Consider the following 72089-nt stretch of genomic DNA (forward strand, 5'->3'; position numbering starts at 1 on the left):
CACTTTTCGACATGGAAAAAAATATATATGTATATTGCTAAATTAAGATATTGACTTCTGTAGGAAAAGGTAATTATAAATTAATAAATATTGGATTTTTTCTTTGACAGGCGGCAATAAATTTATTTTGTGGCATTAGATATTGATATTGTATGATATACGTCATTCAACATAAAAGGTATTGTACTGATTTAATTGCCTTATGACATGTTTATGAAATATAATGGCTACACGTTTAGAATAAAATATATTAATCAAGGGTTGTAAAAATTCAAAGAGCTTTTGTCGGTGATTAACCTTTAGCATGCTGGCGGCAAGTGATTCTGTCTTTGCGACGAGTGCAGACCAAGGTCAGGCTGATCTTGGTCTGCACTGTCCGCTATTCAGTCAATAGATTTTCAGTGTACACTCTTTCATTAATAAATGGCGCTGCCCAAATTGAATGATGGATCAGTCCATTTTAGAAATTTAGCAGGGTAAAGGTATACCTATGTATGCCATAGGTGGACGTGATTATAATTTACCAAACAGACTTGTACACCTTTGAAAGGAATGGTGTACTTAATAAATACAACAAAATGAATTAAAATTTCCGTATGACGTTTTCTCCAAGGAAGTATGTTAGAAAATGTAGTAGGAGTTTTTTTAGCTGACGAAGATACTGAGGGCAAATAATCGACCCCCGGGCGGGACCTATGTTCTCCGTTACTATTTTATTAAAGACACTGTGTCTGAATTCATTCATTCTCCACCTCTGGTTCATATGGAGAAGTTGGCAGTACTTTCGAAGGACAGGTTTGTACTGGTACAGGATCCAGGAACACTGGTTTGGTTAACTGCCACCGTTACATAACTGAAATACTGTTGAAAAACGGCGTTAAACCCAAAACGAACAAACAAAATAACAATCTTTTTCCTTGACTACGATTTATTAGTATTGTAACGTTGTACATTTATCTTTGATTAAATCATAATCTTGCAACTCCTTACGATGAATCTGTTATTTATTACATCATATCACAATAATGGTGTAGAAAGTTCCTAAATTGTTTATAGCCCGCCCGCTTAGCTCAGTAGGTAAGAGCGTTGGTCTACGGACCGCGGGGTCGCGAGTTCGATCCTCGGGCGGGGCGTATGTACTCCGTGACTATTTGATAAACGACACTGTGTCTGAAATCATTAGTCCTCCACCTCTGATAATTCATGTGGGGAAGTTGGCAGTTACTTGCGGAGAACAGGTTTGTACTGGTACAGAATCCAGGAACACGGTTAGGTTAACTGCCCGCCGTTACATGACTGAAATACTGTTGAAAAACGGCGTTAAACCCAAAAACAAAAACAAAAACAAAAAAATAAATTGTTTATAGGTATGATACAATTGTTTATATGTATGACACAACTGTTTGTCTACACAAAACTTATTTCAACATGGGACCATTCTTAGGATGCAATATCCTATATTATTACATACTTGTTTCTATTCCCCGTTAAGTTACACTGGTACAGGAAACGTCAAAATTTTTCCATACACTGACACCTGAATTTCATGTCGGGTGCGTGACGTAATTTAGTGTGTGTTGTTGCACTATTTTTATTCTAATTAGTTCAGTACTGTCAATCCTATTCAGGCTATTGAACATATTTATGATATTTACATTATATTTATACGTGTAGATGCGTATGTAATAAAAAGGTTATTATCTTTGAATCTGGACTCGTTCTTCAGCGGAAGACTATTGCGCTCCTAAAGTCGCGCAATATTTCCGCTGAAGAACGAGTGCAGATTTTCCGATACAAAGCTAATAACCTATAATTATACTCTTATATCTTTTTTTTTTTTATCATATCGATGCTTTAATTAGAAATGTTGACAAGTCACTGCTTTTGGCCATTATACAAATCTTTGGGGTTTGCTAAATAAAGTAATAATGTGGAGCAAGTATAGTATTATAAATGTGTATTTTGACGACATTCAAACAACAAACCCTTTCCGGCAAAGACCATGATACAGACCATGTTGTCATATTTCATAATTAACATGAAGACATGGCTGTATATTCATCTGTAACCGTTTTTACTGGCATAAAATGAAGTCTTATTCCTGCATAAGGCTTGTTGTTCAATGCATTTGTCATGTGAAAATAGAGAATAATTGATTTACTTTTGCTTATTTTTGGTTGGATACTATGCTTCCAAGGGATCTTCAAATAGATCTTTATCTCCCTGAAAAAAATCCAGTGTGATATAGTTGCCGCCTTGTCCGTCCGTCCGTCTGTCTGTCCATCCGTTTGTGTCCGGATAACTCCTACAGTTTCCACCAAACATACAGAATTTTTTCATGGAAAACATACATGTATATGGACAAATAATCAAATAGATCTTTTCTGAATCACCCTTCCAGGAAAAAAGGGATCTGGTCCAAACTTACAGAAATATATAAATATGCAGTGAATTTACGCATGAAACTAGGAATTATATGCACCGTGCCTGGTTTACGAGATATGTCCCTTTGTAAATGTTTTCAAAGTTAAGATGAAAGAAAACAAGATAATTCGCACGTTAAAACAGAAATCATTTTACAAAACCTAAGAAAATGATGCTTCCTAAGTCTAAACATCAAGCCATACTTGGAAATGATGTCCATTAGTTTTCTTAACCAAAAAAAAATGCAAATACTTAACACTGAAATTTAAAGGATCAATATCAGCTTCAGGATGATATTTAAGTTTTGTTAGATGTAAACATACAACGAATATCTCAATTGACCAGACGCTGGCTGTCAATCAAACCAATAAATCGATAAGCGATCAACCAATCGATGCGCTTGATTCGACGCACACCTCCACACGGTGTTAATGTAAATATTACCCTCCGACATTGCGATCTCGACACCGATAAAAATAACTGATAAATTCGTTTTGAAAATGATTATATATACAAGTAAAACTTATTAGAAATGGTAAAAAGGTGTCAGTGGGGGCTTTGCAAGTCCGATAGTCGCTTCCCACAACGCCTAGATTATTCCTTTTCCAAAACCTAATTAAAGTTTTTAGAAGTATCTTCGCCGGATTAAGACTTGTGGACGTCCTCACAGACAATTGAAAGTGGATAAAATCGACGGAAACTACCACATATTTGTATATACAATGGTATTAATATATCTAGCTTTCACTTAATTCACATTTGACCCGGGCGCCGTGCGATAAATTAGTCTAAATTTGGCACCGTAGGTGGCTACGAGCTACGGTGTATGTGTTCACATTAAATACGGGCATCGTGCCATATTTTTTTTTTTCAATTTCAGTGCAGTTTTCTTGCAGTCACCGCAGGCTTCCAACTGAACTCTTACGTGCTGGAGATGACCAATATATATAACCATTTGAAAAATGTTATGCCATATAAAGGCCGCCGCACGGAAATGATGCGGCCGCTCGATGATTGCTCAATATCCTTGCGATTTCATTCGGTACTGCAGCAAGCAGGAACCTTGTTGCAGCTCTGCGAGTGCCGTGCGAAGGTCTCGGGTGTCTACAATCTCCGTACGATTTCTTTTAGGCACTTTGTCCACGGAATATCGTGCGTTGGCTGCACGATCAGCGCATGACCTCCTAACGATGCCTGTGCGGAGATTGTGCAATGCCACCTACGATATGACTACGGTCTACGGACTTTCAATTAATTCAATTATGTATAATTTTTCGCTAAACAAAGTTGTAGAGGCTGCGGAGCCCGTACGAAAATCGCACATCCATACCCACAACCCCCTCCCCCCACCCCACTGCCTCCGCAGTCACACAGAAAGGAGGATACGGGCAGTCTACGGGTTCTGCAGACACATCGTAGGCCAAAGATAAACTAGGCATTGTTGGTTTATTTCTCAGCCATAGCACTTCTTATTGGGCATTTACATAACAAGAAACTGTGAAGAGAAAGTGCCAAAATGTTCAAGTAGCAAAAATATGAACTAAAAGTGCTACATTATTCGTGCCCAAACTTTTCAGTTGCCTCGATCAACATGTACGTGGAAAGACATCGGTGATGTGAATTCTTTTTAGGTTGAGGGAGAAGGGCTATTTATACCTAAAATGTAAATGTATCATTATCCTTCAATGCATTTTTTCCAGTTTTGCACACGGGGCATAAGAACTGATAGAGTACAAGTCGAGAAAATACTAAGAAAATATCAAACTGAATGATAAACAAATATTTTTATAATAATAAAAATACGCATAAACTTGTCAGTGATTTATTAAAGAAGCAACACAAAATTTTCAACAATAAATATCATCAGTAATTGTCGTCGTGTAGCCTTCTTCCGTCTTCTTTTGTCTTCTGAATATACATGCTTTCTCAACTAATTCCGTCCCCGAATGTCGGAAAATCCCAAAACTATCAATGTAAGACTCCTAACAGTACTTTCTCGAAATTCATCTAAATGTTTTAAAGACACATAATAAGACAGAAAATTCTTGCCAATCTCTTCAGAAATATCGCGTAAAGTAGCAGCAGCAGCCATTATCGATCTAAATGTCGGAGGTTTAGTATTTTGTGATACCACGTGACCTGTAGGCGGAGCCTGGCGTCTGGTCAATTCCTGCGCCATCAAGCAAATGGTCGAACTTTGACTGCTTCTGCGTATTGATGTTGACAATTTTGTCAAGTATTTTTCTATGTTCTGTTGTACTATATCGCATCTTCTTTTATTTTGTTTAGACAGATTTATGAATGTATGTCTACTGTAATTGATCAAATTAAATTTAAACCATCTAAACATGCTGGTTACGCCCCTATAATTCAACAGCTTTCTTAATTTTTTCCCTGGATTGTGTCAAAACTGGTGATTTAAGTCTTCCACTTAAAATTCCACGCAATTTTAAACGGAATTTATATGTCTGACTAGACAGTCATGGTTGAAAAGCAATTGATCATAACAGCTTTAAATGACTTTTATCTGCGGTTGAATACTTTTAAAATGTTTAAGGAAGCTAATGTTGGCAATAAAGTTCCGCAGTGTCAGACATGCCTCTATTTATTTGTCCAGTCAAACAAGCCGACAGTGTAGCTTTCCTACACTTAACAACCTGTGATATAACTTAAAAAGTATGTATCAAAATGTGCTAAATTTAAGTTATCTGCCCTGCTTTGTGTTATTATATAACTATCTTCGCCTCGTATCATTGCACTATCGCCCATATTATTTACAGAGCGAAACAACGCTAGTCCTAAAGGTCTCCCTTACACCACACAAATCAATACTGTAAAAATTAACACGAATATTAATAACAAACAAACGTATGAAATTATTGTTATAGTTAATAAAATGTAACAATTTCATTTTGACATTAAGTAGAATTTTAGATACATAATATATATAATCTTCATGTGTCGTGCAGTATATATCGGAACAGGAGATCAGTGTTCTCTTTCTGTGTATTGATGTAAGCGCCGACAGTTTATATCTGCGGGATTAATTTGAAATTATACCCGTCCTCAGTTATACATTTTCATTTACAAATAAGCCGTAATCCCATACATACAAATGGTCTTGTAGCGTTAACATTCCTGCATTTTTGAGGCGTCGATACCATACAAAGACATCTTTATTTCATTTGTGGACAAGTCAGTTGAATGGTGAAAACTTAAAATTAGCTTTCTCTCTTTCAGTCTTGATCACCTTGTTTGAATGCGGTACATCTCCTAAGGCTGTTCATGGGGACATTTGTTCAAACCAAAGAAATGACTGGGCAAGCAGACCTGACAGATGTTGACTACACGAACACCAACGGCAAATATAGTGATGATACAATAGCGGTGCGTCTATCTGTGTAACCATGCAAAAGAGCTAGATTCTCGCATGCTCAAGAACTTCTTTAGATATTTACTATAAAACATTACAGCATATAGCTAGATTGTTTAAACCAAGATGATAAGTACGGTCAGGTATGTTAGTTCAAATCTGTAAGAACGTAATTTATATTAAAAATTGTAATTGACCCCAGTATGATTATTCAGGTATGTATAATTATAAAATATACAAATCAATGTATCTATTTCAAGATACCTACATGACACAGTTCAAATACTAGTACATATATGTTGAAAACTGTAGACATAATCTACTACACAGTTATAAGTAATATATAACTGTATTTCATGTAATCATGTTCACTTTTATTTCAGGAATGTAAAAGCATTCTATCCAGTTGCCGCTAACAAAATGACGAAGAAATTCCCTAATACACCACCTTGATTGCACCTAGAAGTTTTAGTGTACTAAGTAATATTGAAATGGACAGGATGGGGGACCTTTCTTACTAGAAATAATCATTTTCGTGTAGCCTGATATGACGAGTGGTAGAATAAAGTGATTTTTAATCATTTTGAAGTGTTGTCATACGAGCCGCGCCATAAGAAAACCAACATAGTGCATTTGCGACAAGCATGGATCCAGACCAGCCTGCGTATCCGCGCAGTCTGGCCAGGATCCATGCTGTTCGCTAACGGTTTCTCTACTTGCAATAGGCTTTGAAAGCGACCAGCATGGATCCAGACCAGACTGCGCGGATGCGCAGGCTGGTCTGGATCCATGCTGGTCGCACACGCACTATGTTGGTTTTCTCATGGTGCGGCACATATATGTATTCATTATGGTATCAAAATAGAATTAAAGCAAATTAAACTTTACTATGATTTTGGTAACTACTACTCTTGAACAACACTGGTATTAAAGAATACACAATACAGTTGTGCTTTCGTGTGTAAACTTGAGCCCATGTAGCAAGTTTCTCCCAAAATCGTGTATTTCATTTTATTTTATGCTAACTAATGAAATACTGTATTCTATCAGTTAAATATTTTCATATCTCATCACTCACACTGTGAAAATATGAAATCTATATTTTCACACTGTGAGAGATATAGCTCCACCCCCTCATTACATTGTGTATGAATTTTAAATTATTTGCTTAAAACAGGATGAAAATTGTAGTCGCACTTTGTTCTATATACAGTGCTTTAGGGAATAGCGGATTTTAGGGAATAGAGGATAGGTTGATAAATTTTATATTTAGATTTGAATTATTGTATAAATTTTCATATCATTCTTTTACTGGCATGCAAACAGACATTCTGACATACATTTTAAATATTAGCTCCTTGTGTTATTTTTCATATGTCATCAAATGTAAAATAAAGCTATCCCCTATAGACTAAATCAGTGCATATGTAAAAAACATCAGTGAATGAAAAGTATTTGATAGAAATTTAAAAAGCTGAATGTTTTTGAAAGGAGAATACATTATTATTCTGATTTATAGTAAAGAAGTCTTGGAAAGTTTGTTAAGATGTGGATTTTAAACTAATAATGTAAAAAATGACCAAAGCTATCCTGTACACCCTAAATCAGCTCATATGTAAACAATGGCGTGGAGAGAAAAAACACATGAATTTCTATGAAAAGCTGACTGTTTTAAGAAGAATAGATGTTTTCTGTCTGATATACTATAAAAAATTATTATTGTCATTTCTTTGAATTGGAATGCAGGAAAAATTAGTTAGCTATCCGCTATACCCTAAAGCACTGTAGTATATTTCTCGATTCAAATTATTTTACTTAAAGAGAATTTCATACCGTTATGCAGCAAAAAATAAAACAAAATGGAACTGTATGTTGCATGCGTCTTGTTTGGTACTGGTTGGTATCCAGTAACCGGACAAGACAATCCTTAAGTTAGTGATATCGGTGCACTGCAACACGGTCTTAATTTAGGGAGACAATAGATATTTCATACAAGTAGGGATCAATGCAAAAGACAACAGCACAGGATTATACAAGCGTTAGTAATATCGTGCACTGCAACACAAGTGTTTGTTGTTCTGTTGCAATGAAAACATAACTTTTGTACTAATACTGTGAATCTAGAATTTGAGGGGTTTCGCTACCTAATCGGTTCAGTGGTTAGGGCAGGATGACGGTTTCAAATTACAAAAAAAAATGAAATAATACACAGTAAAAGTTAATATAGCCTGCATGGCATATGAAATACTTTTGTCACTGGTTGAATTGTTTGAACTGTCACAGAAAACATCCGTATACGGTGCGACACAAGTGAGAACTGCACACTGCCTTATACTATATTGGGCTACTGTGACATTGATGTTTGTTGCTCAATTACAACGAAAATACATCTGTTAATCAAGCATGTAAACCTCAATTTTAAGGAATTCGCTGCAAAACGATTAACTAGAAAAGCCGTAATGCAGTCTTAATTTTGAGATAAAACCTGAAAGTTTACTAGTATAGAAAAGCAAGTATACATGGCCTATGAAACATATTTGGTGCTGGTTAAATAAATTTCAGATGCCACAGAACACAACCGTATACGGCACGACGAATGTTAGAACCGCACTTGATATTACTAGTATTAGTAACATCGGGAAACTGTTTGCTGCTCTATTACAGTTTAAACTACAATTTTAGGGGATTCCCTGCCAAATGGGTGGCGCAGTAAGGGCAGGATGACGGTCATAATTTGGTGAAACAGGAGATATTTTATACAAGTATGGATCAACGCAAACGGGAACAGCACAGGATTATACAAGCCTTAGTAATATCTGTGCACTGCAACACAAGTGTTTGTTGTTCTGTTGCAATGAAGCTTTTGTATGAAGAATCTCAGCTAGAATTTGAGGTATTTGAACTATCACAGAAAAATCCGTATACGGTGCAAAACATGCACACGATATTACAAGCCTTATAATATATCGGGCAACTGTGACATAAATGTTTGTTGCTCAATTGCAGTGAAAATGCATCTGTTAATCAAATACGTAAACCTCAATTTTAGGGGATTCGCTGCAAAAAGGCGGAATGCAGTCTTAATTTTGACATAAAACCTGAACGTTTACATAGGAAAAGTAAATATACATGGCCTACGAAACATATTTTATGGTTTAATAAATTTCAGATGCCACAGAACACATTCCTCTACGGCACAACGAATGTGAGAACCGCACATGATATTACTAGTATTAGTAATATCGGGGAACTGTTTGCGGCTCTATAGCAATGAAAATATGTCTGTGTGTTTAACCTGTGAACTACAATTTTAGGGGATTCGCTGCTAAATTGGTGAAGTAGTTAGGGCAGGATGACGGTCTTAATTTTGTGAAACAAGTGATATCTTATACAAGTATGGATCAACGCAAATGAGAACACCACAGGATATTACAAGCCTTAGTAATATCGGTGCACTACAACACAAGTCTTTGTTGCTCTGTTGCCATGAAAACATACCTTTTGTATTAAGACTATGATCGAGAATTTGAGGGGATTCGCTACCAAATCGGATCAGTGGTTAGGACAGGATAACGGTTTAGATAAAAATTTAAATAATACACGGCAAAAGTTTATGTACATGGCATATAAAATATTTGTGACACTGGCTGAATTGTTTTAACTGTCATCCGTATACTGTGCAACAATAATGAGAACTGTACACAATATTACAAGCCTGATATTATGTCGGGCCACTGTGACATAAATGTTTGTTCCTCAATTAAAATGAAAATACATCTCTTTATCAAGCATGTTAACCTCAATGTTAGGGTATCCGCTGCAAATAGATAAACTAGAAATGGCGGGATGGCAGTCTTAATTATGACATAAAACCTGAACGTTTACATACCAAAAGTAAGTATACATGGTATATGTTGCCTATTTCGCACTGGATAAATAAATGCCGGATGCCACAGAACACAACCGCACAGGATATTACAAGCCTTAGTGATATCGGTACACTGCAACAAAAATGTCTGTTGCTCTACTGCATTAAAAACTTAGCTTTTGTAATAAGACTCCGATCTAGAATTTGAGGGGATTCGCTACCTAATCGGTTCAGTGGTTAGGGCAGGATGACAGTGTCAAATTAGAATACACAGCGAAAGTTGATATACATGGCATATAAAATACTTTTGTCACTGGTTGAACAGTTTGCACTGTCACAGAAAACATCCGTATATGGTGCAACACAAGTGAGATCTGCACACGATATTACAAGCCTTATATTACATCTGGCCAGTGTGACATAAATGTTTTTGCTCAACTACAATGAATATACATCTGTTTATCAAGTAGGTAAACCTCAATTTTAGGGCATTCGCTGTAAAGCGATTAACTAGAAACGGCGGGATGGCAGTCTTAAGTTTGACATAAAACATGAAAGTTTTCATAGCAAAAGTAAGTATGCCTATGAAACATATTTGGCGCTCAGATGTTCAGATGCCACAGAACACAACCGTATACGGCACAACTTATGTTAGAACCGCAAATGATATTGCTAGTATTAGAAATATCGGGTAACTGTTTGTGGCTCTATTGCAATGAAAATAGGTCTGTTTGTTTAACCTGTGAAATACAATTTAAGGGGATTCGCTGCCAAATGGGTTGAGTAGTTAGGGCAAGACGACGGTCTTAATTTGGTGAAAAAATTGATATTTTATACAGGTATGAATCAACGCAAATGAGAACAGCCTTAGTAGTATCCGTGCACTGCAACACAAGTGTTTGTTGCTTTGTTGCAATGTAAACATAGCTTTTGTATTAAGTATCTGAACTAGAATTTGAAGTTATTTGCTGCCAAATAAGTTCAATGGTTTGGGCAGGATGGTAGTTTCAATTTAGCTAAAGATGAAATGATACACAGCAACTGTTTATAAACATGGTATATAAAATATTTTTGACATTGTTTGAATTGTTTGAATTGTCACAGAAAACATCGGTATACGGTGCAACACTAGTGAGAACTGCACACACGATATTATATTGGGCCACTGTGACATAAATATTTGTTGCTCAATTACAATGAAAAAACATCTGTTTATCAAGCATGTCAACCTCGATTTTAGGGGATCCGCTGCAAATTAGAAATTGCGGGATGCAGTCTTAATTATGATATAAAAACTGAACGTTTACATAGCAAAAGTAAGTATACATGGCCTATGAACCATATTTCGCGCTGGTTAGATACATGTCGGATGCCACAGAACACAGCCGTTTGCGGCAAAACGCATGTTAGAATCACACATTATATTACTAGTATTAGAAATATCGGGATACTGTTTGTTGCTCTATTGCAATGAAAAATGTGGGTGTTTATCTGTGAACAACAATTTTAGGGGATTCGCTGCCAAATGGGTGAAGTAGTTAGGGCAGGATGACGGTTTTAATTTGGTGAAACAACTGATATTTATACATATATGGATCAACGCAATTAAGAACAGCACATGGCATTACAAGCCTAAGTAATATCGGTGCACTGCAACACAAGTCTTTGTTGCTCTATTGCAAAGAAAACATATCTTTTGTATTAAGACTCTGATCTAGAATTTGAGGGGATTCGCTACCCAATCGGGTCAATAACGGTTTATATTTAGATAAAAATTGAAATTTTACATAGAAAAAGTTTATATTCACGGCGTATGAAATACTTTTGACACTGGTTGAATTGTTCGAACTGTCACACAAAACATCCGTATACGGTGCAACACAAATGATATCTGCACGCGATATTACAAGCCTGATATTATATCAGGCCACTGTGACATAAATGTTTGTTGCTCAATTACAATGAAAATACATCTGTTTATCGAGCATGTCAACCTCAGTTAGGAGATTCGCTGCAAATGGGTAATCTAGAAATGGCGGGATGGCAGTCTTAATATTTACATAAAACCTGAAAGTTTACATAGCAAAAGTAAGTATACATGGCATATGAACCATATTTGGAGCTGGTTAAATTAATTTCAGATGCCCCATCGATGTGGATTCGAGTTGAATTCTTCATGTGAGGAAGCCATCCAGCTGACTTAAGGAAGGTCGGTGGTTCTACCCAGGTGCCCGCTCGTGATGAAATAATGCACGGAGGGACACCTGGGGTCTTCCTCCACCATCAAAACTGGAAAGTCGCCATATGACCTATAATTGTGTCGGTGCGACGTTAAACCCAACAAAAAATGATAATTTCAGAAGCCACCAAACACAACTATATACGGCACAACGGATTTTAGAACCGTTCATGATATTATTAGTATTAGTAATATCGGGATACTGTGGTTGTTGCTTTATTGAAATGAAAAATGTCTGTGTGTTTAACCTGTGAATTACAATTTGAGGGAATTTGCTGCCAAATGGGTTGAGTAGTTACGGATGGATGACAGTCTTAATTTGGTGAAACAATTGATATTTATACAAGCACGGCTAAACGCAAGTGAGAACAACACAGGATATTACTAGCCTTAGTAATATCGGTGCGCTGCAAAAACAAGTTTTTGTTGCTCTGTTGCAAGGAAAATATAGCTTTAGTATTATGACTCTTATTTCAATATCTCAATTTAGATAAAAATTGAAATTTTAAATAGCAAAAGTTAATATACGTGGCATATAGAATATTTCTGTCTCTGGTTGAATTGTTTCAACTGTTACAGAAAACATCCAGGTAAGGTGCTACACTAGTGGGAACTTCACGCGATATTACAAGTCTTTTATTATACATCGGGCCACTGTGAAATAGATGATCACATAGCAAAGGTATGTATACATGGCCTATGAACCATATATCAGCGCTGGTTAAATAAATTTTAGATGCGCAGAACACAACCTATACGGCACAACGAATGTTAGAACCGCACATGATATTACTAGTACTAATAATATCGGGAAAGGGTGTTTGTTACTCTATTGCAATGAAAATAGGTCTGTGTGTTTAATCTCTGATTTTGGGGAGGGCAGTTATCTGATGTTGTAAGAACTTGTGACCCGACCCATTTGCTTATTTATTTGTGTTTGTAAAATTGTTATATATTTTTGTAAAAATTGCATGAGCAATAAAATATGTTTAAACTAAACAGATGTTTGTTGCTCAGTTACAATGAAAATGTATCTGTTTATCAGTTGTTAGGGCAGGATGACGGTTTCAATTTAGATAATAATTGAAAATTTACTTAGCAAAAGTTAATGTATATGGCATATAAAATATTTGTGCCACTGGTTGAATTGTTTCAGCTGTCACAGACCACATCCGTCTACTGTGCCACACAGGTGAGAATTGCACACGATATAACAAGCCTTATAATATATCGGGCCACTGTGACATAGATGTTTGTAGCTCAATTAAAACGAAAATATATCCGTTTATAGCATGTCAACCCCAATTTTTGGAATTTCGCTGCCAAATCGGTAAACTAGCTAAGGGAGTCTTAATTTTGACGTAAAAACTGAAAGTTTACACAGCAAATGTAAGTATACATGGCCTATGAAAAATATTTAGCGGTGGTTAAATAAATATCAGATGCCACAGAACACAACCGTACAAGGCACAACGCATGTTAGAACCGCACATGATACATGTATTTCTAATATTAATGGTATCGGGAAACTATGTTTGTTGCTCTATTGCAATGAAGTTATGTCTGTGTGTGTTAACCTGTGAACTACAATTTTAGGGGATTTACTGCTAAATGGGTTGAGAAACTATGGCAGGATGACGGTCTTAGTTTTGTAAAACACTTGATATTTTATATAAGCACGGCTCATCGCAACTAAGAATAGCACAGGAAAATAGAAGCCTTAGAAATATCGGTGCAATGCAACATAAGTGTTTGTTGCTCTTTATCAATGAAAATATAGCTTTTATATTAAGACTCTGCACTAGAATTTGAGGAGATTCGCAGGCAAATTGTTTCAATGGTTAGGGCAGGATGACGGTTTCAATTTAGATAAAAATGGAAATTTTACATAGCACAAAGTTAATATATACACGGCATATAAACTAAAATATTTTGTCCCATAATGTAATATAATGTATATAATGTTATGTTGTTTTCTCTGTTGGTCAAGTTAAGAAAGTAAATACCTTTTAAAAGAACAGATCTGCGTTTTCAAACCCTAGCTTCAACTGAAAAGCAGTTTATAAGTTCTAACGAATGGGGTACATGAAAGTTTGGTGATATAACACACAGTGTAACTTGATTTGATGAAAATGTGTACTAAAATATCTTTAAAGCGCATTAGATCCATCACTTTACTACATGTGCTAGCTAAAGAAGCTAGCAACCATAGACACTCCCATATCTGATAAACCATTGACGCTCCAATATTTGTTCAAGCACTGACACTCCCATATCTTATCAGCCATAGATGCTCCAATATCTGATCAACCATAGAAACTCCCATATCTATTCAACCACAAACACTTCCATATTTAATAAACCATAGACGTTCCAATATTTCATCAACCATAGACGCAGCCATATCTGTTAAACCACAGACGGCCCCATATCTGATAAACTACAGACATTCCCATATCTGATCAACCATAGACGCTCCCATATCTGATCAACCACAGACGCTCCAATATCTGATAAACCACAGACACTCCCATATCTGATCAACCAGAGACGCCCCCATATCTGATAAACCATTAACACTCCCATGTCTGATAGACCGTAGCCGCCCTTATATCTAATAACCATAGACACTCCCATATCTGATCAACCATAGACTCTCCAATATCCGTTCAACCATAGACACTCCCATATCTAATAAACCATAGACGCTCCAATATCACATCAACCATAGACGCCCTCATACCTGATAAGCCATACAGACTCCCATAACTGATCAACAATAGACGCTCCAATATCTCATCAACCATAGACGCTACCGTACCTGATAAACCATAGACACTCCTATATCCGATCAACCATAGACGCCCCCATATTTCATAAACCATCGACATTCCTATATCTGATCAATCATAGACGCTCCAATATCTGTTCAGCCACAGACAACCCCATATCTAATAATCCATAGACGCTCCAATATCTCATCAACCATAGACGCCCCTAAATCTGATAAACCATAGATGCCTCCATATCTTATAAGCCGTAGACGTTCCCATAACTGATCAACCTTAGACGCTCCCATACGTGATCAACCTTAGACGCTCCCATATCTGATAAACCATAGACACTCACATATCTGGTCCACCATAGACGTCCCATATTTAATAAATCATAGACGCTCCCATATTTGATTAACCATAGACGCCCCCATATCTGATAAACCATGCACACTCCTATATCTGATCAGCCATAGACTCTCCAATATCTGTTCAACCACAGACATGGAGATGGAGAGGACTTCAATAAGCTTACTGGCTTCCAGTCCAATCCAGAATTTATGTATGTAAATAATCCTTTGAAATGTACATATTGGGAAATAAAATATGTTTAAACCAACCACAGATACTCCCATATTCAAAAAACCATAGACGCTCCAATATCTGATAAACCATAGACGCCCCCATATCTGATAAACCATAGACACCCTCATATCTGATAAGCCATGGACACTCCCATGTCTGATTAACCATAGACGCTCCAATATCTGATAAACCATAAACACCCCCATATCTAATCAGCCATAGACACTCCTATATCTGATAAACCATAGACGATCCAATATCTGATCAACCATAGACGCCTCCATACCTGATAAACCATAGACGCTCCAACATCTGATCAACCACAGACACTCCCCTATCTTATAAACCATAGAAACACTCATATCTAATAAAACATAGAAGCTGCCATATCAAACAAGTTATACAGGATAAAAATGTTTAACCACAATAGCTAGTCCAAATCCAGTAAACAGATACTAGGCGGACTTTCGAACCCTTCACATATCGAATCGACAAATAGTTGCCTTTCTCTTCCTTCTTATGAACGATAATAGTGTCGGTGTGACATTAAATCCAACAAAATAAGAATCTGACAAAACATATCAAAGCAGTTCAGTCCCAGCCAGTGAGACACTGTCAAAGTAAAAAGCGTAGAATGATCTTAATCATTTATAAAACAGCATTTTATGTTCCTCACTGTTGACTAACTCTTTACCTCAACGTATCGTGGAATTTTGAAATGAATCGCCTCGACACTGCTATACTTGAAAAGCCCTTTGGTAATGATTTAAACCAATGGATGGATACTTTAAAATCATTTATATGTAACTTTCTCTTGTCCCTATATCTTTAAAAATTTATCTTCTCTTTTTTTAAGAAGAGTAATGCAAATTGCTGTAAGAGAGAGGACAGTTGTAGTTTCTTCCCCTGCACTGACGCACTACTGTCACGCAAAGTCAACATAGTGGTACCTATGTGTTGTGCACATAGTCCTCATCCCAAAACTGGTACATGTACAATTTTCAAAAGAGAAACTCGTACTACAACTGAAATTAAAGCAGAATTGTTCATATTGACAATACGGCATTTCCTTTTAACTTTGTTTAATAAGGCATTGGCAAGCGCTTGAAAGACTATCTCGTGCGGTAAATTATAGATAATAGAGCGCTTGTTACACCCTGATCCGAACATATTAATCACAATAATTGGGACAGCTTTTATTGTCTTTTTGACATGCTGGTATATTTTATCATCTTTTGTGGAAAAATATAATTACATGAAAAAATAGTTCCGGGATAAAAAAAAAATTCTGGCAGACGACAATAACAATCTTGTGTGAAATTAAATTGTGATAGCATATGTCATTCACTCTATATAAAAGACATTGCACTGAATTAATTTCGGTAGAGTACGTTGTATGAAATAATGCAATGGTTGGTTGAAATAAAATAGATTAATCCACCGATGTGAAAATTCCAAGTTTTTTGTTTTTCAAATATCGACACTTGTCACAGGTGGACGTGATTGTAATTACTAAACAGACACAAATAAAATTAAGAAATAATATATCTCAATCGAGTCATTCAGTGATGCGCCCTCGTCATATAATTCCTTCGCTTCTGAACTCAAAACAATGATTTTATTCAAGAGCAAATCACTAAATGAGATATATTACTTCGATTCAAACACGTTACCAAGAATTTTAAAGTACCTCCTTGACGACATCTATTATATATTTGCCTGTGTTCTATTGGTTTCTTTTCCAGATCGCCGCTAAAGCTTTTGACGCTATGACGTAATAATTGTGACGTCAGAACACTGAATTTTTGTAAAATAACACAGTTTTCAACCTTCTTTGTTTAATAGGAAAACGGAACCGGTCGTGTTAGAACAATAGAACATTTTTCTGAACAGTACAGTTGAAAACAATTTTTTATGACTTTTCCGTAGAATGATATGTTAGTTGTATTCCAAAGGGTTTTCACTGATTACCCACAACAAAAGTCTTAAAGCGACGTATGTTGCGGCCGTAATAAGTCTCCCCGTACTTGAACCCAGTGCTGTAATACTTTCTGGTCGTTTGGGATCATGTTGTTTTTTTTAATATATATGTATATAAGTCGGTGTTATGGGGTCGTGAGAGGTGTTGAACTTTTCATTACCTCTCATAAACAGACACAGTTAAACCAAGGCTGCTATTATAAATTCGCTTGGTTCCATTCCATGCTTCCGAACCGAAAGATATTCTTATAGATTTTTATTTGACAGCTAAAAGAATTGTGTAGGTATATAAGGGTTAAGATCTGAGACTAGAGGTGAAGTGTGTCCGAATGTACGAAATTGAAGGTCAGTCGCAGAAAAGATATTCAGCTGCATGATAAAACATTTTTTACTAAGAAGGACTTTATCAAATGTCAACTAAAAGTTTTATTGAAAAAAATCAGAAAATGGTTACTGCTGCTGTAATTTAAAATAGGTTTGGTCTTACGTTTCACGACTTAAAGTAAATGTATCAATGTTTTTACCTTATAATATAGTATACTATATTTTTATGATACACTTATTATTAGGAGTCGAGACAGCGCTGAATGTATACATCTTTGTTAAAATATGATTATTTAGTAATCATAATCTGACTTAAACTGCCGAATAACATGTTGTGAGTCAATTATAATTTATGTCGTAGTTGCTTCCCTTTCGCCCAAGCGACCAGTACTTTTAACCATAAATTTGACTATCCCTAAATACTTTATGATCTTACTGAATTTGGAGTTCTTTCCCATTGACCAGTCTGACTTGCTTTAGTTACTTTCCTTGGAATGATTACTGTCAAGAGGTGACAGATAAGTAAATCTGACCAAAGAGTTATTTTAGGGCCGCTGAAATGTTAATAAAAATGCCAATGCCTTCCGGCAAGTGAACATATTTTACTGACATGTATTTGGTTTAAATAAAATTGACAATAACATCGCAGATCTATATTTAGATATATCAATGATATAATAATTGCAATTTATAAAAATAAAATATATCAGTGGTAAAATGTTGGAAATAAAAAGTATTGCTTGTATTTTCCCCAAACTTTGTGCAGGATTGCTACCTTAAAGGTCTTCAACTTTCATTTGGAAATGAATCATAATGTGTCATGGCTCGAACGCCATTGACTGCAAAGATTTATTGTGTTTGAAATCTTTCACAAGAGCTAATGCTGGGCAATTTTATTTTTTTCAAAGAAACCACTGTTTACCTCCATTTCTCTTATTGACTGCTCATTTGGAGACTTTAATTATCATATGACTCATTAAACGAGCCAACGGTCCAAACTTAATTCTATATAACCCGTCTGTATTCAACACACGTCTGCTGGGCTGAATTAAAACCAAATCTGTGAAAATTTATTTTTGATGTCATGTAATAAAACACTACTGAATGGTTTACTGGTCAATAGACATAAATACTTGACCTCAAAGGACGTCGGTAAAATAGTTCTGCTTACGTCACCAGTCAGTATAGTTTTCTCCCCTGCACTGTCAAATTAATAACTCCAAAATGGTGGTAATATCTGGTGCCAGTCAAGTTGCAAAAGAGATCGTCGCATCATAACTGGGACACTTTCGAATGAAAATGGAGTTGGCTCTAATACATTTTATTTAGTCTAGATTGATTTGGCATTGGCAATCGCTTGAAAGACGATCTCGTGCGATAAATTTTAGATAATAGAGCGCTTGTTGCACCATGATCTTAACATATTAATAACAATAATTAGGACAGTTTTTATTTATCTTGATGACATGAAGATATATTTAATCATTTTCTATAGAAAAATATAATTACGCAAAAAAGGTACTGAATTAGTTTTTTTTTCTGGCAGACGACAATAACAAGCTTGTGTGGGTTCAAAATGTGATAGCAGATGTCATTCTACATAAAAGGCATTACGCTGAATTAATTACAGTAGAGTACGTTGTAAGAAATAATGCATACCCGGTTGAAATAAAATGAATTAATCAACTGTCGTTAAAATTCTAAGTTTATTATAATAATTTTGAACTTATCAAATATCTGTGCATGTCACAGGTTGACGTGATTGTAATTACTAACCAGACACAAACAGAATATTGCATACAACAATTGAATAGAACAGTGTTAAGTCTAGAATTAAAGTTTTCGTATAACTTATATGGTATTATTTTGGCATATTGACCTCAAGATTCTGGTTAAAAATGATGGGATTTTGTTGTTTTTTAAAGAATTGAAGTTTGGTCATACTGTCATGAACAGTAGAACATGAGTTCATGTTTCTTAACCATTTTAAAAATGCCAAATCAAGAAAAAAAAACATGCCCGAGTCGGGAATCGAATCCCGGACCGCCGCGGCAGTAAAAAATATCCCCGCGTTCTTGTCCAGTACACCACGGAGGAAAACGTACTACTGGTCGTTAAATATAACGCTTCATTATTGAGGCGTTACCTCCGGTACCCCGTTACAAACGCTTTTCAATTGTGAATGGAAAAATTAGTAAAAACGACTATTTATATATTTTCCTAACATATCATCTGCCAGTAACTAAGTTTCAAAGCCTTCTTTATAACTTTATATTTAAAGACCGTTAAGTACGTATTCCTCCGTAGTGTACTGATAAAGAACGCATGAAAGATATTATTGCCGCGGCGGCCCGGGTTCGATTCCTGGCTCAGGCGTAAATTTATCTAGATTTCGCATTTTTAGAAATAGTTTAGAAACAAAAGCTTATGTTCAGATGTTCATATTATGATGAAATTTAATCCAGTCCCTCAAAGGTATATATGGGCCAAGTATCTGAACAAGATGAGTTATCGGGTATGAAACTGATAAACAGTATCCTAGTCTGAGAGGTAACTTCGCGGCTGGTTAATGTGATGTAGCGACAAATTGATAAATAAAATCGAATGGTGAACTTTACTTTAGGGTACGTTTGTTCAAACACGCACACTCTCAATTTAAACGACTTACCGGAAATATTTTGATATATTTACGTATATAGTATTCATTATCTTATGCATTTTATGTCATAGCGAAACTTCGCTGAATTTATAACCCTTTATAAAAACATGCTCATCCAATGCAATTGATACTTCATATCGCAGTTGCTTCCCTTCCGCCTGTGTGAGCGGCCTATTTCAATGCTCCGCAGCAAAAACGTCTGCTCTTGTAACATAGGACTTGACCTTTAACCCACAGCTCGACGGTCCCTAACTAATCGACCCTAATATGTTCAAATTACAGGTTTTGGCGCATTTGTGGGAATACACCAACCGGTCGTGGAACGCCCATTAGTGAACAATAAAGCCCGCTATGTAATAGCCAGTCGACAATAAACGTATAAATTTAAATGCACATTTGGACAGTACAAAGAATGGGCGTGTCCCTATAATGATAGGGAACGCTATATTAGTCCTGTTTCTGCTGTGTTATAGCCAGCAAATTGATATGTTTGAATTCTAATTTTCCTTAAAAGGTACAACAAATTGATTCTTCCAGACGAGAATTATGGCCTTTTAAATTGTGTTAACCGTTTTTGTTTCTGTTCGATTGTTTATGAGTCTGAATCAATACTAAACTGGTTGTCCGTCAAAAATAGATCTAAATACTATTCAATTTGTCTGCAAAACAATTTAACCCGGTAATAAAATATATATTTCGTATGACAGTAACATGGAAAAACGGACAAAAACATTCACTTCTTCTTTTGTTGCAAGGCAATAATTTGAATAGTTTGCTGACGGTCTATCAACAATGAATGCGTAATTTCTGTTTCTGAATGATAAGGGAAAATACTTTTATTGAAATGATTCAGAGGGTCTCATGGGACCATTCCTTTACTTTTATACATAAAAATTTATTCTTTAGAAGACACTGCATTTATTCTCAGTCGGTCTGTGATTCTGCCTAGTAACGTGTCAGAACCTGAAGTAATATCTTTAGACTTAAAAAAATCTTCTTCCATTCTAACAATTGTTAGGTCGACGCTAAACCATAGCATTCAAACAAACAAAAATCGTAAAGCAAATATATATTCATGTTGCTGAAAATATTTCAATAAAACCTGATGATATATTATTGATAACAAATAGACTAAGTTCAATATTTTTAATTTTTATTTCTATTCATGTAATATCTACATGGTTCTCGGGACAAAAATATATAAAACAATTTTATAATATTTAACAAAAAGGGTTGTTTCTCAACCATACAATAAACATGTACACATTTCCTACACACAGTTGTTATGACATTTATGTCAAAACATATTTACATTTTTTATTTCTGAAATTTCTAGTATTTTTTCCTAATTCCTTTTTACATTATTCTCATATTTATGCATTCGATTTTCTTCTAATACCTCAGTCATATAACTCATGTTTAAAAAAATGATAGAGTACTGTGTTTTATTACATTACACAAAAAAATGATTTATATAAAATAAGCTCCAGCTCCACGACAGTATTAAATCGAAAGGTTAACTATATCAATATACTTAATATTTTCTATTACAGTCATAATTTTTATGCTTAAAGAAAAAGATTTCTTAAATATTAATAAAGAAATAAATGCAGGATTTGGCTAATAATATTCCCTGAAATCAACAGTTAGCACAATATTACATAATTTTCTGGAATAGTTAACTGAAAAAAGTGTAAATAATTTAAAAAATTAGTTCGCATACATACAATAACACAGACACATGAATTGGATAAGAGAAAAATGTTTCATTTTAAAAGTTATTCAGTTAGATAAATTGGTACTCTCTGGATTTCTAAATTTATGCTCTCTCTCTCTTTTCTGTGTAGTCTGTTATTAGAAAATGGTGTAAAAAACAGCTTTGTTCTGGTGGACAATTTGCTTTGACAGATACCTTCCGATATAAACAGTTTCGGAAAGTGCAAGAAACGCACCAATGTATTTTCCTGTCACTGTTGATAAAATATATATATATAGCTGCAACACTTTAGGTGGTTTAATGCGGGTTACATAAAACTATAGCATATAGCCTTCATTTGCATGACTCACAGTGGAAGAAAGCTTGCACATTTATATCGAAGGGGTATAAAATAAAATGAATCCAACGCATATTTCTGCGCATGCGCTGGAAAATAAGACGACAAATCTGAAAAAAACTAACATTCATTTTAACAATTTAAGCACATTTTCTTCAGTCCTTCAGACACTACTATCTAATACCCTGTATAGTTAAACGTGTGACTATTCAACAAAATAGTATTTACGAGACCCTCGTAAATGTATATTATCACACATATAATTATCATATACATTTTTTGTACTTCTTATTGGATTTTTAAATAATGCATTTCGGAGTCACTTGCGTGGAATATAGTGGTGATCTACCGCATCAGCTTAAGCACTGGAATTTCCGTCCTTAAAACAGCAAGTTAAAACTTGACAACGACCTTTATCATCTGCACTTACACCAGCTAAGCCCGTTTACACCACCTCGCACACAACGCTTACACATTTTTTCTTCGCTTTCTTAATGTGTTTGTCTTAACATAAGACAATGTGTCTCAACTATGATTCTTTCTTTTCAAATTCTTCTTTATCGTCTACCACAATTTCATCCGGAGATTCGCATCTCCCTTCAGCACCGGTGTCTTGATAATGTGCTACTGGCACAATTTGTCCTGGTTCTGGAGATCTACTTTCACTTCGGCCTCTTTTGGGAGAGCTATGTTGCGAAGGTCTCGAACAGCTTACTGGTGAATCGGAGTCTGAATCTATGCTAAACTCGTGATCTGAAGAGCCAGATTTTATAGAAATTTGTTTGGTTGCTACTACATCATTTTTTAACTCCTCCAAATCACGTTTTAATTTTGCCCGCCTGTTTTGGAACCACGTGATCACTTGTGCGTTTGTTAAACCGAGATTTTGGGCAATTTCATCTCTGTCAGCAGGCGTTAAATATTTTTGGTATAAAAATCGTTTTTCAAGCTCGTAAATTTGTTGATTTGTGAACGCTGTCCTCGACTTTCGACGTTTCTTTGGGTTAGAATGCTTACCAAACATAGCGGCCTGCTCACGCCTCTTAGCATCTGAAAAGAGAAAGGTGAATTCTCTATAAGAAACTAATACACATATTTACATATCAAAGCTCTACTAAAACTGATAGAAACACTAACAAAGGATAATGAAAATAAAATTCGTTATATATGTTCATGTCTGCATTACTGTGAAGTGTTTATTTATTTATACATTCATTTATTTATCTGAAAAATGTTCTTGTCTCTATAATCACAGGTGAAATTATGTATACAGTTTGCCGCATTTGGGTAATTTACTAAATGTTTATATTCTTTTTGTGATACTTTACTCCTATAATTTACATTATTCAAAAACAGTAATGAAATACTAATCGAGACCACAAGGTGACATTATTGCATTTTTCATAATTTGTCACCAGTCATTTATCACAATAATCATCAATGCGTCGATAATTAGTCAAATATTAATTACTCTGATTACACTTGTAACCCAGGTTGTTGATACATGTCTGCGCAGGTGATCAGTTAAGAATATTTTTAACTGCACGGCGATTTATTAATGTTGTCAGTAATAAATTATGCAAATATTATGCATAACAAGTGTTTATCCCTACACCGCCTCCGATACATGTCATGTTTATTGATGATGTATTTATTTCTATTTTGAAAGGTACATATATAGTAAGTTCTTCTTCTTATTGTTGTTGTTGTTGTTGTTGTTAGTAGGTGTTGTGGTGTTTTGTTATTATTACTATTATCACCGTTATTATTATTATCATTATAATTACATTTTTGTGTTATAATTACTATTATCATACTAATTATCAAAACTGTTATTATTATTATTATTTTATTATCATTATCATCTCCATCATTTCACTATTATATTTATCATTATTAGTGTTATTTTGATGCTCTTTTGGTTTATCAGTTATCACGTTGAATGAAAAGAACGACAAAAAAAATATCTCCTTAAATTGTGCATCCCGATATATCTCACACATATAAGTAATGATAAAAGAAATAAGTAGATATAAAAAAACTTGAGGGCCTTATATATTAAAAGGAAACTTAATTATAACAATAATGTTCATTACATTTTTTAACAGTTTATCATTCTTTTCTATAATTACAGTGCACAATTGAATGTCGTAAAATAAAATGAAAGGCGTAAAAAAGTCGTTAAATATTACCCATGAGGCACTCATAATTATTACACATAACTTGTTAGCATTGCAACATTTTAGTTCTTTTATTTCATTATTTAGCCCCGCGGCTAAAGTATTTATTATCATTTTAAGAGCCGAACGAAATTAATTTTGTCGTTTTGCACAAATTAGATACTCCAAAAAAGCTGTGTTATTATTATAAAACCTTAAATAAACAAAACAACGCATCTACAATCATTACACATCTTAAATATTATTATGCTGACTCATTGGAGCCCATCAGACGAAAAAAATAACGTTATGCCTCTGGGCCCCTATTTGTCTTAAAGAGTGCAAAACAACTTTTTTGTGATGAAAATTGACAGAGCTAACTGTTCATGGAGGTTCAGTCCTCAAAGGTGCTCACTTACCAACAGAAAATTTAGCATTTTAATGTTTAAGTCTCTCGTCTGGGACTCAAAATGTTAATGTAAACGTAAAAGAACCAAGGTGAGCGATGGCAGTTGCAAAAATTATAGACTTGTAAACCAAGGCATACTAGTTAATTTTGCCTATCCCTAGTTACCTCCCCTGGTGTTTTGACACAATCACAATACGTCTGAGTTTAGTGATTATTATGCGCTAAATAAAGACATATGGACATTGGAAGTTTTGGCAACTCAAGCTCTTGTATAAGCGGGAGGTAAACGTTCAGAAAGGTACGAGCTCGTGGTAAAATATTCCTTAGGGTGTTCTTTTTTCTTGAGGGACACGGAAATACAAACAACCGAGTTATGAAAATATTGCAAAATTTTGTGAAATCATTTGGCAGCTACTTTTTTCAAACCCATTTAAGTTAAAGTAATAAAGAAATCGTAATTCATCACTTCAGATTTCGCGATATTTGACAGTTAATTAGACATAGCATGTCCATCTGTCAATGCGAAGGTTGGAATGTTGTTAATGATCATGTCTAGTGATATCTTACTTACATAACTACATCATTAATATGTACTGATTGATCATCACGGCGAGTTTTTCTTACGCAAAAAAAAAAAAAAAAAAAAAAAAAAAAAATAGACTACGATGAAATGACTACTGAACAGAACAGAACAGAACATTTCTTTTATTTACCCAGACTGTACAACACGAAGAAAAAACATCCAGGAGAATTTTTCTATTTCAGGTTTTGATGAACGGAAAACAATCATAAAAATTGCTACGAGGGTATTCAGTTTACGAAATGTGCATGTTTCCGAGAGAATCTGGGCATGAAAAAATATGGGCATGTCACCAGATTTATTTTTGTTTTTCTTTTCAAAATCTTACACAAAGTTGTGTACGGCGTTTTTAACAGTTTAAAAATATTTACTTCAGATATAGGAAGACTGCACTGGTTACATAGAAAGAATATAATGTAAGATAAAATATACTCATTAAATATTAACCCCCCCCCCCCCCCCCCCCCCCCCCCCAAAAAAAAAAAAAAATACTGATTTGTAATTTACGATATTTTTTGTAGTTTTATAGTTTGATCTTGCGAGTTAACCAGGAAAGGGAAATTACTCCCCATAAAAAACAACGCTTATGGTATTGACGAGTGTTCTATACACTGCGCGCGATCGTTCCATGCCATTTTGACGACCTAATATGCCCTTACTGGGAAACGTAACGGGCAAAACTAAGAGTGCCTGTCTGTCAAAACGAAGCAAAGACAATAAGAAACACTACTGAAACTAGAATGAGGAACGAAAGCATAATTATTATTCATTACTACGCACCTTATATATTCGTGAATTTAAAAAAAAATGTTAAAAGATCAAATATTGCTTAAACCAGCAAAAGCCCAGTACTACAGACCACTCGATAACGTAACAATACATGTAGATGAAAACATAAGGGACATAAGGCTGTCTCACATTCCATGGCTTATATTTTTATTTATTTTATAACAGCCTCATAAATGCGCAAGAGTTCATGACAATGTAAATTAAACATGTCATACAATTACGAGAGATTGAAGTTTTCAAATAAGAATTTGTTAAACTTGCAGCCAGCCAAAGAAGTGTTGTGTGCCAAATGTGGTACGGCTCCGCAAAATAGCACCAACAGACTGTCTATGAACTGACAGTAAGTTATCCAAACCAAAGTAATAACAGTTACTTATAGTTTTGTGGACCAGTCAGACGTCACAAGTAACACATCCTGATATTTATTTTGTGTGTTGCGGCACATGATATCTATTATCTCTCGCTACTTTCTCACCACAACAAATAATCGGCAATATATTTTCTTATTTCAAAGACTTAGCAGACATACCCGTGATAATGAAGCTGTTAGTATTGAGACTTTGTAAAATTAGAGCTATCTATCTTCTAGGCGATGCTGGCATTCTCCGTGTCAAATTTTCATTCTAAGCATATTAGCTGAACATGGTCGTCCATCAAGCGAACACGCCGCGTTGATCTTCAGTTGCTAACAAGACTTCCTCGTAATTTATTCGATTATGCTTTGGTATTAAAGGTACCCAGCTAAGGAATTTGTAATCAAGCAGTTATTACAGAAACTTTCATACGTTACCGCTTTACAGTACATAACTAGGAAAAAATACCAGCTAGTAAGTTACAAATACTACGAAGAAAGTGTGCACCTGTCCTCTAAAATATTACCATCTAATTCATCTATATATTTATATTTTCAAGTTCTTTGTCCAAGAGAAAATAATACAAAATCTTCGATACGTTACTGCTTTTTCAACTTTACGCAAATAAGGAAGAAAATATATGCTAGTAAATGAGTTCAGAATCAAGACAGTGTGTACCTGTGAACTTAAACAGTATCGTTTCTGTTTTGTATACCTATATATTTGTCCAAGAGGTAATAAAATGGTATCTTCTAAACAATAACCACCTTTGTTCTCTAAATGACTTTTAGCTGTTGTGTCATTATACATTTCAAACAATTTGTTTCGTCTCTTTTATTGACTTCTGCTTATAGGTGATATCAAAGGCACTGGCCTCCAGGTCGTACGACAACAACAAAGATAAATAAAAAGATAGGTATCAGGAAATTAATGCTGTATTTCTTAAGAATATTTTGAAACTTAATTACTGACAGACTATATGAGCCGTGCCATGACAAAACCAACATAGTGGCTTTGCGACCAGCATGGATCCAGACCAGCCTGCGCTGTTCGCTAACGGTTTCTCTAACTGCTATAGGCTTTGAAAGCGGACAGCATGGATCCTGACCAGACTGCGCGGATGCGCAGGCTGGTCTGGATCCATGCTGGTCGCAAAGCCACTATGTTGGTTTTTTCATGGCACGGCTCATATGTTATGGAAACACAAGAGAATTACTAGTAGTTGTTTTTACTAATTTTTACAATGACAATCGAAAAGCGTTCGTAACGGTTTATTCGAGGTAAACTGCCTTGATTATAAATAATATATATTTAAAACATTAAACACATAATCTGATTTGGCATTTTTAAGATAGTTTAGAAACAAAAACTCATATTCTAATGTTCATAATATGACCAAACTTCGATTTTAAAGTAAAATCATTTTAAGCCAAAATCTGAAGGTCAGTGCCTTTAACGCTGATGATGATGGCGGTGATGATTACGACGAGGACGACGACGACGACGATGATGATGGTTTATAATAATCATATTAAAATCATAACGCTTTTTTATTTATTTTTTTTGTTGCCGTACGATCTGGAGGCCAGTACCTTTAACATCACTATAAGCATAAGTCATTAAAAGGGACGAAACAAATTGTTTGAAATGTATAATGACACAACAGCTAGTCATTTAGAGAACATAGTTGGTTATTGTTCAGAAGACGCCATTTTATTATCTCTTGGACAAAATATCATAATAATGATGATAATAATAATAACAACAAAATGGCGGCATCATTGCAGTTTTCACCGAAAACTAATATCAATTAAAGATTAAATTTTCTGAAGTTGCGGAGAATTAGTCCTGTGTCGCCATAAATATGTCACAATTGCATCGGTAACTATGTGCAACTTTGACAGTGCTACAGTGACTGCATCGGTTACATGGTAATGGAAACACGTGTTTCAATTTAGTACTTGCTCAATAGCTAAATGGGCCGTCTTAATTAATAACGACCCGTACAGTGTCAACTTAGTTGTAATTAGACGCCACGAAATGTCCTACAAATTAAATAAAGTGCGATTCCCCCTTATTTCTAACAAGATTCACGCGTTTCCCACCCCCTTGTCAATTTAAGATATTGAAACCCGTGATTCATTTCAAATACTGCTTTGTAAAGAAATACAAATTTGGACATACCGAGATTCTTCCTAATAATTATCCGTTCAGCCATCTGCCGCGGGGTGGCGCTAGTTCAATCCCTCAGGGTAAAGTATCAGTTACCCCCCTTTGGGTTCAAGGTTGTCAATACGGTTTCAGTATCTTTGAACAAATCTTTAGAGATCGCAAGTCTCGTGGCTAGATGTCGAGGATAAATGACATATTTAGGGCCGTATTAAATGATTACAGATTATCTTAATAAATTAGAAATGGTTAATTTGACGGATAGTTGGGAGAACAGCAACGGACCCCAGGGCCCGACGTGTAAGATTGATAACGTCGCACCGCCCGAGACAGTAAACCTTTGTGGTCATAATTACACTGTTAGTGGCTTGTTACATAAGCTGTCTCCCGTTTCTTTATGTTTTTAGACTGTTGCCCAATGTTAGCCAGGTAATCTGGTAAAACGTGTGGTCATAAGATGGATTCATTGCGCCATCCGTTTTCTGTCACTTGTTCTATTGCTTTCTTTATTCTTGAACAAAATTAAATGGTTGTATAAGGTGAGGGTCAACTTCTTTTTATGCACATATTTATTGTTTTAATTGTTGCTATGAATGCGCATATCACTAAAATAAACAGTTTCTTCTCGATATTTACTCCGTGAGTTATATTGTCAAGTCTTCTAAGACTGAATGTACGTGATATATGAATCTATGTGAGCCGTGCCATGAGAAAACCAACATAGTGGGTATGCGACCAGCATGGATCCAGACCAGCCTGCGCATCCGCGCAGTCTGGTCAGGCTCCATGCTGTTCGCTTTTAAAGCCTATTGGAATTAGAGAAACTGTTAGCGAACAGCATGGAGCCTGACCAGACTGCGCGGATGCGCAGGCTGGTCTGGATCCATGCTGGTCGCATACCCACTATGTTGGTTTTCTCATGGCACGGCTCATGTGTTTTGTAACAGCTAATGTAATCAGTTTTGTTCTCTATATTACGTTAGGGAAACTGCATATTTTTATATGTGACAACCTTATATGAAGATCTTTTTTTACAAAAATGTCGCAACCTGAAATATAGCCTTGCGAAACAGAGTGTATAACCTCTGTTAAAGACTTGAATATTTCCGTAAAAAGTGTTGTTGTTTTTTCTTTTGTAATTGACTCTTTTCTTGGTGAAATAATACCTCCATGGCATCAATATTAATTCGTTCTTCCCAGCGGCGTTGCTCTTTAGAGCTTGCATTGCATTTCTTTACACTGCGAATTGCTGCATGCTGCAAGTTGCTTTTTTTTGCTGTGTATCTGAGTGATAATCTTAGCATTGCTGAATTGCTCAAGTGTACATTGTTGAATTGCTCAAGTGTACATTGTTAAATTGCTTAACTGTACATTGCTGAATTGCTCAATTGTATATTGGTAAATTGCTCAAGTGTACATTGTTAAAATGTACAACTGTATATTGTTGAATTGTTCAAATGTACATTGTTAAATTGCTCAACTGTACATTATTGAATTGCTCAAATTGTACATTGTGGCTTCTCTCGATTGTGCATTGATGCTTCGCTCAATTTTGCTTTGTTGAAATGTTCAATTGCACACAAGTTGTACATTGCTGAATTGCTCAAGTGTACATTGTTAAATTGATCAACTATATATTGTTGAATTGCTCAAATGAACACTGATGAATTGCTCAAATTGTACATTGTTGCTTTGCTCATTGTGCATTGTAAATTGTTCAATTGCACACTGCTTAATTACACAAATTGTACATTGTTGCTTCGCTCAATTGTACATTGCTGCATCGCTTAATTGCACACTGCTGATTTACTTAACTGCACATTGCTGAATTGCACAGATGTACTTTGTTAAATTTCTCAGTACATGTAGAAGTTGTAAACTATTTTAACCTTTAGCATGCTAGATAAATTGTCGTCTGCTTGAAATGTCGTCTGCTAAAATTGTAAAGTTCATTCAATTTGCTCCAAAATTGGAAGAAATATTGTCAGAGTAGCAAACAGCTTGGAACCTGATCAGACGCCGATTTAATCGGCGTCTGATCTGGTTCCAAGCTGTTTGCAAAGGCTGTTAAATTCGCCTGCAGCAGGCTAAGGGTTAATATTTACCAATGACCGATATATTGCAATGAAATAAGTACCTTATGATATTGGGCCTAGGAAATAGACTGACCGTATTCACAATTTAAGAAATGAAAATTAAAGAATATATATCATAGTCTATGAGCTAGTCTAATATTAATTAGCCCTTTGCATTAAAGAATAGAATAGTGCATTTTCGCCATATGCCAGACACAATGCGTATTGGACAGAACTTTTTTCTTCAAAAAGTCAATGTGTTGCAGAGAAGTCTTCATAAAAATGTCTGAAAATGACCGAGTACCGGGGTGATAATTATAGAAAATTCATAGCTATTATTTTTATATTAATGACAATTTATGAATAACATTGTAAATAGCTGAAACACGTGTTCCTCGACCAAAGCCATAAACAGATCATTTATTCTGGTAATTACAATCCTTCCATAATTCATTTGATAGCTTTTCGTGAACTACTGTTTTTCAGACAATTCGACAGTTTCTTTGCACCCCAAAGAGCCATAAACTACTCGCCTTGTAACAAAACTAGCGAAAAGAGGGATCAGTAGAAGCCAAAGATGAAGAATTGATGAAGTGTCTGCGTGTTTCGCGATGAGTTATTACGGCTCAGAGCGGTGGCTAATAATTCCTCGGAAATTTAATAATTCAGGGAAATAAGGATCATCCCGATAGGGGTTATTCTGTTTATGAGGTGGAATAGAACAACGATTTAGGAGGACACAAAGAACATAAATTTGTATCTATATACTGTAATACGTAAAATATGTACAGGCATGATTCTGAAAACAATGAAAACAGGCTAAATATCAATTACAGTCTCTGTAATAACTTCCAGGACATTAAGACTGAAACAAGAGTAACGTTACTTCAAATTAACACATCCCTGCCGCTCTTATTAACCAAAAAATAACGAACTTTTCTAATAATTATAAACAAAGAAGATGTAGTTTTTTCTGCTTTTATAAGATCCTTTAGCTGAAAATGTTACATTACAAATATTACATTTTCAGAAAGAAATTCCCTTGACGATTTTATGTCATAATATACACAACATGTAGCTGTAAATGTTACATTACAAATATTACATTTTCAGGAAGAAATTCCCTTGACGATTTTATGTCATAATATACACATTACTCAAAACATTATAATGCAATTTTGGCCTTTTCATCTGATATCATATCTGCAGTTAATTAATAGAACGTAAAAAATGCATGCAACACTATGTATAAAAATAATTGCAAATACTGAAAAAAACATGCATTTAAGCTTTATTTAATCGTTATTACAAATGCAGGCAGATTTTTTCATATTTCTGCCGGAAAAAGACATATGGAATTGTCATTTCATTTTGGAACGCGATATACTCGTAACTCGAGGATTTGAAAAGTATTTTCTTTAGCTGATTTATCGCACTTACTTCAAAGAATGGAATGGAAAAACTATTTCATTTTTTGTAAGTTAATATTTTCCGCGGTCTACATCAAAGGAATATGCTAACTGTTTGTCATAAATCAAAACTCTAATTACCGTCTTTAGGTATAGTCAATTCTAGCTTTTTAGCAAAAAGTTCAACAAGAACATCCTTTTATCTACATCAATTTGCCATCTTTTAAGACTAATCTAAAAGTGTCGGACACTTGTATATAATTCACGCGTAATTAGGTGTCGGACATTTCACTTTAGATGACCTTTGATAACCTTTGCATGTAAAAATGTGCTCTTCCTACAACTAACGCACTTGTTTTTACCTTTATCTTTTGATTTTAAAGAAACACTTTAAATCAGTCAAATAAAATGCGCTCAAGATATTTTCACTTTCTTTTAATTGTGCTCAACAGTCTCGGGCCTTACCAAAATAAGTAACATTCTAAACGTCCGGCCAGTCTTGCACGAGAAAAGAATTTCATGTTTTTTTTTCTTTTGAAATCCTTTTTAATTTCGTATTTCACGTTTTGTGTGAACTGATGTTGTACCTGGATAGCTAGTCGCGCGAGGAAGTCATCTCACACCACAGTCACAAACGGCAATTTCAAAACGAGACGAGAGCACCTTACGCACGTGCCGCTTTGAAAAGAAGCCGTTGAAGACCAACGCGTATTTTAAAGGCACTGACCTCCAGATTTGGCTAAAAATAATCTTTCTTTCAGATTGACGTTTGGTCATATTATGAACATTAGAATATGAGTTTTTTGTTTCTAAAATATTTAAAAATTCAAAATCAAGAAAAAACATGACCGCATCCCGTCGTCGTAACCAATAGCGCTACAGCAGAAGTAGTGACTAATGACATCAAAATAAGATATTTATAATCGAGACCGTTTACCTGGAGTAAAGCGTTACAAACGCTTTTCGATTTTCATCGTAAAAAGTAGTAAAAACGCCAAATTCTCATGTGTTTCCGTAACATATAGTTTGTCAGTAATTAAGTTTCAAAGCCTTCTTAAGAAATGTAGCATTTATTTCCAGATATCTAAAAATACATATTTTTTGTTGTTGTCGAACGATCTGGAGGCCAGTCCCTTTAACTTTACAGTTCTAAAAAGATAGAAAATGATGAACATACACTCGACTGGCCTCTGCCATAGACAAACATCTTTGCTTTTAACTAAATAATAAGTCATAACTATAAATCTTTATATTCATTCTTAATACAATATTTATTGCAAGGAGTGCATAATTAAGAACATTTTTTATATTTGAAATTAACGAAGTTAATTTGTACACACTGATTATGATGAAAAGATGAAATAATTTAACCGCATTTATTGCCCTTTAGCACATTATGTCTATAGTTATTATGAAGTGATTATTCATTCCACGTGTTTCAATATACCAGATACTTTTCAGAAATATTAACTTTTGTTTCTTTGTACAAATTGATGCCAAGGGCTGTTAGTGTGAACAAGTTTGAAGTACAAATATACCTCTAATTGATAATCGAATTACTGTAAATTAAGAAAGATACATCAAGTTGGCTTTGCGTAAACAATGTTTATAATTCTTCGTACTGTTTCAGACCTGTGTCGTATTAATTAACCGTTAATTTACAAGCAAAGCCCCTATGGCGCACCTCTGTAATCGTGCTGGTTATGCGAATGATTAAGCAACCAGGTTAATAAGCCACCATGTGGCTGGGTTAATGGTGCAGTTAATGTTGTCATTTCCAGATGCTTTTCCAGAAGTTTATAACCTGAAATTTCCATTTTGCTAGATCACACTTAGCCGACAATGAGCCCAAAAGACGTTTCACAATTGCGATTACATGCTTTGGAAGCCTTTGTAATTTTGTAGCAGTAATTGTGACAGGTACTGGATATTTAATGTTATACAATTGCATAGCAATTATGATTAGTGCCAAAATATGAAGTGATCGTATAATAATAATTTTGTTGTCAGCTGTGATTTTGTATATAACTGTCTTTTTATTTATATGTTTGTTTAAGTTGTGAGCAACATTAAGGTGTACGCTAAATGAAAACGAATAAATTATTTTACCACTTCTGAGTTTCATTTGCAGTATTCAATTTTGGCTTCAGTATGCTATATATAATTCTCAAACTTCGCTATTTCGAGATATATTCACAAACTATGACAATAATATTTTTCTTTATCTCTTTAAAATGCTACGGAGTGATTAAGATCTTCTTCGGAATTTGAAGAACAAGTCTGGCACCCCATTTCTCGAGCCGACGTGTGTTTCCATATATTTATGCAGCACGAAGCTTTTGGTTAATAAAATATTGAAGCTAAATATAAGAGCCGAAGGAACAGCAATAAAGTAAATTAGTAAATGTCCTTAACAGGGCATTTAATTACCTAGTAAAGCCAGAAAACAACCATATGTTGTATAAACTTGATGAATTGGCAGTAAAGTATTTGGCTAATAGATTCCCTGCATGCACGTAAGCCATCCAAATATTTTTACAACAAATTTATTACCTTTTTGTTCATTCGACAATATTATGGAATTAGAAAAAGAAAGAAATTATTCTGTAACTTATGAGGGCACTGTCTTTTATAGTGTTTAACCGGTTATGACAATTCATTAAACAATCGAATAATTAAAACTCTAAATTGGTACATGTGCTTAAAAAATTAATTGTATCACGTGAAGAACCAGCTCAGTATTTTTGTGCATTCATATATTTCTTTCCCGACGATACCTTTCCTATATATTGCCTTTCCATTAATTTTATGATCCGTAGGTGGAATACCATTTACTTTAATTAACATGTTATGCGATATTTATATCAATTAAACATGATGATCCAGTGTAAACAGTACCTAGATTCTTGTATACAACGACCCCACGAGACAAATTGCGGGTCATAAAAAACAATAAACACTGATTGGAATGAATGAGATATAATAACAATGCAATTAGACGTCAACAGATTTTCTGATGTACAGGGAACACTATAATAAGGATGTCTTCTCATGATAATTAGCCATAAAATTCAAGATGGACAAATGACCACTGTAAATCTATCCATCTTGTAAAATTGACCACTGGGCCATAAATCTGACACTATAGGCGGTATACTTAGCGAAAAAAGCAACGCATAGCGGATTGGATAGCATTCAGTAAGATTTTGTTTTGTTAATACTTTTTATTTTATACCTATACGAATTTAGCTCGATTTTCATGAAAGCACTGACATTTTTTCAATACCAAGAAAGCCCTGACGTGGAAAATAGGCACGTTTCTGAACAGACAATGCGTTGGCGTAACAAAGATGGGATTGAGCTCCGAATTTTAAAGATTAAATACTGCTCGTCTTTAAGATTATTTTTGCCGCATTAACTAGTTTGAATATCACTGAAGAAACGTCGTCTATCCTGGTATCTTTTTTTCGGGCCGAATGAATATTGGGCAGTATATTTTTCACATAAAGTCGCCAAGTCATCGTAATTAACGGCGATCAAAATCAACGACCAATGCATTTATTACAGGCACCACAAACATCATTATTTCGACATAAAGTTTGACCGCCGACATATCTTTTGACCATCTTTTGGAGTTTTTTGCGGGGCAATATGTGCCAGTTTTTCCCACTGTATGCTAAATGCTTGTCAGCAGACGACAATCTAGCTGTGTTAAATATTGTCGAGCAACTTGAATACCAGTCTTGTTCATAGTAGATAACTCCTGCGCCTATTTAAATGTTATACAAGTATGTCCCTTTTCTTCTCAAAGCATACTAAATATGGCAGCATAAATGATCAAAGCTTAGAAATTTACTACAGAATAAATAGAAATCAAGAATACACTACTTGATAAAAAAAGATTATCTGTAGCCGGTAGCCAGAGTAACTAAGGTTGTCATTGTATTTTTCGCCCATCTTGATACTTCATTTTGGTGCTTTAAGATCATGCAGAGAAGTTGTTTTCATTAATGTGTCTCTTCAACGACACAAATAACTTAATGTCTACATGTATACATTTTTGGCCGAAGAGTGCCGAATGGATTCACGTGAATACGTAATCACATGGAAATCACCCAGTCTCATTACAGATTCCTTAATCAAATGCATTGTCAAGCTTTTATCGAACGAGCCATATTGTCATATCTCTGCGAAATGCATCATACTTGTCTTTCGAATACAAAATATACATAATGACAACTAGTTTCCAGAAAAACTACAGTCAGTAATGTTTTACTAAGCTCCATTAAATTCTGTTCTTTATTTACAAAAATGTTTGATGCAAGATTAATAGCGTGAAAACTGAAAAATGTAAGTTTTCGCGATACTTTCTATGTGGCTGCCGGTATTATAATATATGGCTCTGGAAGCCTTTATTTGGTGAACTTGACATGGCATATTATTGTATTTCACCACAAATATGTGATGTATAACACTTACTGCTACAATACAGTACTGCCTTTCATGGAATCGTTGCCAACTAAATAATTTTAGTTCAAATGTGCTTACAAGATTCAAAACTGAATATCAAATCGAACGTATTGATGGCCATTTTAATTAAGCAATGACAAAGAACGCGTACTCATGCCAATATAAAATTCAGGTTTGCAGACACCCAGAGCTGTATCATGATAGAATACAGGCGTTACCATGGTTTCAAAAACCAATCTTTGAAAATATCTTTTTCTATTTCAGTTCCTTCCATCATAAAACATCATGATCAATCAATCAAATGGATCTTATATTTGTTTGTTTTAGAGTAAAATCAAGTCATTAATCGAGTGAACACCAGATGAAACATGTTAACGAGTTGCAAAGCCACTAGAGAAAATGTAAGATCTGCAGTCCACGAGTCAAATGTATTTTTAATCTTATATGTAAAACATATATATGTTTCTAACATGTCTTTTCAATGGCTTGATCAAAGTTTATTCAGGTTAGCCGCGCAGCTAGTGAAAAATACATTAGATATTTTTCACCAAATGAATTTCACTGTAATATCTAAATAGTTCACTGAAAAAAAAAACCTGCAATAAATTATTTTCTTTGAGTAACAGGGTGCTAGCATATACACTAAACCTGAAGAAACAAACAGATAAAACGTCAATTTTTAGAGTTTCGCTGATGATATAAGATTTATGTCCCATTTAATCTAGAGACAAACATTTTAATAGATAACTGGTACGTCATGGCGCCGTTCGAAGTTAACAGAATGCATTAAATGTCATAGTTTCTAGGGTATCGTGTTGGAAATTTACTCTTTTTAACATCAAACTTCTAAACGGAATAGCTTCTCTCTGTCAGCTATTAAAACTTGATAAAGAGGTACATTTGTTTTTATCAGTACCATCTCTTTCACGTTGACTATACGCAGACAGGCTAAGTGCTATATAATCGCCTGGTATCACCCCAGGGGACCTCCTCGCGCAGCGGGGTGGGGCGGTGTGAACGAGCTATTAACGAGCGAAACATAACTTTATCGTGAAGTTAAGCCTTATCAACGAGTAGGGCTACATAAGAAATACATGAAACATTTTTCGATTAACAACATTGCGCTAATGCGAATTTGAAAAGCATATATCAAAAGCATGATAGGAAAAACATATTTCTACATATTGGCAGAACATCTGATTATGCCAAATGACAAAAAGGGCCAATCTTGTTTACATGTATATTAATTATGCGATATCACGAACTGATATCAACTACAAATTAAATGGATAGGTACTATGTTTTCCTAATAAAAATAACAAAAAAAAAAGTAATAACTTTCATACGGCATGAATATAAAGTGTGTCTAAGACTTCAACGATTTACTTATTAATTTGTTGTTAATTTAAAGAATGGACAGACTGCAAGTTATGTCTTTAACGCATTTTCAAAAAGTATATTGAAGCATATCTTTATTCCGCAATGTTAGTGACATTTAGCATAGATATTTTTATCACATGTATTTCATTTAACTGTTATGCACTAAATCAGTGAAATATATCTGACAGTTTCACAATAAAAACTATAAAATAACAGAATGAAAATTTGCTTTACATGCAGTGTACACAAAATCTTACATTTTCACACCGCGACGCGACCCCACTCAAGAACTTATTGCATCTGGTGTTCATTCTGGTAAAGATATTTCAAACTTACACTGATACATACAAATATCGTCAATTAATTCAGCTGTTCTCTCAATTAATTAATGAAAATCAAAACTACAGTTTATCATTAGGCAAAAACTATATTCTTACCCCTTAATGCGAATTCTGATAATTAAACTCTGTTAACCCCCTCACTGAACGTTCAAGTATGAAAATTAATTAAAAACACTTCTGAATCAATTCAGAATAAAAATTAAATTACAAAATGTACACCTATTTCAGGCGGTAGATAACAGTGCATCTTAATTTGGTACACACATACTCCTATTTTTAACCTAATGCAAAAAATTAGATACCTTCTAATAGGATATAATTATTGAATTACATATCTTGAATATTTGTTAAAGCCAAGCAAACACCCGTATTAACCTGAACCGCTTTGGGCTTGACATCCATGGGAGTTTTAATGATTTTAACATGATTATTGAAAGATCTCTCTTCTTTCATGTGGTTTTAACAATAATGTGTATTTATGGTGCAATTTTAATGAAGGAATCATGTTAAAATCTATTCATATTGTTCTCATAATATTGATAAGTTAACTAGGCAGGGGGAAACTATATGCTGTCTGTCATGTGACTATGGTTAAACGTGCATGATTGGCAAGCAAGCATTCGTTTGTATTATGCCAGAAGATTAAGTGAAATTTGATTCAGCGACGTAATTTAAAAAAAAAACTTTTTTAGAATATGTGTACTTAGTAGTCATTCATAAAGTGTATATGACATGTCTGGTTGAATGACTTGTAGGATTGCGGACTTCGATTATTCGACCAAAGTTGAAACATGTAAATTACAAACAAATAAAGATCATACGATTCGCCAGAGCTTTATGCCAATAGTGTATCAGCTTTTATATCGATTTAAAACTGAAATTAAAAACAACTTTTATACGTAAGTCTTTAGTAAGAATATTATTTCAGAATGTGAAATATATTATAAAGCGGTATATTTGAAGTGTTTTGATGGAGATATTTTTGAATGTAACAAATAATATCTTTAAAGTGAATTTACTGTAAAAGTCGTGTTTTTTTTCTTCAGGGTGCCATGTCATGCGAAAACCAACATAGTGGCTTTGCGACCAGCATGGATCCAGACCAGCCTGCCATCCGCGCAGTCTGATCAGGATCCATGCTGTTCGCTAATGGTTTCGCTAATTATAATAGTCTTTGAAAGCGAACAGCATGGATCCTGATGCGCAGTCTGGTCTGGATCCATGCTGGTCGCAAACCCGCTATGTTGGTTTTCCCATGGCACGGCTCATATTTTTGTAATCAAATACATGTACATGTATAATTCTCTTAGATGACAATGTACATTAAGTTTAGACAAAAGATACTGCAAGATGAAATACTCAGGTTCTTTCAATTTTCAGTCTTTTTGTTAAAGCAATCAATCTCGGGTGTTAACTGTTTCTAAATTTGATTATTTCACAATCATTTTCAGCCCGCTCACAAATCACTGATCATAGAATATCATTTACGATAAACATTACTTGTTAAAGTAATTATTCCGCTAATTTCCCTGTCGAAAGATTCGCCATTCTAATCAGACACCTCAAGATATCATCCCTGTCTTATTATCAACATCAAAAGACGAACAAGATTCAATTTACTCGTTCTTCAGTTAATGACAATTCCAGCTACTTGTTTTGTTTTTTTTTTGGCGGGATCTAAAGTTGTTTTCCGGAAACGGAAGTTATTTGTCGCCGTTTTTGTCGCATGCCGTGAGAATTTTAAAGTAAAAACAACTAAATTGTTTCACAACATGTCCCACGTCAAATTTCAACAGTATTTAGGTTGTGGCCATGAATCAGTGTTGGTAAAGTATCCGAGTATTTGCACAGATACTTGGGGCTCGGACCTCCACACACCCCATTCTCCTCCGCCCCTGGTTAGTTTAGCCAATATATTTTAGCATTTCACCATGTATAAAGCATATGTGACGATCATAAAATGCATTTTTGTAACATTTCAGCGTGTTTTTAAAAAATGTATTTTTACCATTAATGCTCTCAATACTACAAGATATGCAACATTGCACGAACAATGGGAACACTTGCTTGCGCTGGACCCTCGCTTTGTGTAGCGCATATCATAAACCGGGAACCAAAATTGTTACTCTTATGGCTATGTTAAACCAGATCATCACTTCTTATGTAAACAAACCTCGTGTATAGTAGTCGCAACTTGACCGCGATGGTTGACCTTAGGCTGATTATTCATACCGATTATTTCATTATAGAAATCAAGGGTGCTTAGGGTAGCCGTGTATATTTATATGGAATTAGTTTGTATACAGTGCAGTATCAAAGTAAATATACTTACATTTGATCAGTTAAAACCTTCCAATACAATAATTTATATTTATTCAAATTCATATTTCCTTTTTCTCGTGCAACTCGTGTTTTACCTACACTCCTTTTCAATAATAGGTTGTACCTTATTATTTATTATAATGCAAAGGTCAACCATCGGGGTCAAGTTGCGTCCACTATAACACGTGGTGAAGCGATAATCCGGTATAATGCAGCCGAAACGGTATCAATTTTGGTACCCGGCAACGATATGCGCAGTTCAAAGCAGGGATCTATTCGCAAGGAAGTGTTCCATAGGATTTAGATAGATTGATTTATATTATTTATTGATTTCTCGTCGGAATACAAACGACAGTTGTCGGGACCGGTGTCATTTGACAGAATGGTAACAGATCTGACGATTGATACCAGTGATTCATTGGTAGGGGTTCATTTAAACGTTTAACTAGCTATTGTTTCCCTAGTGTTCGTGAGATGTTTCATATCTTGTAATATTGAGAGCATTGATGGTAAAAATGCATTTTTTTTTAAAAACACGCTGAAATGTTACAAAATGCGTTTTATGATCGTCACCTATGCTCAATACATGGTAAAATGCTAAAATATATTGGCTAAACTTAACCAGGGGCGTAGGAGAATGAGGTGTGTGGAGGTCCGAACCCCAAGTGTCTGTATTTGTCTTCCCTGGAGTTTAGAAATTCTCACGGTATGTGACAAAACAATGGTTACAAATATCTTCCGTGTACGGAAAAAACAAGGATGGATCAATATTCAGGTTATTTTACCTTCAAACCACAAAATGACCCGGCAACCTGTAGGTTCTGTCTACAGCTTAATGTCAGGGACGTAATATAATGAAGAATAACTCCTACACTATTACATATAGTATTAGTTACACTTTCTTCTATGTTATGGAGATGGCCTATTTCTGATGCAAAAACATGAATTATCTCACTACAGCTTCTGTGTAAAAAAATCAACAGAAGGTCCTTTTTTGATATTTTTCCTGCGTGGATGCGCAGGCTGGTCTGGATCCATGCTGGTCGCAAATGCACTATGTTGGTTTTCTCACGGTGCGGCTCATTTATAATTTCTATTCCCCCCCCCCCCACCCCCTCCACCCCCGGCCACACACACTTTGACTATCTCTCCCGGTTCTGATTGTCTATTGAGAAGAATGCAAAACTTGAACTGCGTCAGGAATCAAACATAGACTACGGGCCTGGCTGTATTTGCTGATGGTGGCAAAGTTTCTAACATGAATTTTCCCTTGATTATATTTAAAAACATCAAATATGTACTAAAATTATTTAGCATTCATATATTTCAGGATTTACTCTGTATGACAATGACAGGAGTTTGAAAACATTTACTTTTCTCTATTTTTTTTCTCTATATTTTACGGCATATATAATGAAAATAGACATTTAGTAAATTACTTCAATTTCACATAGCATTTTTGGCGCGATGCACCCCAGTTAACTAGATATTCTGAGAAAAACTGAAGTAGGTTGGAAATATATTGCCGCACACCCTGGTGTGAAACCCATTTAAGAAAATTAACAAGTAATTTCTGAACCCACCAACATTCTGTTAAGTCTTGAATCGCGTTCATGCTGTGTTCGTACAGATTACACATTATTTAAAAGCATAAAGCCTGAAAATAATTCTTGGGAATCTGTTAGAATACTACTGTAACATGATACCATTATGATTTGAAAATTAAATTTGGAATCTGAAACTAAATGCACGGAAATGCAATTTGTATTAAATAAATTACGCCAGTCTGCGACTCTCATTAAACTGTTCATATCGGAAGAAAAGCCTTACTAATAAAATGCTGTAACTATCAAATGCTTTAAACAAGAGATTTACCGCCAACCTATTAAAAATAAAACATGAAAAAATAAAATTTAATACTGATTTCTCAATTCTACGAGGTGACTTCAAATTATTGAATCAGTGTCAAATGTATTAATGCGCCTTCAAAATTGTGGAAAGAATAAACAGACAGATACATGTATATTAAAACTGCATAATTATTGTATACACGAAACAGTCGTAAAACCTGTAAACAGCAAAATGTCGTATATCGTTTGATGGATTTGGGAATCCGTTTGATGTGATGCCGTTGTCAGGCAAGTTACCTACGTGCCGTGTGATCACCCGTGTAAATCTTTTAGCGCAACCTGCCAAATCTGCGCTAAACAGATCCGCGTAATGTCGGGAATGTCTTTTTCTCACAGCGAAACGCATATCACGTATCACCGGTAACGAATGCTATGTTTACGCGCCAAAAATATTGGTGAGTGATTGTTTAATGGTTTTTCACTAATTATGTCAGATATATGACATTTCCAGAAACAAAGGTATCAATTTTATTAAATAAGATGCATTTCGTATCAAGATGTAGCCGCTTTTTACAATACACGTTTAATGTTTTTGCTGATGTTGCGCATAATTATTTTGTTCCACAGAAACGCACACATTTATATACTAGGCGGAACGCTTCGGACTCGAAGCACTTTCACTAAAACAGAACTTCTATCGTTTATTTACAGGTAAGCTAAAGTCCGCAGTAACAATAAAAAGATGATGACGACGATGCTGATGATGGTCATCATCATCATTATCGTCATCATCGTTATCATCATCATCATTATTATTATTATAGTGATGATGTTGATATTTTGTTGTTATTGATGATAATGATGATCATGATAATAAAAACAAAAACAATTACATCAAAGTATCATCATCATCATAGACCTGTATGTTTGTATGTCTATACATGTATATTCATGCTTTTCTCATATTCTTTATAATTGTTTAACACCGCCATACAGTACTGGCGATGAACATTGTATATGTTTTGCCAAATAAACTATTGAATTGAATTGAATTAAATAGAAGCATCTTTCATAATTATAACGAAAATCAATTACTGAACGTTAAGATTTAAAATACTCTATGATAAACTGCGCATCAGAAAACTATTAAAACAACGAATATTACGGAAAATACTAAATATTTATATGCAGTGTAATTGTATTTTATCTTTTAGTGTTTGTTATTTATGTCTTATCTTCCAGTTTTCTCTTTTATAAAGCCACCATTGCCTGTGAAGCTTGTAATAGCTGACAATTTATGGGTAAATAAAGTCACAGCTAACGAAATCGGAATCATAAAATAAAACGCCCCATTGATCTGTCTTTAATTCATTATGCAACTTTATGATTTACTCCCGTTTATCAAACAACTTAATAATGACACTGGCTGATAACAGACTTCGAATAAAAATGGAATAAACATCCATTGATATGTGCCCTTTTTGTTGGTAAAAAGGAGAGATTCGAACAGTTTCAACCTGTTGGGAGTATGTGTGGTAAAAGTAAACTCCTTACTTTACAAACGGTATAGTAAATACATGATACGTGGTAATATTTTGGCACTGATACATTCGTACATCTTTGCCCCTTAAAAGGTAAAAATATCAGAAAATAGAAAGACGCTTTGGACATTATTTGGACACAAGAGTAAATTGCACTACTTCTGTAATGCGAGCTATTTTACGGCGCGTAATAATAACCATGTAGTAGACCAATTTACCTCCTACTGGGCGTACACATTCGGCTATTGGCAAATGGCAATTTGTCAAGTTTTACGACATTGTAAGATTGACCGTTTCAGAAACGTACTTTTTAACTCGGAAAAAAATCAAACAATGCAAGCTATTATATCCTCTGTACGTACAAATAAAAGATTCTAAATGAATAAGTGATTGAGTTTTTGGTCCCCAGGGTAAAAGAACTATCATCAAATTTGTAAATGTTTGTTTCATGAGCTCCAGGCTAACATTTATAACACATAGATAAAATTGTTATCTGCGCAATGAGCCACACGTTTAGGAATGTGGAAAAAGTGCCTTATTCAAGTCATTTAAGTTTTTATTGATCACATTAGCAAACACACTTATTATGATAGTTATGCAGTTTATCTAATAAACGTTTATTAAATTTATTAGATTCTCAAAGATATGTACGTACACCACAAAAACTTTACCATGTCGATAGTCATCGTAAAAAACCCTCAAAAACGGGCTAATTATGATTACAAAATACACGGTTTCTGATGACAATTTACCAGCCAATGGGCTTATCGGTATCGTATAAACACAATTAGTACAAAAAAAAACGATACAATAAACCTTTGACATGCCTCATTTCAATTCATGAACAACTGGTACTTTTTCGTTAAATATTGAAAACTAGTCAATTGTTCTGATCACCAGCATGATTATTCACAACAAAAAATATTCTGCTATTGTTTTGACTTCATTTTAATGCTTAAAACAGGACATGAACGCCGATCTAGTGGTCGATCAATATGTTAGCATCTGCTGCGAGTGCCACAACTATCCTGTTGTTTTTTTTTAAAAGTCCCTCATTTTCTGCCAGTTTTTGGATTGTTTTACAGAATGTTTAAAATGAGTTTTTGCAGTACAGAAGTATTTCAAAAATTGCAAATACGTATAGCCATTTATTTATTTTTATTCGTTCTACAGTTGGAAGTCTTTCAATTGTTTCAAACTGTATACTGAATTTAATTAAAGAAAAAAAAAATCAACAAAAATCTGTGTTATAAATCCTACATAGACATTTCTATGTTTCTGTTTTCTAATTTCACTTAATAAAATGACAGAAAGACACTAGTTTATACTAGTATACACTGAAATATCAAAAAATCAAAAAAGAAAACAAAATAGAAACATTTCAACCAACATAAACCAAGAAATAAACTATTTTCGCTTTAATTCATTTGAAGATTTCTTAAAGATCACTTAGGGACGAGTTACACGTTACACATAATTAAACTGTTAATTCGCTTCAAAAACGCCAAGCAGCCATAAAATAACCGTTCCTCTTCTCCCTAATATGATTTACAACAAATTACAGTTTTGTGAAATTCATTTTGGGAGACAAATAAAAGAGGTAATAAATTTGTCTTTGAACTCAAATGTAAGATTGATTCCCTGTCAGATGTGGAAAGTGCTTTACACTTCCGAAACAACCTCAGTTATCTAACCAAAATATTGAAGGCATTATTATAGCAGATTGTGGACTGTTCAAAAAATATATATTGTTGTACTATATAATTTCATAATTTCATATCGTATTCATACATACTGTAAGGTTCAAAATATGTATTGCTGTACTATATAATCTCATGATTTCATATTGTATTCATATATAATTCGAATAATATATATTGCAAGGTTAATAGGTGGATGGCTCTCCGACCCCTATTATACCATTTTACGGGGATAATAAACGGGGTTACCATCTGGGCCTCAAAAAAAAGAAGATTGTTGACTGTTTCATTCGAATGCAGCTACATATTCTTTCGCTAATTTGTTCGACACACTTGGTATATCAAATTGAAATAAATTATTACAAAACAATTAATAGTCTGAAGAACTTATTTCGGTTAAAAAACTAGATATAAAACGACAAGACTATGTAAAACAGGTTTTAATTTGGTTACCATTATTCTAGACTATTAATTGTATGACGATTTGACGACTTAAGATGGCACCGGTAAAAGAACTGTTTGGGATAAAGATTAGAATATCTCACCAACGCATAATTTGTAAACTGCAAGCACGGAAAATAATTCAGGTTACAGGAAGAAATACTGTATTCTCAGTGAGAAATTGTAAATGGTATTAATTTAATTATTTATATTCTTCTGTTTTTTCTTTTTGTTGTTGATAATATAAGTCAACTAATTCTTGTAGCGAAAATATATCTTTCTTTATTAATATTTTTTTTTCAGTTAAAATACAGCTACAATTTAATGACATTTTGAATTAATTTCAAATTCCTTAAATAAGTAATCTGAAATGTATGAGCATATTTAAAGTATTTTTATTATACATTCAATGACTTTAATATATTGTTATAAATGTACTTTAAATTATTACTGAAATGATAAATGTAATTATTTACTTCTTTAAACAAAATATTCATTTCATGATGTGTATAGATAAGGTGAGAGCAGAAATATATTTTATTTTGCTATAATTTATTCCAGCAAATATTTTCCTATCATGAAAAGAAATATTCGATCCTTTTAAAAATATTTTGACGGACTTTTTAAGTAAAATTTAGTTTGGTATATGATTACATATAATTATATATTCAAAGAGCTGCTTTACACAGTCAGCAGCTTGTCAGTCTTGTGTGTGTGTGTGTGTGTGTGTGTGTTTCAGCATATTTTTAGGATTTTGAATGGTATTTTTGAATGCATATACAATGAACCTAACTTATTTCTTCGCATGTGATTTGTTCACTTTTTTTCAACATTGACATCATATATCGTTTGAAAAGTGTACATCTTATTCAATTGAATTTAACTGCAATTTCATTCTTCTGCAAGTAGAAGGTGGTCCTTTATTTGTTCAATTAAGTTTAAAATTTATTTATGGAAACTATTTGTTTATCTGCACGCAGGATAGATTTTGTATAAGTTGTTGCTTTATTTTTGTTAAAATGCTTACCAGCTGCTTCAGAAGTTTCAAGACCTTGAAAAGTTTTATTCGCCATTTCCATTAGCGCATCTAAAGGTGATACATCTTTCAGACTTAACGAGGATCCCGTCGGTTCCTCTTCGTCGTCGTCAACATTAATTTCCTCCTCATCAGCTTCCGATGAAGCTTCAGAATTTCTGCCGGGAGTTGGAGAAGCGTCCCAAGGTCGCACAATTCGAGCAGAAGTCCCCGCACCAATTTGATTATTATTGTTACCATGATTCTGTTGATTTGTTCTTTGTACTGGTTGCCCGCGTCTCGACACGGGAGTCCGGCTAAGTCTAGAACTGTCATGTTTAGCTAAAGAATGGCGCGAATGAAGATTGTTGAAATGTTTTTCTGAAGTTGTTTTATTCGAATGGCGCTGACTTTGTTGAATATCCGATTTACAGCCGTTAGAATTTAGAATATCATTTATTCCGAATGAGGTAAAAGGTTTATTTGGATTCCTTGGCGGCTGTACTTGCACCATGGACAGTTTTCTGATAGGCTCATACTTGTCGCTAAATGCGCCGCTGCCATCGGGCCCGCCGTTTGCCGTCGTCATCATTCGGAAGTCCCACGGCGGCGGCAATATTCGCAGCATTGGTAACGTCATCGGGTGACGGTAATCCAGTTTTATTTCTAATTCCTCCGTTTAAATCTAGTCAAAAGAACATTGAGAATTTTCTTACACAATTCCTGTGCACCCGGTTATGTCTTATAATCCAACTAGCCTCAGCTCCGCAGAACAAAACATCCAAACTTTAGAATGTATTTTCACACAAAAAATAATTCAACTGACGATAAATTTGTTTTAAAAATTGACTTTCGAATAGAGTAATCAGTAATTCATACCGATCATTAGTACCTGTCAATACAGAACGTGTTTTCGTTATGTACAACAATCACCTATAGTGACAGCTGATTGATGTCCAATGCGGTTACGACCCTCTTCGGCCCCCAGGATGTATACATGTAACACTCATTATCTGCTAAACACATCCAAAATATTTCTAACTACCACCAATCAGTAATATATCTTCAGTTATTGACAGAAGCTTGTCAAAGGTGTTGACAAAATTATTTTCCAAATACGCCACGGTATCATAAAAGTCAATTAAAGCGTTCCTTGGGTCGGTAGCACCGTAGTCTTAGGCTCTCTCCATGTTACCGTCCACACTTTTGAAGAATATATACCTTTTCACGTGGCAAAATCTGAATAGAAATGACAAAGAACGGCTTTGTAAGTTTTTGCGCTCTTTCTAATCAGAGACGTTAACAAAAATCCAGAGTTGTATTACTAATAAGCTTATTCTAAATTGACAACATTTTCAGTTTGTTGTTGTGCTTTGATGTATAGCGAGAGTATATAGAACTAACTCTCTCAGACATGAACTTTCACCCTGTTCCTAATCGTCTTTCAAGTTAGTGGGAGGAGTCACAGACAATGGTTAGCCAATCAGATTGCTCGAAAAGACTGCGCCGAGCTTCCCCGTAGAGAAGTTTTACAGTACATTATGTTCTAATTAACCGTCTTAGATTCTGAAAATTGCGAACTCATAAAATCTAGAAAATGTGTTGGACATTAAAACAAATCATCGCCATCGTTTTAAAATGGTTAAATTAATTATCTGTGGTGTTCAAGAGCTCTATTAATTCATCGACATTTTCTTAGCTAATTGAAACGCAAAGTGGAGGAGGAAAAAATGCGGTTGAAACGAAGAAGAAGAAGAAAAAAAGAAATTAAAACATATTTACCATAAAATGTTCTTTCTGTTCTATCTTCCTTTCGTGAAAAAAAAATAGTTTATTTATTTAAGATATCTTTAAGTGGACTTTACAGTGCGAATATGAAAACGCGCAATGTCCCGGTGCGTATTTCACTAATATTATTCTTTTTCTTTCGGCGAGATAACAAGTATGTATTTTAGTGTGTTATTTAAATTCAATGAGATCTTTTTCAGGGTATGAAATTTGTCCAAAGGGAACATATTTGCAAGTCATTAAATGTCAAAGATAGAAACATGTACACTATTTGTTGACTTGTTATTATTAGGAAATAAAATTGTCTCTTTTTCCCTACCCTGCCAATCAAAAGTTTATTGCGACATAAAATTCAATATTTTTATATCTTAAGAGAGATAGCATCATTATTATCACAACCATTGTCACATTTTTGTAAGTTTTCAATGGCCGTTTAATTTCATTTACATTTTCATGGGAAAAGATAATTTTGCATCAGCGAATTAAAAGTCTGATTCCGTTGACGCAAAATTTATTTACCAAATAATATGATAAGAATGAAACTTAACCTTTAAATTTAGGTACAAAAAATAAAATACGCTTACGAAAAATACATACATATAATATTGTATCGGGTGAAATGGGTAATTGAAATGGAAACAGACATGATATCATTCTGGCTTCAAAAGGACCGCATAATAGTCATATAAGCGTTTTATATTGCATTCTTATTACAAGGCTCATAGCTTAACATTTATTGACAAAAAAGAAACTTTTTGATGTTTTAATTTAATTCATACCTAACATTTTCATGTTATTTCCAGCTCGCTTATTTTTACAAGGAGCGCGTGTACCAATTTGCGAAATTTGCTATTTTTCGTAACTATTTTTCTATGAGCCAACTGCTGTTTAAATGTACATTAGAAACGATCGAGAGGACCATAAATCACCCTTAAACATCCTTTAATGAATAATATAATAACAGCCTTAATTTTTACTTTCATAAATGACAGATTATCTCTAATATAAAGGGTGTTTAATGCCCAAAGGCTCAAACATATCATGTTTTGAAATGACCGCGCTATAGTCTCACATTTTAAGATAATTAATAGATGTAATATTCTCCTCTTTATAAATATACTCTAATTTGACCATAAGTAACCGGCACTTTGAGCTAAGATTTATTTCTGTAACTTTATATGATTGTAGGTTGACAGTGTTAAAATTAACAGAGAGTAGACGATTTAGATAAGTTGATAGTTCAAAATGTGCCGACCTGTTATTATTGCCCTATGCCCTAATTGTGTAATTAATTTCAAAAACTTTGATGTCAGGCTAGAAGCGCGGGCTAACAAGGTTTAAATTAATAGGTTATGATATGTTTTGAAACATTGCCTTCCTTTCTACGCTACTTTGGTAAAATGGAATTCGCAATATTTACGGTATTCTTATGACTGACTTACTAGTAAGTTTTTCTATTTCTTGAATATCTTTATTTTCCACACTTGGAATTAGTATTTTTTATTTAATAAAAAATGTAAATGTGTACTTGAGTTGTCAGTACTTTTCACCAATAAATAACAACAACAACAATAATAATAATAATAATTATTATTATTATTATTTTATTATTTAATCATTATTATAATTATTAATATTATCATTATTGTTCCTACTATGCATATAATTTTCATTTTATTATATTTATCATTATTTTCAATAATAGTATCTTATTTTATCTATCATTATTGTTACTATTATTGTTATTATTATTATGATTATTATTATTATTATTATCATCATTATTATTATTATTATTATTATTATTATTATCATTATTATTATTATCACCAATAGAATGGTATCCATGTGATATATATATGTAATTAAATTTGCATTAGATTCTGTATAAAGCATGCAAATACATGAAAAGTACATAGACTTTATATGGAGTGTACATTTACAAACTAACGGTGATAAATGAAAAACCTGTAAAAATAGTGTTTACATTAGGTAAGATAGAAAGGGAACGTGTGAAAATTATAGCAATGAACAGTGTCTTCAGTAACACTCATCCCACGCTGTAATCGTAACATGCTGGACACGATTGATTCTGCCTTTGCGACCAGTGCAGACCATGACCAGCCTCACATCCGTGCAGTCTGATCAAGGTCTGCATTATTCGCCATTCAGTCAGTTTCTTTTTGGTATGCACCCCTTTTAACAGTTAATGGTACTGCCCAAATTGAAAGACGGATAATTCATTATAGAAATTTAGCAGCATAAGGGTTAAAATCTGTAATCAAATCCAAGGCACATCATCATTTGCCAAAAACAGAATACAGTTCTGTCAAAATTATATTTAAACATATCTAGTACTTATAACTACCATATATTTAGGTATAGCTGACGTGAGTGACACCATTATTGGTGTAACCTCAGCATTTCAACAATCATTCCTTCATGATGCCAAACGCGGACATTTAGTGCACGGTTATTATAGGTTACAACTCACTAAATAGCTGTTCTTCTTTATTCTATAAAAATTGCCATATTTCCAATGGCCGCAGCACACATCAAGATATATTGTCAGTGCAGAATAAAAATCAAAAGAAAAGTGGGGATCATGTTTGATGCAAGAAAAATATTTTCAATCAAATATACAAACTGCAAAATCAGCTAAAACATGAGACCCCAAATTGTAGTGGTGGAGTATGACCTAAGATTCCATGACAAATTCTGTCAAGCTATCATGTCATTATGAAAATGCTTCTAAAATGTCTAGCATAGATCTGTCATGAGATTTCAGCAACACGTTGCAAAGAAAATTAGGAAAATAGCTCTACAGAGCAAAAAAAAAAAAAAAAAAAAAAAAACAAAAAAAAAAAAAAAAAAAAAAAAAAAAAAAAAAAAAAAACAACAAACAAACAACTGTGAGGACTATTTGAATCCGCTATTATGCGACTACCATTTTTTTCGCGCCATTTTCCTATTTAGTGTCTGTATGCCATAACGGTCGGACTACTGAAGTTTTTTGCCTGTCGTAGATGACGAATAATGCACCCTTAGAGCAATACATGAAGCATTAATGGGTATCAAAGTTAAACCGTCGATTTTCCACAACCAGCTCGAACCCACATCGGTCAGGAATTCACAAAAACATTTCGAAAGGCGGTAGCCCCATTAAATGATTGCCTCCCTTAAGAGTTCATTCGTTTTCGTTTAATTCTCGGCATGAATTATAGAAAATCCTATTATTTTTCCTCAGATTATCATCTCGCTTAGTACGAGAAAGGCGGTAAAATATAATTATAAACTGTAACTATAACCACGAGTAAAACGTGCTGTATCTTTAGAGCAATCTGCACAATTATTCAGAATTAAAAACCTAAGAAGTCTGCAGAATGTTCCCAAAGGGAATTGAAAGCTTCAGTTAGTTTTTGCAGTAGTAACCCTGTTAATAAGATTGCACTCGGAGCTTATACAGGGCGCTGTTTTTGTAGGTCATTTAGATGTCAACATACTCTCTAAGAAAAAAACTGTATAGGCACTAATGAATAATGCAATTATTCAAGCTTTCAAGAAGACTTTGCTACTTTTAACATAAGGGCAAAAATCTTGTCTATATTGCCCTGTGTTGAAGTTGGCTCTTTCCTGTTAGTTTATGACAAAAAAAGAATGACCAAAAATATTATTTTTTTACCTCCTTTTATATCAAATTAGACTGACTTGAACACAATGCTTTCTCCTCATACCATAAAAACAATTTCATGTTTGCAATACAGCGAGAATGAAGACAATTACTAAAAATAAAATTGGAATTAAACATTGTATATGACTGACATATGAGCCGTGTCATGAGAAAACCAACATAGTGGGTTTGCGACCAGCATGGATCCAGACCAGCCTGCGCATCCGCGCAGTCTGGTTAGGATCCATGCTGTTCGCTTACAGTTTCTCCAATTCCAATAGGCTATAAAAGCGAACAGCATGGATCCTGACCAGACTGCGCGGATGCGCAGGCTGGTCTGGATCCATGCTGGTCGCAAACCCACTATGTTGATTTTCTCATGGCGCGGCTCATATAATGAAAACATGGTATTCATCTGCTATATCTTTTGTTTCACATTCTACACATTTCATTTCTTGCTAAATTTCTATGCCTTTTAGTTTTTATATTCAACTGATGTGATAACAGTAATGTTGCAATAATGTTTATTTGCTGTACACATTTAAACACTTCTAAGTATGCTGGCAATAATGTTAAAAACTGACTACTTTTGTTCTCGTCGCTGTTGTGTGAAATGCAGTTTTGCAGTATTCTCATAATAGTATCTTAATCAATGTGATGTCCTCATCGATGTGGGTTCGAGCCTCACTCGGGGCGTTGAATTCTTCATGTGAGGAAGCCATCCAGCTGGCTTACGGAAGATCGGTGGTTCTACCCAGGTGCCCGCTCGTGATGAAATAATGCACGGAGGGGCACCTGGTGTCTTCCTCCACCATCAAAGCTGGAATGTCGCCATATGACCTATAATTTTGTCGATGCGACGTTAAACTCAACAAACTAAACAAATAAATAATCAATGTGATGATATCTATTGTAATTTTTTTCGTTTTGTTGATACGGAAATGTCAAATTGTTATAGTTTTAGGTTGAAATTATTATACAAGAGATATTTTTATTAATATAAAGCTCTGCTATGAAACACATGCATACTGATGTCAAAATGAATATAAATGACGTCATATTTCCTAACTCGACAAGAATGACTATGGCATGTCAAACGTTGCTAAATTATATTTGTATGTTATTATTATTGTATGTTTGTTATTGTTATTCAATGTCGTGTCATTCATATTCTAAATTTGCTATTGTTATTGTATATGTCGTTATTCCCATGGTATGTTCGATATTCTTATGGTAAAAGTCATTATTGTTATTCTATGTTTCGTTATTGTTATTGTATCTTTGATATTGTTGTTCAATGTCGTGTCATTCATATTCTAAGTCTTACCATTGTTATTGTATATGTCTTTATTCTTATTGTATGTTCGATACTAGTATTCTTATGGTAAAAGTCATTATTGTTATTCTATATTTCGTTATTCTTATTGTATTTTTGATATTGTTATTCAATGTCATGTCATTCATATTCTAAGTGTTACCATTGTTACTCTATATGTCGCTATTCTTATTGTATGTTCGATATTCTTATTGTAAAAGACGTTATTGTTCTTGTATATTCATTATTGTTTTTGTAAGCTTGATATTCTTATTGTATGTGCGATTTCCAACGATATAAATAGCACAGCGACGCTATACAAATACAATCACATAACATAGAATAAGAATGGCACGTTTTGTAGATAGAATCGTCAGATATTGAACAACAATGATGACTTTTACCATAAGAATATCGAACATACAATAAGAATAACGACATATACAATAACAATGATAATACTTAGAATATGAATGACACGACATTGAATAACAATATCAAAGATACAATAAGAATAACGAAATATAGAATAACAATAATGACTTTTAGAATATGAATGACAAGACATTGAATAACGATAACAAACATACAATAATAATAACATACATATATAATTTAGCAACGTTTGACATGCCATAATATGACGTGTTTTGCATGTAGTGTTCTTCAGTAAAAACTGATTTTTACTTACTACACAAAATCTCATATATTATTTCTCGACACGGTTAAAGTACTAAATGTAGCGACAAGCAAACAAAATTATTGTAAATACACCTTTCGTGTTGTATGTTAATTGTATAAATTTACTATATAAATTTGAATACTGAATGATTGATCTTATAACTCCACAAGGCTTCCGAGAGTAATGGATCGCTTAGCAGACGGCAATTGTATCTCTGTACCAGGCCTATTAATTACCTCTGTCATTTGAATGCTTAGCCATTGTACCCGAATAAGGACACGACCATTTTGGTATGGAACAGTTACGAAACAAAAAGTGCATCTTGCAATGGGTGTACCCATGTCGCTATCTGGCAAGTAAGCATACACAGCATGTTTTAACCTTGCATTCTTAAATGTCCATGACTCGGTTAGGTATCCAGTTTGGGTTGATTGTGCTTGCTTCATTTTTCTAAGATATTCATCTTGCTTTCGGATGTGCTGCAATCTGAAATCTTACATTCGTCATACTGACACATATTGAAGAAAAGAACAGGTGTAGGTCCTTAAATGGATAAATGCAACGAGCTTCGATGTTTACAGATGGATTTAGCCAATGTAAAAACGATAATTTTTATAACTAAATTAATTTCGTTTCCAATCATTTTTCAAGGGGAAATAACCCCATTGTACTGAAGCACGGAAACACACGACCTCTACCGAGGGTGTTAGGACTATACAGGTCCGGTAACTAGACAAATAGCATATTATGTCTCTAACAGAGCTCAAGTGAAAGTATTACTGTTTCGGACATTTTAAAAGTAATAGAAACTCTAGCTTTAATGCGTAGCAAATATGCAAAAACCCGCTTGATCGGTAAATGGAAGGGAAGGAGTAAAAATGTAAACATGAGTTCTTTAAAAGTAGCATTTAGACGTGCCCCGTTCGTCATTATCTCGGGTGTAGGCGGTCGCCTAACAAGAACCACCGACCATCTGCGAGCCAATCCTCTGGCTTTCTCACACAAAGATTCGTGAAGGGCTAGAACCAACACTGTAGAAAGGCAATTGATTCATAATCAGCGACTTGACCACTCATCCGAAGAGGACCATTTGTTTCGTGGTAGACCTTACGAAATTCAACGCTAAATATTGAAATGTAAAAAAAATAATTACATGTTTTAAGGTATCAGACCCATCATCGGCGATACTTCAAATATTTTTTTTAAAAGAAATACAAGGGGAGCATATGTGTATAGACGCATACATTCCCCCAGAAAATTAGTTTTATCCAGTCCGCTAAATTCCAGGCATAGACTATTTATCATCAAGACCCTTTAGTTTCGAAAACCATAAAAATCGGAAGACACTACACAATACATTGAATTATGTAATGATTTTTTCTTTCTTTAATATGAATCATATAAACACAAACATAATGTTATCGGATACCTTTTAAAACAATTATAATCATCATAAAAATCTCACAATTATTTTAAATTATTTGTGTTGGTTATGTAGAACCCATTTAAAAAAATCAAAAGTTCACCGTTTAAATTGCCAAAAAAAAAACCGGATTTTAATCGACCAATACAGGATGTTTCATCATTATTTTCATTTTCCTTACAATGAAATAAAAGTACAGATTTGCTCAACAAACCAATAGAAATCAAAGTTTAAAATAAGACTAAAAGTAAAACCAAGAAAAGATATAAAAAATAGTGCACCCAGTTGGGTTGGAACAAAAGAATAAAATAGTCCCAAAGTCCAAAGCTCTATATGCAATCAGCAGCGGACACTTCCATCTAAACAGCAAAATGCTTATATGATATGATCGGCAATTTAAATGGAGGTTTTCATTTATTTTTCAAAACGCATTTTCAGTTGTCAAAATTGTAATATCAATTCGTCCGATAGTGATAGGTACTGCAATATTTGCTTAAACATTGTTCCTTGGTCTGGTATTTTTATACTATGGAACCACACGTGCATATGTGACATTATGATATTAATATCACCCATTCCGATTTAAATGTCGTATCTCCTTTTTAACGACCTTATATGCGTAAAGAGGATATTTAAGAGCCATTCACAAGTGTACTTGTAACATTTTTAAAGTAAGTTTTCGTGTTTTCATGTCCAAAAGCAAAGAAATACGAACCCCATGTACCAATGTACCATCTGAAACTAGCCTTTTTGTTCTCTCCGTGACGTCAGCTACTATACTTTTAACAGACTTAAACTACCCTTTGATGTTTTTAGCCACCGACCGTACGAAGACGATACACCACTTTACACATATTTGTTCGTGTTGCCCTCGTTTTCTGTATGTTTTTCTTCCTTGTGTATTTTATATATATGTTAATCATGCTCATATGTATTCATATACTGCTATATGGTTGTGGTTTAGGAAGGCTGTGATCTTGGAACATGGGTTTACTTATTGTATCTTTGACTAAATTATGCATTTATCAAATAAGTTTTCTTGTTGGACATTCATTCTTGGTTTTCGTATACAAATTCTTGTATTCATTTTCAAAAAAGCAAAGACAAATGAACTGATGTGGAAGGTTTGAAACCATCTGCTTTTGTTCTCTTCATGATGTGAACTTATAAGTCACCAATACAAATATAGTTAGGACAGTTCGTACATTTTAAATAACATGACATACCGAATCATATCTGTTAAAATCTACATTTATCAGTTTCCATCAGGGGTCGAGTACATCATTATACATCATGGAGATCATGTTACTGATACATATTGTTTGCTAGTTGTGAATGTAAAACCCTATAAGTATTTGCACATAATCTGAATAGGTTCATTTCAATTTAGATAATTTACATGGAAATTTGCCTTTTAAAGAATTAAAAAAGACGTTTTTTAGCCTCAGGTTTATAAAAATGAAAAACGAACATACCAGGTTACAAGTTATAACCATGTTAGGAATTGAAATAAGGAAACGAAATTAAAAGCTTTTCACCAAAATATTTCTAAGACCTATTACTACCATTGTTTTGTCCTAATTAGGTAAAATGTCATTTGCAATACAAAGATTACTATTTCCGAGGATAAAATTGCTACCCAATTGTCTTCTGCAACTCAGAATTACACTTGTTTATTTTTGTCTACGGACGTTTAACCAGTGGCGGTGCTTTTGATTAACCAAAGTTGGCATTTTGCAAGAGAGGGCAATGTAAGCTGACAACAAATATAAAACCAATATGGAGTTGTTTAGAAGCATTGTAAACATTTTCCCTTGTAAACCAAACGTTACTCTACTTTATGGATTATGGGAAGCGTTACTACCAGCTTTGAAGCAAATTTGACTGAAGTTTCATTAAGTATTTATGCTCCTTCGCCACTTGGTTCTAACGGAACCCTCAAAACGTCAGTTCCAATTGCAAGCAGAGCTAGCAAAACATATTTCAATTTCCAAATAAGCGCATTAGTTAAGAGAGCATTGTCAGGTTGAATGAGTTAACTCTTATTGAATAGGACGGCCATAAATTCTTTCCTCCTAAACCATTACTGTTGCCGAAAACTTAGACAATTACACTCAATCATAGTTACAAATTGTTAGAAACGATTTAGCCTCAAGAAAACTGATATATGGCGAAACCTCGGGTAAGGAGATTTCCACACAGTCGAGATTAGCTAACGCTGAAACAACGTGCTCATATCTGAAATAATAAATATCCCACCAAGTTCCTTCCATTTGTGTAAAATGGCACGATTTCAAAATGGCGCCAATGAGAAAATTGACAATGACTGGAAAATCTGTCTTGTGTTATTAATTGCTTCGTCTTACAATGAGAAATTAAGAAAGATGAACGCAATCATGTTACATAACTGTCATTTCTCACATTTTTAAAGATGCATTGCTTAGGAAAAAAACGTTTACATTTTTTCAAAGTTACGGATACACTCATTGTGCCATATTGTATATACGTATTTCGGCAGTTACGTGTACATTGCCATATTGTATATACGTATTTCGGCAGTTACGTGTACAGTTATCATTCTGCGTAAGTGGAATGAGCTAAATCAGTTTTGCATTTGGCTCAACCGTGGACAAATAATGTTTAATTGTTTATTAACCATACCCCATACCCATATATAGCCCGATTGAAAATGAAATTTTCGACAGGACTTGTGACACGTTAAGGGTTAATAAAAAGAATGTTGTTTCTTTATGTGTACTAATATAGCCTATTTTTTCTATAATCAATATTCAGTAAACGCTACCTGTCCAATCTTTGTTTCAGTATGTTTCAACCTTTGTCGAATTCTTACGTATAAACAACTTGTATTGTATATATAACTTTAAAAGATACATATGCTGAATGCTGAATGACTGGGCCATTGTGCAATGGGCTAAATATAGAAAAGGCGCGCATACATATAAAATATATTCTATTTCATTTATAACATAAGAATTTAGGTACATGTATACAGGTCTATGACACCATTTCCAGACTTTGTTTGATTAAGGTATATACCAATATGAGACGAGAAATTTTAATTCTTCATTGGCTTGGTTGCGTTATATGTTTCTAAAAGATCTTACCAATTCTGTGAACCAACAGGATCTTACCAATTCTGTGAACCAAAAGTATCTTACCAATCTGTGAACCACAAAGCATAATGACTTCTTACTCTGCGCAAGAGTATGATTTGAATGTCTTACTAAAAAGTTCATTCCGGTTAAAATGAAAACGAAATGGCCGCTTTCGTTCCATGCATACTTGTGCACTCTAATATCTTCTTTTTAGGGAAATTGTCTTAAACTTACTCCTAAACAGAATCATAGGTTTGTCTGAAACATGAAACTAGTATACTGAAAAGTAGAATACTGTGCGTATTTAGATGTTTTGTCACCTTTTCGATCATGGAGTCCGTTCAGGGTATTATTTATAGAAGATTTCCGCTAAAGCCGTTGCTAGGGGGTGTGAGGAATGCTTTACAGTGTTGCACATTTCACCAGACTCTATCAAAATGATGCTTGGTTGTGTTTTATGCTTCCAAAACTTTTCTTTGAAGTTTATAAAAACCTGTGTACATGTTACAAACATATACAAATATCTGACAATGAGCAATTACACTGAACAATGTCATATTTCTATATCATACATTCTAAATACGTGGAGTAATTCAGGATAGCAAGAAATTTTACCAATGCCGTATCAAACCGTAGTAAACCATAGCTTGGGTCCCAATGCCGAAATGCATGTAATTAAGAAATGAAATGATTTTTTTCGGTGTTCATGCGAAACGAACGACAGAATAGGTTGGGCAAATCCATGAATCGCGCTAGCGATTCATGTTTAATTTGTCGATCCTATTCTGTCGTTCATTTCGCACGAACACCGAAAAAATAGTTTCATTTCATATTTACATTATATTTCCTTTCAATTTGTAAACTATATAATATTATGAATTGCATATAATTTGTAGAATTTAGCATTAAAATCAGCTTCCCGGCCATTCTGTTCACCAGACGGAACAACTACGAAGTCCTCCCTATTCTATACGCGGACGTCGTCAAAACAGCGGTCGGTTATCACTAAGCAGTGATGACGTAACATTCGCGCCTTTCCTTTTGCTGTTCATACGAAATGAACGTCAAAAGTTTCAATGGAAAAGAATATGGCGAATGTAAATATTCATGCATGCAGGTTATAAGAATGAAATATGAAAACAACTGCAATATAAATGCAACAAGATCATTTCTATAGCAGGACATTTGTCCTCTTCGTAATTACTCTTAAATTTTAATATTATTTGCGTGACTTTTTCCCATGATTTGACAGACAAGAACTACAATCAATAAAGGAAGAATTCGCGTCCATTGGCAGTAAAGTTTTCAGGTGTTTTAGACTTAAAACAAATTTGCGATTTGCACTTGCCAGAATTAGGAAAAATAAAATGATTTAGCAGCAGATAGTTTCTAATCTACAATTAAGACATAGGCAGTTTGTTATAATTTATGTTTGTAAGCGTGCCAGATTTCTTGTCCAAACAATTAATACTTATCAAGTTGTTTTTTTTAATTCAAATCCACTAGGTTTTATTTCAGATTGTAAATTCTCATACACTGAGGATGAAAAAAAAAATGTTATAAATTTTTGTTTGTAAGCGAGTAAGTTAAAAAAATAATACTTATCAAGTTTTCTTTTATTCAAATATACTAGGTTTTATTTCAGATTGTAAATTCTCACACACTGAGGATGAATGCACCTTATCAAGAATGTGTCTGTTGGAAAGTACAAATGATATAAAGTATGATTATGTTGAATATATTTATTGTTGGCCAAACAATTAATACTTATCAAGTTGTTCTTTAAAATTCAAATCCACTAGGTTTTATTTCAGATTGTAAATCTCATACACTGAGGATGAAAAAAAAAATGTTATAAATTTTTGTTTGTAAGCGAGTAAGTTAAAAAAAATACTTATCAAGTTTTCTTTTATTCAAAACTACTAGGTTTTATTTCAGATTGTAAATTCTCACACACTTGCACCTTAGCAAGAATGTATCTGTTGGAAAGCACAAATGATATAAAGTATGATTATGTTGAATATATTTATTGTTGGCCAACCATAATGTTTCACTTTTTAAACCATACTGATACATGTAAATATGAAACTTCGGGCAGAAAATGATACTCTTATTTATAAAGTACACAAATTGTGCCTGGTATGTAACAAGATTTTATCACAATTCATACTAAATTGTTTGAGATATATTACAAGGTCACTTTGGGTGTATCCCGGGTTTCCTATCCTTGCAATATTTGCACGAAGATGAAATAGTTATAGATGACTGTAGGCATTATTTTTTTTACTACGCAGTGGCGGTGCCGCTCAGTTGTATTGAGAATAAAACATTTTATTCTCATATGTTTGAAAATCGTCCACCAACCAGGTTTCCTTGAAAGTTACTTTGCAAACATTTATATATTTCAAGCTGTCTTCTCGGCGATATATGACCATTTTGTGTCGATTCGCCGTAAAACCCAACTCACTCACTCACTCACTCACTCACTCACTCAAGCTGTCTTATCTGTTGAGATCCAGGAAACGCCCTGGTCGTCCATATGTTGCAATTTCAGCACTGATCAAATTATGCAGCTGGTGCTTTTTGTATATGGGATATAGGAGTTTTTTCTATTTTGTTTATGTCATCTGCTTGAAGCACTTACGTGTGCCAAGAAATAGTTACATTGGTGAAATGTATCCTTATGCTTTGAGGTACTTTTCACTTGAAAACCCGCATGCCAAGAAAGTGTTTTGTTACTGAACTTGTAGATACAAATTTAATTGTTAACGCCTTTAGTTTCCAGTTAAATTGGTATTACTAACTAGGTGTGCATTGGTTTTGTGACATGATTGCTTATTTCTCCTCATTGTCTCCAAATTCAACTTGAGTGCGATCGTTAACAAATTCTATGGCTTACTAATACAATTAGAAGAAAATCTTCCATTTGAGTAACAAGTACTCTAGGAAATTTATTTTACAATTCGGAATGTAAATGTCTGTTAGGACAACAAAATTCGATTATGTTCCCATTATCACCTCTGAAAGCTGACTTCCATTCTGTATATGATTGCCCGAGCTCTTGTTCATCTCCATTAGACAAAATAATCCTGGTGTAAATTTAATTTCTAAGACTGTCAAGGGCCTAGGGACTGTTGTCGTTATACTCTTCTCCATTTACGCTAAAACATTAACTTTACACGAGGGAACGGGCCGGCGTGTAAAATCAGCTAAATTGCCTCTTAAAGTCTCTCGGACTTATTGGAAAAGCAACGCGCGGTGGCAGTCCAATATATAAACACGAATTACGCAAGAAAATTAATTTCCGACATTGTTTCTTCAGTTGGTAATGACAGCGGAAATAGGTCATAATGTTTGTTGAAATAGGAGACGAGGAGACATTGCTAGAAATTACATGACTGCTTAGGGTCCCTTTACGACAATTTGTCGAAAATGACATGTGTTTTTAAGAGACAAATGAAACAAAACCGACGTCAGTCGTAAATTATTATAACAAACGTTTCCACGGCCAAATAAAGAATTAAAAAGATATATTAGAGTGAAGAAATAGAGATAGAATTCCTCTTAAAGTCTGGGAATATTGAGAGGTTTTATTCAATTATTTGAACCAGTATTTAATGAGTTATTTGATAATGTAATTGGTTTGTTGAAAATCCTTTTATGTGCATAAAACCAGGACCAATGTCTACGGGACAAACACAATACAGATTAGTAAGTGTGTGGTTGGCGGCATGCCAGGCCAGGCCAGAGATTAGAACATGCCGTGGTCACGAAGTTGTAAAACATTTCATGCCCACATTTTCACGGTAGTGCGTTTCAAGGTAGTGCGATTATTTCTACATACCGTGTGACGTAATGCAGCCCGACTAGTATTTTGTAAGTATATGGTTCGTTTTTTTATATATGTGCCTTATAGTTTTGTAGCGGTCTACTTTGATTCAAACAAAATATTTGTATAGTGCTTTCTACAGCAATTTTTTTTCATAACGGCCTAAACCTTACCTATCGAGTATACTTAAATTCGGTGTGAAAATTACTCTATATGTAAGGCATCAATTTTGGTTGATAGAAATAAGTTTATCTAAATTGTTTTACGGCATGTCAAACGTTGCTGAATTATATAATCTACGTTATTACTGATTGTTCGTTACTTGTTATTCGTGTTGAAACTTTATTATTATTTTTCTATGTTTCATTATTCTTATTGTAAGTCATTATTATTATTCGATATTATGTTACTGTAATTGTATATTTGTTGTTTCTATTTTCTAAATATCATTATTCTTAATTTAAATTTGTCATCGTTTATAACTAGTTGATATATTGTAATTATCGTGTATCTCGTTAGTCGATATTGTTCTATTTTTGTACTTTGGATTTTCCCCTTTGTAACAAGATTTTTTTTATTGGTTTGTCATAAATGAATGTAGCAATACAGGGACGCTTTTGATCTTTTCGCTTCCATTGCTCATTATCGGCCCTTCTCTGTGGCTCAAACTTGTGCACCAAGGTTTCGTCACCTGCTAGCAAGTTATAAATAACCCGACAATCACAGCCTTTGTATGTTTTCAAAAGTTTCCGAGTACATTTAAGGCGTTGTTTCTTTTGCTCCACAGTGAGCAAGTGAGGTACCCACACATAGCGCTTTTCAGAAATGTTTGCACACTGCCTTCTGATATGCCGGTACAAGTGGCTATATCTTTCACCGACAATCGTGCATCCTGTTCGACCACAGCTTTTTTGCCTTGGTAACAGAGGTTTTAGGCCTACCAGAACGGGTATCATCTTCGACAGACAATTTTTTAGCTTTTAAAGCTGCGCATTGAAATGGCCTGAGTTCCATATATACCACACCATTCATCAATTATCTGCTTTGAATCTATATCAAGTCTTTTCGTCCATTTTACAATGTGATAAGTAAGTTGGTCAGTGTATATGACTACCTGTATTTCAATTCGAAATAACTCTGTCATTTGAAAAGCAATTTGCACGAAATCAACAGATATCGTTAGCTATTGGACAGACCATACCATTCAAGTGTAATAAAGCGTTTTAAAAAAATACCTGGGATAAAACTATGGAAGCCCATTAGTGACAGAACTTTTTGCAGGGCCCTCGTACATATCAAAAGTCAAATATTCAATAACATTTTGTTATCTTTCCATGCCTTTTTACTTGACACCCTTAAATCACTCGCTATTTTTACAAATCGCATTTTCCTTCTGACTGTTATAATTTTTCAATGGTTACATGTACCGATTACGTATTCTCGGTATGACATGAGTTATAAATAATTACCGGCCCTAAACAATAAGAATATCTGAAAAACCATCGAGCCGTGCATAGAAAACAACATATGGTGCGACCAGCATGGATCCAGACCAGCTGCGCATCCGCGCAGTTGGTCAGGATCCATGCGTTCGCTAACAGTTCTCCAATTCAATAGGCTTAAAAGCGAACAGCATGGAGCCTGACCAGACTGCGCGGATGCGCAGGCTGGTCTGGATCCATGCTGGTCGCATACCCACTATGTTGGTTTTCTCATGGCACGGCTCATCTGCCTATCTTCGTAAACATTTCAGATTCTTTCATGAAATCTATTGTCACAGAACGATATACATCTCTTGCAAAGTTAAGTATAGGCAAATTAATCCAGTGTTGAGTTAATTGCCTAGAAATGTTCACAGTTTGATCTATGTGACAGTGCACATATTGTAACAGTTAAAAACATTTACCGTGCCCTCACAGATTATTAATTATTGGTCTATAACCACATGCTACTAGACATGTTGTAACGCTGAAATTGTTTCATATTTGCAACATCTTATTAGCTTTCTAGTAAGTGAACTATTAACATTAAACGAAATATGAATAGTTATGATACCTCTATTAGCGTGTTCCAACCTCTTGGACATTTACGAGCATATAAAACTACTGAAAAAGACAACTGGTTTTATTTGTCCGCTAATTGATGTTATATTACACAAACCGTAAGTACTCGCATAAAAATTACAACAGCATTAAACGGAACTACTTTTTTCATCAACATCAAAAAGATAATTAACGAGAAAACAATTATTTTCATATTGGGTCCGCTGTAGACCTCCCTAGTTTCAACATAAATGCTCGCTTTATTGTTTTTCTTAACGCGGACCGAGTTTAGAAATTCAACATTCATGTCGATGAGGTTGGTTCTGTAATTAGAGAAACACCCAAATGTTGTAGGCTTGATATTCTTTATTTGTTGAAGCAGACTAAAATAATTATATGTGTGAATTCCATTCCATTTAAATTTCGCCTTAAGGAAATGTAAATAAACTATGAAAATATAATTGAAATCGACAAGGTGGTCTTAAGACATAGAAAAGCATAAAAGTGACGTACTAAAGTTGTATAACATTGTATTTTGTTCAGAGCACAGCGTTCAAACTAGCATACCTGAGGGTAACATGTGAACAAATATAATTGAGCCGTGCCATGAGAAAACCAACATAGTGGGTTTGCGACCAGCATGGATCCAGACCAGCCTGCGCATCCGCGCAGTCTGGTCAGGCTCCATGCTGTTCGCTTTTAAAGCCTATTGGAATTGGAGAAACTGTTAGCGAACAGCATGGATCCTGACCAGACTGTGCGGATGCGCAGGCTGGTCTGGATCCATGCTGGTCGCAAACCCACTATGTTGGTTTTCTCATGGCACGGCTCAATTATTTATCTTAAGTATAACAATAACTACAATAACAAAATACTAATAACAATCCTAGATTATCATATTTTTTGTTATTACTGTTCATTGTGATTATGATGATTGTTATTATCAATATATCATTAATGCTGTTGCTGATGTAAAAGGTAATGTTAACAGAGAAAGCCCATTTGAATATAGATTCCATTTAGCATAAAAATAGTCAAAAACAAGACAAATGATTAAGTATTCGACAAACTACGAGTAAAAGATGTAATTTGTAGGAGCATTATCTTTACTGTTTTGGTAGAATAGAGAATATCAGCGCATTTTAGTCTGAGCTCTGATTGATATCAAATAACTTGTTCTTACAGGTTCTAAATAGTTATTGTTTAACTTTTGTGTAAGTACCAACTTTCTAATTTTTACATAAGACTCCGATTGGACCGCAGTTTGCCGCAAAAGTTAGCCACAAGATTATGGACAACATTTCAGAGATGTTATTTTCATATTTTATAGAAAGGCATATATTTCATCAATGGCTGGCAGTGATTGTTGCAGTCGTCAGAGCTTTGCTTCGAGTATCATGTATAGGTAAGGAACATCCAATTCTTGATGTCGGTACTAAATTTGATTTCACTAGTCATTAAGCTATCCAAAACTGAAACTATCTTTTTCCACTGCATCGGCACCACATCAGATGACAAATAAGTGACGTCATCAATTTACTGCATATGAATATTTCGACTGTATCGTACAGATTTCTTCAACTGGGTCAGTGCACAATAATATGCCTCCAGCCGTTGTTTTGAATACTGGAATATACTCGTCAACAGGCAACTACTTTTTATCGATGTAAAACAAATATAATTTAAATGTGTTCAATCTTATATGGAACACACAGAAATTATTTCGGCTTACGCACCAAGACTATCATTCATCGGGACTGGTATGATGACAGCTTAAGATAAATGTTGTTAACAAAAGAAGAAAAAAAAAAGAAATGTTTGTTTCCAAGAAGTAGTAAATAATTGTGAAAACTCGAAAATTTGAATTAATTGTCAAGCAATATCATCCTATATCATTATGGTCTTACCTTTATATTTATAATTATTATATACAATTATTCCCAAAAAAATGGTAAAATGTTTATATCATAAACATGCAATCCCTGTTATTGAGATATAATATAATTATCTGAAATCAAATTATTGTGTTTCAACTATACTTTCCATACCGTTATGATGTAGACAGAAATAATAAATATTTACTGTGAAAATGCATTAGATTTGCATTACTTAAGATTTCTTTAAAGTGTTTTAAGCTTTAGTATGCTAGATAAATTGTCGTCTGCTGGAAATGTCGTCTGCTTAAATTATAAAGTTCATTCAATTTGCTCCAAAATTGGAATAAATATTGTCAGAGTACAAACAGCTTGGAACCTGATCAGACGCCGATTTAATCGGCGTCTGATCTGGTTCCAAGCTGTTTGCAAAGGCTGTTAAATTCGCTTGCAGCAGGCTAAGGGTTAAGCTGTTAGGTGTGTTGTAATTTTCAGTTGCAATACATGGATCGTTTCATATAATATTTGATTGTCATTTTGATTTTGTCTGTCTGACATATTATTTCTTATTTTTGACATGTTTGCATTATACCATCTTTACAAGAGGTTGAACATTTTAAAAATCATACTTCAGGTTTAAACTATTTTAAGACAGGTTATTTTTGGGAGAAAACGAATTCATTACAAAAACTAGCGTTCAGTTAAAACGGGGTAATCAATCTTTCAGTCCGTGAGAATTTTGACAACCGCTGAAATATGAAAATTTTCTGAGCTTCAAACCAGTGCAAAGTTTATGGTGTTATGTATCATTAGTACTGATCCGATTTATTTTCCAAGACTTGCATTTCTGTCAAAATTTACGGGTTTTGTAAAAAAGTGATCTTATTTATATTCCACATTTTGCCCGATCCCCGCTGCCAACAGTAATTTGGAACATTTTTAACATCTCTGTATAATACATAATTACATCTTAAAACCCTTCTGTAATAAGCGACAGAAACAGATATAAAACAGTGATAAACTGTCAAAATATATGTAGTTTAATCATTAGAACATATGTGATCAGCCAATCGGCTTTCATTTAAGCTAAGAGTCTGAATCTTTCTCGTAGATTTATGTTTCCAGTAACGAGCCGTTTATTCTTATCGACAGATAGTAAAACGGTAGCACTGCGTGTGGTACATATTTACTCTTTGATATCAAATGCTTTAGTCAGAAAACTCATTTAGAATTCGGCAATTTAAAAAAGCACAGAGGCTCGAGTGATTACATCTGATTTGTTAAATAGATATAATAACATTTCAACGCAGAAGCGGTCATAAATCACAATAAAATTTTATATCGAGGATTTGGGTGTGAGAACTGATACTGTGTTACCAGCAACGCACTTAGTGTAGTCCTCATAATCTCCATAAAACACCAAAGGTAACCATGTTCGCTATTTTGAGAAACATGATTAAGACTAACTAAGTGAATATGAAAAATAAAGTTGCAATTTCGTATTACATTTGTTTGCTTATATTTTGATGCATATGTTGGAAACATCCATATTACAAGCGTATTTCGTAAAATGTCTCAGTAAAAAGTTTGGTTTATATTAGGTTTTGTTGAGTTTTTGGACTTGCGTCTTTTTATGCATGATATTAATATCCATACAAAAATTAATGACAAATGGAGGATGATTTTAAATTCAGTTTCGTTTAGATATGGGTATACTCTGTGTAACATCTTAATGAATAGATAAACTCAGCTTATAAGATTTGCTAGGGCGTGTAGTCATGTCGAAGACTTCAATGAACGTAATCGATACATTACAAATAAACTCCTTCAGCAGGGCTACCATAAATATAAACTGCCAAAATGTTTTACTAAATTTTACGATCATAATTCAGGATTTTGGTATGAACTGAACAGTAATGTAAAGACACTTGTGCGACAAGGCATCTCAAACACCTGACGCTTTTGGAAACTTTGTTTACAAACTGTGTAAGATTATGTGTCATTGCAAGTTTCAAGTTATAGTTGGTAAAGCTTAAAACGTTCTATTAAAAGTCTTTAGGACCCAAGTTCTTTTATACACCCCGCATGTTTGGTATTATGCTCTTTTACATTTGACCCTACACTTTACACTTTGATTGTATTTGACGGGACAGGTTGCAGACCCCATAACAAGCAGTTCTTAAAGGCCACTGGAAGTGATCTGCTTTGACCAATTTCCCCGGGCCCTAAAAGGTATTGTCTTGTTGCTATGATTTCTGGAAAGGCATTGTGTACATGTACATATGGTAATTTAGCTTTGCATTTTGATATTCTTTACACACGAATTTTTATATTCTACATATCGTGCCTTTTAACTGTGTATCTTTTTATTAAAACTAGGGACTACAGCTACGTTCATCGGCTCTACGATGCACAAATTAAGAAACGATGAGCAGGTTTCAAGGGAGTGCATAGGAAATCGGATTTGGGAAAAAAAAACTTTATTACTTCTGAAGAGGTTTGGTTTCTGCTTAAGTTGATCCTATCAGCATAGGCGGTGGTGCTACATAAGAAAAGGTGACAATGATCGTGAGAAACGGAGGATTGTTAAGCGTGTTTCGTTTGTTACATGGTTTATTGCTAAGGCAAAACTGCCATTCGAATTGTCTACAAACATGAACTAAAACAAACACTAAACAATACATTGTATATAGAAAAGATCTTTATTGAACAATATGTGGATACAAATGTGTAAAGACTGTTTCCAGACGATTTCGTTTGAGCCGCGCCATGAGAAAACCAACACAGTGCGTTTGCGACCAGCATGGATCCAAATTAGCCTGCGGATACGCGCAGTCTGGTCAGGATCCATGCTGTTCGCTTTCAAAGCCTACTACAATTAGGGAATCTATTAACGAACAGCATGGATCCTGACCAGACTGGGCGGATGCGCACGGCGCGGCTAATTTAATATTTGACATCTCGTCAATACAGCGCATTTAGCCATACATCTAATCATATATTAACATATATTTAAAGGTCTTAACTCCACAGGAATGTTTTGTTTTTTTTTAAATCTTTGTACATAACCCAAAGAACATATGATATATTGGGAATCCTAAAAAGCCGACTGCAAAAGGACACTACAAAAACTCTAAACTGATTTGAAATTGATGTTAAGGACACATGGAAAACTAGACCAATAAACTATTAAGTAACGCATCTCAAATAGAACATTTGCTGCAATGAAATGCAGATCATTGAACATGTACACATGTTTGTAGAGTGTTCAAATATAATTTTAACAGCTCTCATTTTCTTTTCTGGACTAACATGAAACGAGGTAGTTCTAATGTTTGCATATTTTTTCATCTACAACAGTGTGACACATCGTGTTTTTTTATCAAAACTGTAAGTATACTGACCATGTTTGATTGCCAATGCCACGATAACCCACGAAAACATATCCCATAAATTTTACTTTATGTGAGTAGACCATATATAACATTTTTCTCCACACATATGAAAGTGACAGAGCTGTTTTTACATTGAGTGGTATATCAATAATCTACTTTCACAAAATGTTCACAATACGCACCATAATAGTGAAAGCATTTAGGACCTATCAAGTTTTTAGCTGAAGGCAAATTCAAATCAAAACGGTTACCCAAAGAGGCGGGCTTCATTTTCGAATACGCACATCCCAGTGTTTACAACCCAGAGTTCTAACATTTTTTCTATCATTATCAATTGTGTAGTACTTTGTAAAACGTATTTTTCAATATTGGTCGTTACAAATAACTTTATTACAACATTATTATATTTATTTATGATACAGTTTATCCCAAAATACCGCTATCCTCAAATATCATAAAAAATTACTTCCTCTTGAAGGAAATAATTTCAAATTATAACGAACCTCTGCTTGTAAAAGCATCTGCCGTCATAACAATTATATAATTGCCGCGATAATATATTTTATTCTTTTCAAGCACCTGTTAAAGTCTTAACATCTATTTAGTTTGCAGGTGTAATTTACAACTTTATGGAAGAGTAAAACAGTTAAGATTTTACAGATAAATAGAAAACGGTGTAAAAGATGAAATTACATGCTATTCATTACAAGTGTGGAATTACTAGGTGTAATTTCAATATTTTTATGCTAACTTCGTTTGCTCATTATAATAAGTGAACCTTCTCACCCTGATTAAAACCGAATGAAGTTTAAAGTTGAGTACAGATAACAGTGTTAATTATAAATATTCAAAACAGCGATTCTGACGATGAAAGTCTTGTAAAATGCTAAAAATACATTGGCAGGTGTGATCCTAAAAACGATATAAAAGATATTAAAATGATTTCCTGTAATCCTTTTAGAAAGACGAACTTAGCATATTAACTGTTATGTTCCTTAAAGTATTAACCCCTAGCCTGTTGGCGGCAAGTGATTCTTCCTTTGCGACCAGTGTAGACCAAGATCGTGGTCTGCACTGTTCGCTATTCAGTCAGTAAATCTTCAGTGAACACCCCTTCAAATAATAAATGGTACTGTCCAAATTAAATGATGGACCAATCCATTTTAGAAATTTAGCAGCAAGCCAGGATATCGACCATATGGTAAAGAAGCCATTACCAGGAACTGCTGCGTTGACTTTGAATTTTTTTAACTGTATCCTTCTGACTTCCGACATTTTGCTGGTCATTTGATAGGAAACATAAAGAAAATATCCGGTCTTTCAAATACATTATCACATGTTTGACGTCGCGGGCGTGAAATAAAGCCATTACATAAATTTGACAATAGTAGTGTAATAAATCTTTGACGTTGACGTCGCTGAAAGTATGGCAGGAAAAAGTAACATGTAATAAAAAGAATGTTACATTTTCACTTTCCACATTGAATTTATTAAACTCGTTAGACCTCGTATTTTATTATCTTATTCAACTCGTTTAATAAATTCAATACGAAATTCGTGTAATAGCCTTTATGTAATTGGCCTTTATTACCTTCAGACAAAAAAAAAAAAATTAACAGACCACTTCTGATGCAACAGCTTCGGCCATCATTCAGTTGTCGACTTTTTTTGC

At 34.2% G+C, this 72089-nt stretch overlaps 1 protein-coding gene across 1 annotated transcript; it reads right to left on the minus strand.

The window, feature by feature from the left end:
* Positions 1 to 21358: 21358 nt before the first annotated feature.
* LOC123547092 (transcription factor LBX1-like) lies at positions 21359 to 48672 on the minus strand. The gene is made up of 2 exons (XM_045333898.2): positions 47296 to 48672; positions 21359 to 23330 (listed from the first exon to the last, which is right to left on the minus strand). Exons 1-2 carry the CDS (start codon positions 47921 to 47923, stop codon positions 22810 to 22812), a joined length of 1149 nt encoding a protein of 382 aa, XP_045189833.2. The 5' UTR covers positions 47924 to 48672; the 3' UTR covers positions 21359 to 22809.
* Between the last annotated feature and the right edge of the window lie 23417 nt (positions 48673 to 72089).

This window comes from Mercenaria mercenaria, chromosome 9 (genome assembly GCF_021730395.1).
Source record: "Mercenaria mercenaria strain notata chromosome 9, MADL_Memer_1, whole genome shotgun sequence".
Lineage (NCBI taxonomy): Eukaryota > Metazoa > Mollusca > Bivalvia > Venerida > Veneridae > Mercenaria > Mercenaria mercenaria.

Bases quoted from the DNA above. Each gene is read 5' to 3' on its own strand.
- LOC123547092 (XM_045333898.2), bottom strand. From the start codon at position 47,923: ATGACGTTACCAATGCTGCGAATATTGCCGCCGCCGTGGGACTTCCGA. The intron at 23,331-47,295 runs GTAAGCATTTTA...TTCTCTTTTCAG, and splicing joins TGAAACTTCTGAAGCAGCTG to ATGCTAAGAGGCGTGAGCAG.